Genomic DNA, 72,089 nt, shown 5'->3' with positions numbered 1-72,089 from the left:
ATTTAATCTATTCATCTCTTGTGAGTTCCACAACAATAGTGACTTATTAATAGTTAAGCAAACAAACTGAGCCCCTCTTGGATGGATTTTATCCTCCTTGAAGAATAACCTTAATCCTCACATATCCTACGGCAAACTATAAAATCAGACATATGCGTATGAGGGACTTACCATATAAAAAGTAGTCAAGACTTTTGTTGGGCACAAATTCGTAAACAAGTATTTTTTTCTTCTCCTTCCAAGAAAAATCCCAATAACCTTACAAGATTTCTGTGTTGTAGCTTAGCTACCGTTACAACTTCATTTTTGAATTCTCCTAATCCTTGTCAAAAGGTTTGTGATAGCCTCTTCACAGCTATTTCTTGTCCATTAGGAAGTATGCCCTGAGAATATACTTCAACCAATCTTAGAACAATTTACCCCTATCAATTTCATGTAATCTCAATATCAAAAATGCTTTGGCGTTGTTGGATTTTGCATGTATTAGATTATCTATATTTGATGCGTAGAATTCTCCTCCCCCACCCCCCCACCCCCCCCCAAAAAAAGAAAAAAAAAAAGAAAAAACACAAAATGTTATGCAATCAAATCATTTATTGTTTACCATTTTCTTCCTGAATAACATGGTATTTTTTTCTCTGCCTCCTTCTGAGGTAGCAGTAGCCGGCAACAAATAGCTACGAAGAAACAGAAATCGAAGCAACAACAAAGACAATTGTCCGCAATGAGATTTGACTTTTTCCTGCATAAACAATATAATGTTTCATTGCTAAGAAAAATCATAAAATGATTAATAATTAGAGGTCCTTTGTAGACAATAATGTTTCATTGAAGAGGGCTGTAAATGAGTTGAGCTGCATAGTAAAAGTTGATGGTTTTTCATTTAAATTTATTTCAAATACCAACTTAGCAAATTTATTATCAAATTAGATTTCATGTTCAACTCTAATTTATTTTCTAATCAAACAAGTTCGAGTCTATTCAATTTTTTTTTTTTTTTTTTTTTTTTTTTATAATAAATAGTAATACTTATTAGAACATACAATAAAATGGTAATACTAGTGCTTTAAACCGGGTTTGTAATACTTATTTGATTAACTTATTATTTTCCTGTATATCGTAAATACTATTACTAAAGTTTTTACCTCTTCATAAATCTATGCTAATAATTGATAACTAAATTATAAATGAAATGAAATTATCTAAGTTAATTAGACAAAATGATTTTTGTTCATGAACTTATAACAATTAGATTCACCAACCCGATACTATTAGAAATTGTAAATAATTTTACTAGAAATTGGATGATTAATATCATCAATATATTACAAGTAATAATTTAATATCTTCTAAACATGACTACAAACTTATATAATCTAATCTCAAGTTTGTATCCTTCTAAAAAAAGATCTTATGTCTATATAACAATATTTTAAATTCCTAAACATCTAAACATACAGTATTATAAATGTATTAATCGAGAATCATACTCACAAATTTGTTCATGAGCACATTATTATATTTGAGTCTGCCTTATTTTATACAGTATAATAATACTCTTAATTTGGAATAAAATGGCTTTATTTTATACAATAATAAATATAGTAAATCTAAAAGTCCATCCCATATGACTCTTTAAAATTTAAATCATGTAGTACCATATATCTTGTTGAATAGAAGAAATGAATGTCAAGCGTGAAATACTTTAAATTTAAATTACTCTAAATGCAGGCTTCTCCTCAGCTATTCTAGAATGCTCAAACCTAGCTTTGTACTCCTTAATTTCTTCAAAGGAAACATGTGTATCACCGGGATAGGAGTGAAATTAGAGGAGTTTGTGCCAGCCAATTAGACATTTTAAGTTTGTTTATTAAAAAAAAAAAAAAAGGGTTTGTTTTTGCTTCCAAGAACTGTAATAGAGCATTCTCAAAAAAAGAAAAAAGAAAAAAAAAAAAAAAAAAGAACTTTAATAGAGCTACTCAAGATTTGGTTGGTTTTGCAAAGGAGAATGAGAGGGGGAACTAATGATTAAAAGGGTGACCGTCATTTATTCTCCCCCATTGTACAAAGAGAGATTTCATAAATAAAGCTAGCGACTGTCTTCCATAAATTTAAAAATTAAAAATTAAAAATAAAAAAAATATCCATCAGCCAAAATCAATTGAAAATTGTTAAAGTTACCATAAATTTTATTACCAAAAACTTACAAATAATATAGAATTTGATTGATAACATTTTTTTTTTTTTTTTTAGAATCTAATGTCTCTTTTTTTTTAATCAATCTAGTATCACTTAAACAATATAATACGTGAATGTTTGAATCATATTTTGGTGATTGGTCATAAGTTAGCTTGTAAAATTTATGTAGTAAAATATTTAATATTTTTACCATCACTAAAATAAATATAAAAGGGAGGGATGGGGGTAAAAAAAAACAAAAACCAAAAATGCTATTACACACAACTTGTTTTGCACCCTTTTACCCACACCCTAAAAAGTAATTAAAATTGTGATTTTTTAACTTAGAAGCGAGAGAGTCAATTTTGTACTTGAGATTGTTTCGATTTGTTCAAGAGAACGATATATTGAAATATCAATCAATACTAGTGTATCATTTTAATATATATATATATATATATATATATTTCATTGACTTACAAGTGTGTATATATATTTATTAAATTTATACTCAACCCATATGTGTCCAATAAAAATTAAAAGTAGCCCGATATTATCTATCACAAAATTGAAAACAACTTTAAACAAGAAGTTTCAAAACTGAAACTTGCAAGTTGTAAGCTGGAAGAGACAAAGGCAATTTGTTTATTTTATTTAGAGCACACACGCACGGTCCCAGACCCACGTGAGCGTCTTGAAAAAAAGAAGAAGCTGTTTTCGGCAATTGACTCTACAAATTATACAGAAGATTTGTATTATTTTCATCTGGTTTCATTTCTTTTTTTTATCTCTCTTCTCCTTCCTCCTCTGATTCGTAGATATTGGCTGTCCCTAGACATGGCAAAACATGTCAGAATTTTCTGACCTTTCCCGACTCGAAAAATACCTGACTAGAACCCAATTTTTTTGACCCGAAGCAAAAACGGATTGACCCATGACCCGACCCGTGTTTTTTGCAGGTCAACCCAACCCAAACCCGAACCATTTTTTTTAAACTTTTTTTTTGGTAAAAAAAAAAAAAGTAAAATTAAGATAATATTGGTTTAATTATTTATTGTGAGGTTTAAGGAAACAATTGATACATTTACATAACTGCATGCAAATTAATTGAAAAATGAATGGTTGAGCATTTTGTAATGAGTAAAGATTTTTAAATATTAAATAGCAAAGTACATGCCAAGATAATCTAGTTACAATAAAGTTAAAAATATAGATTTAAAAATGTAAACATGTGTAAAAAACATTCACAAGTGTGAAAATAGTAAAATCATAGTATCAAATTAGCATAAGTTATGAATGCTTAGACTTATTTTTTAACAATTTATGTCCAAAATAAATGGCTTTTCAAAATAAATTATGATATTTACTAGAGTGTGTGTTGCTTAACAATGATATGATATTCATAAAAAAGACAACGTATAAATAAGTAAACAATCAAACTTTAATGTATATCTCAAATTAAAATAGAGTGTCAACCACAATTGATAATATATTATAAAATCAGTTTTCAAGATTGTAAATTTCTTATTTGTTTTTATTCTTTATCAAATGAGTTATCCAATAAGTCATTTGTAATTTTGTTCTATATTTTGGAATGTTGATATTGAATACAAATAAAACTTGTGTATTTGTTTTACTTATCTTTGTGTTATTTTGCTTTAGATAGCAATGTTAGGATTTGTATAATTTTAAAATTATTGAATAAGTATTAATAAGTTTAACTAAATTCATTTTTTATATAAGTGGTGAATTCAAAGTAATACATTTTACATCAAGTAATTTGTTGCATAACATTCCAAATGGCAAATACATGTTGTTTTCTTAAAAAAAAAAAAATATTCATGTAAAAAATGCAAATACATGTTGTTTTCTTAAAAAAAAAAAAAAAAATTCATGTGAAAAATACGGGTCAACCGACCCGACCCGAACCCTTTTTAACCTGCTTAAAATGATCTATTTTTTGACCCGCAACCCGTTTGACTTGCAACCCAATTGATCCAACTTGAACCACCCGTTTTTCCTTGTTTAGCCTGTCCCGATAGGTACGAAATGGTATTTATTGACCACTATTTTAAAAGTCGTGATTTTCAGCTATTTTTTAGAAGGAGCTTAACCCAAATTTTAAAGAAGTTACAATCAAATAAATAAATAAATAAAAATTACCTTTAGGTGATATTGTTGACCCAATGTATTTGCTCTATGGTAAAACGGGGACAATACTAAACAAGAGGAAAAAATTGGCCTTTGCCCTTTTTAAAAAAATAATCCAGCATTTTGTCCTATTTCCCAAACTAATTACGGAAATGCCCCTCTTTTGGAACTCGAATTTCTCAAAATCGAGTTAAGCCCTATAGTGGCGTTTTTAAGGAGCCTATAGTGACATTTTAAAAACCTATAGTGACGTTTTGTAACTCGATCTCCATGAAGTCGAGTTATAGGTAAAAAAAAGAAAACAAATTGCATGTAACTCGACTTTATGAACATCGAGTTACAAAACGTCACTATAAGTCCTTAAAATGTCACTATAGACTCCTTAAAAACACCACTATAGGGATCCAGAATTTTTTTTTTTTTTTTTTTTTTTTTTTAACTCGATTTTGAGAAAATCGAGTTTCAAAAAAGGGGTATTTCCCTAATTAGTTTGGGAAAGGGGGCAAAATGCTTGATTTTTTTTTTTTTTTTTTGAAAGGGGCATTTGCCCATTTTCTCCCTAAACAATACAGCTAAGAAATAGAACTGAGGCCATTTACTTTCCATCACAACAACCCGGCAAAGTATTTATAGCTATTTCAAGACACCGGCCTATTGCAATCAGCACCGGTAATGTCCAGCGTGCACTGGGCAAGGGCGTACAACGTTTGTAACACTGTGAAAGTCGCTTCTTTTGTCCCAAACTTCTTGGCTCTAGCCCTAACTTTTGAAAGAAAAATACCATTTTGGTTACTATATTTTAAATTTATAGTCAATTTAGTCCATATACTTTAATAGCAGTTAATTTAGTCTTTGTTAATTTGTCAGACTCATCTAACCTGCTAGCTCAAACAAATTTCATCGTTCACCCATCCAGACCTATTACTATGTAACCAAACATTTCAAAGTCTTCATTGCCAATAAGATTTAGCAGTTGCTATCAGAGCATTTTAATATTAATCAATTAAAATGAATAAATATTACAACATAAATGTAAAAATATGTGGGAGTGAATATGGAAAATGAGGAGTTCGTGAAATTGTTTATTCTCACATTGAAAATGAGAGAGACTTTTTATTCTTTTAAATTGTGGTGATTGATGGACTACTATGAATTGACTCAAATATTGAGTTAGATACGTGTGCAAAGGGGAGGTGAAGAGTGGAGGTGTAACATCCAATCCACGAGGGTTCTGTGAATCCACAAGGAGAAAGGGTTTTGGAATCCACCAGAGAAACAATAGCCAAAAGTCCGAATTTTTATTAATATCAATAATACTTAAAAACGTTTACAAACTTAGGGGCCTATTTAAGAGTTTCGTAAAACTTGACAAAACAAGAAATATATTCTAAAATAACTCCTAATTAATACCTAACCATAACAAGAACCAAATTGACCTAAAAAGCATTAAAAGGCACCTAAAAGTAAGGAAATAATAACTGTAAACCTAAAATAATGAAAATTACAAATTAAATACCAAAATTAATAAAGTACAATAATTAATTGTATCCTACATCAACAAAGGTGGGGTCAACTTTGCTGCCCACTCCAGAAGGTGTTAGCTAGGCTGCTATAGTAGAAGTGGGAGCCTTTCCTTTTCTTTCTTCAACGGAGTATATTTTTAAGCATTTGCAATTTTAACTGAAAGTTCATTTGATTGCTAGGAGAGTCTTGAATTAAGTAATTTTGTGTGTGTGTGTGTGTGTTTTTTTTTTCAATTTTTTGGTACTTTAATTTTGGGATATTTCAACTAGCAACTAGTGGAACTTAGGGTCCATCTGGATACCGCTTATTTTGCTCAAAACTGAAAATTGAAAACAATGTAGCAAAATAATTTTTAAATGTGTGAATAATGCTATAGAACCCATTTTTAATGAAAGTTTTGTTGAAAAAAGAGATTTGTGGGTCCTGTGAACAATGCACGGGATCCACTGACAAACACAAATTTTGTTGGTCAAAGAGATAGTGGGTTATGTGCACAATGCACGGGACCCATTGACAGACAAACTCCCACGTGAAACCGCTTCTCAATTTAAATTAAAAAAGAAAAAGAAAAAAAAGGAAAACGCAAACACAAACGCACAAACCAGAAATGTGAATCCAAACGCATACTTGGTATCTGATTTTGGGCTTTTTTTCTTCAATTTGTTGTTGCCATTTGTATTTGATGTTATTTTACAAATTAAAAAGGAAAAAAGAGAAAAGTTCTAGCTTCCCAAATCCCACTTAATCTCATCAAGCCTTACCCCCTTTCATGAACAAAACTTTAAATGAAACTCAAGATTTGATCGAAAATGCCCAAACCAGTCATGGCACTCTTAGCGAAATAGGAGACATATTCTCAGTTCATCATAAAATTTTGTGTGTAGTATAACTTGCCCCACCCTCCCTTAAAAGTTACCATGACTTTTAAGTGAAGTTATGGTGTGCCTTTGTGTTAGAACCATAGTTGTCAGTATCATACGATACGCGATACGTATCGTACGATACATATCGTATCATGTGTAAAAAGTTTTGTATTGTATCGGCGTATTGTAAGTGCTCATGAATTGTACGATACAATGTGCGTATCGTACGAATTATATCGTATCGTAAAATCGTACGTATCGTACAATACAAAGACAAATGCTTGAAAATGAGATATTTTGTTAAAATTTGTACTTTTATTTGAATCTAACAAGTTGTTAGGCTTGTTTTTAACACAAAATTATTAGGTTACTTAATTTGGCCTTATAAAATAACATGTTCATAAGTTTTTTTCCCCTCTCTCTCTTATAAAATTTGGACTACACTAGTACACACTTACACTTTACTTTAATATTTGCAAATTTATTTTTTATACTATTGATAAGATATTAATTGACAATATAATTATTTTTAATTTTTGTCATTATTGTTATAAGAGACAAAATGGGCTTCTGCCCTTTTTGGGCAAATTAATTAGCCTTTTGCCCTTCTTCCCAAACTAAATAGGGAAATGCCCCTCCTTTTAAAATCGAGTTAAAAAAAAAAAATTCTGGAGTCCTATAGTGACGTTTTTAAGGACCTATAGTGACATTTTAAGAACCTATAGTGACGTTTTATAACTTGATATCCATGAAATCGAGTTATAGGCAATTTTATTGCCTATAACTTGATATCCATGAAATCGAGTTATAGGCAATTTTATTGCCTATAACTCGATTTCATGGATATCAAGTTACAAAACGCCACTATAGGTCTTTATAAACGTCACTATAGGTTCTTGAAAACGTCACTATAGGGTTTAAATCGATTTTCAAAAACTCGATTTTCAAAAGAGGGGTATTTCCCTATTTAGTTTGGGAAGAAGGGCAAAAAGCTGATTAATTTGCCCAAAAAGGGCAGAAGCCCATTTTGTCCTTGTTATAAGTCTAAGAAACTAGAATGCCAAGAAGAATTTTTCTTTTTAATTATTAAAATAAAAAGAACAAGAAGAGATAGCAAATGTTAATGACGATGAAGAAAATTTTAATGAAGAAACAAGTTTGCAAAATGATAAACATGATAATAGCATTGAGTTAGATTGGGTTTATTAGGCAATATGATGAAAATAAATTATTATTTTTGGGTTATTTGTAATATATTATCACTTTTGAATTTAAGCAATTTGAATGTGTATGTTATAAACACATGCTAGTTTGATTTATTTAGTTAATTTGTTAAATATTATTACATAAGTGATGAATAAATTAGTCATTAGTTGAATATATTTAAAATTTATAATAAATATACCATTTGTATATGTATATCTATAATTTTTTATAAATTTTATTAAGTGTTTGCGTATCTTACGATACATGATACGATAAGATACATGATACGGAAAAATAAAAAATCGATTCGAGATACGATTCACGTTTTGACAACTATGATTAGAACCTCTTTCCCTCTCCCTTGTGTGTGTGTTTGTTTCTTTTAAAAAAAAAAAAAAAAAAAAAAAAAATGAGTACCACTTAAATATATTTTAGAAATTTAGGGATTATACTAATATGGAGAATATCTAATCAAATCCCTTGAAACTCTCAACATTAAAGTCAAATTAAAAATAAAATAAAATACATTAAGAAATAAAATATTAGATGATTCTAATGCTCCCTGCATCATCGTGAAGTCTAAGAGCTTTAAACAATGGTCTTATGTAACTCATCGTTCAAGTTTCCGTGACTGATGAACAGATACTAATCCTAGTGAAGCCCTTTATCGAGGGTATACTTCAGTAATGGATGCCTCATTGACAGACAACAGAATCAATTCGCTTTTTGATTTATCTGACTCCAATTCCACTGAAGGCATGTTTCGCTCTGTTCGGAAATATGCTGGATTTTTAGGTGATGCCAGAGTAATAGAGTAACTGTTTAGCATGAGGACTATTGAAGCCATTGTGGGCCTATCAACTGGATTTTCTTGTACACATAATAAGCTAATTTGAAGACATCTAGTCACTTCATTTCTCGAGTAAGAATCTCCCAAAGTGGGATCCAAAAATTCCAGTAGTGTTCCGTCCTTCCAATGTTTCCAAGCCTACACCAATTGGTAAGGTAATGTTAGAAAGTTACACTCTTTACTCTCAATTGATGTGATGAAATTTGCAAAAACATAAGATCTATTCATACTCACTATTAAGAATGCAAAGAAGTGTTGCATATCTCAAGCCACACAGCTAGCTAGTGGTGTAGCTGGTACTGATGAAAGAAGCACTAGCTCAGCCACAAGAGCAGCAGTCAATGCAGCATTTGCTAATGAGGTGCGCACTGATCAGACTACCAAGCTAGCATCAAAGGACAAGATTAACTCAGCAATCTTGGAAATGGTTGAGTCCATGCCACATCATGAGTTCTTCATCCAGGATCATTGAAGAAGTTAGTTCCACAAATCCAGGAGTTAGTTACTTAGGCTTGCCACGTGTACAGCCTCCAGAAAGTTCAAATAACTGATTTTGGCTCCAATAGTTGAGTTAGTTATTTTTCTGTGTATATAAACAGAGTAATGTGTAGATGTTTATTTCATTCAATTCATTTCATTGTAATTCATTCTCAATCAATGAAATTCTCCCAATTCTATTTAGTCTCTCTGTTTTTTACATGGTATCAGAGCCCTAGCATGTGCTAGCTTCGCTTCTTGTTACAAACCATTCTTGCTTGCCAAACAGAGATTACTTCAAGAGTTTCCTTGAATTCTGATTTGCAAGATCTTAATTCATCTCTGTTGATATTGAATCTTGTCTTTCGCTTCCATTTCCAATTTCATTAGAAGTTTCATTCAAGCTTCGTGAAAAACCATTAATGGCTTCTGCTGAAGGAAGTGACTCTGATCCTACGCACAATCAATCCACACACCAAGCTCCTCAGTCTAACACAGAGATCAATTCTCCCAATCGTTTTTTCCTTAGTGCAAGTGAGAATCCTGGAAATATCTTAGTCACTCAACCACTCTTGGGGATGAGGAACTATCAATCTTGGTCTAGGGCTATGGTTCTAGCATTGACTGCCAAGAAAAAGATAGGATTCGTAAATGGCAAGATTGCAAAGCCTGAAGATGATTCTCCTCTGTATGAAGATTGGGAAAGTTGTAACACAATGGTGCTTTCTTGGTTGATCAACTCTATGCATGTTGATGTTTCAAGTAGCATCATATACTGTGAGACTGCAAGGGAGATGTGGCTTGAGTTACAGCGTGTGTTTTCACAAGGAAATGGACCAAAGGTTTATAATCTTCAGCAAGAGATTTCACAGATAACTCAGGGGCAATTGTCAGTGACTGAGTACTATTCTAAATTCAAGAAGCTTTGGGATCAATTGATTCATTATGAACCTTTACCAGCTTGCTCTTGTGGAGCAATGAAAATTCTGAGCATTGCACATGAGAAATCTTATGTGATGAGGTTCTTGATGGGACTCAGTGAGAGTTTCGAGATAGTAAGGAGTCACATTCTCATGCTTGAACCATTTCCTTCAATGAGCAAGGTATATGCTCTGGTTCTCCAAGAAGAATCTCACAAAGGCATTGGCCATGGCTCTACCTTCACACCTAAGCTTGATTCAGTGGCAATGTATGCCAATACCAGGGGATATTCAGGCAATTAAGGTGGCTTCAAGAAGGAGAGACCTTTGTGTACCCATTGTAACATGCTTGGACATACTGTGGACAAGTGTTACAAGCTCCACGGGTATCCACCAGGTTACAAGCACAAAAGGAAGCCTAATTCCAATGCTAACCAAGTTTCATATCCTCAAGGTCAAGCTGTTGAGGTTCCTTCTAATGCATCTGTTCAGTGTCCTATTTCTAAGGCACAGTGTGAACAATTACTTGCTCTTTTCAATTCTGGAACTGATCAAGGTGCTAATCACCATGTTGCAAGTGTTAGTACAAGTGCTGCTGTCTCTAGCATGCTTTCTGGAGCTACTGGTTTGCCTGCTGCAACTGGTGTGCCTTCCACATCTATGACATCTTTAGACTATGCTCAATCTACCTTTGTTGACACCATGTCAGGTATCAATCCATTGCTTCATTTTTCCCCTTCCTTGAAGCATTCAATTTTTTCTGCTAAAGTAGTTGATAGGGAAGTCTTTTGTGCCACTGATTGGGTCATAGACACAGGGGCTACAAATCATATGGTCCATTCTATTGCATATTTCACCACTATCACTGCTACCCTAAACACCTTTGTCAATTTACCTAATGGGGAAGTTGCTTCTGTTACTCATGTTGGCATTGTGAAGATATCAGAACACCTTATACTTCACAATGTTCTTTGTGTCCCATCTTTTAGTTTCAATCTCATCTCTGTCAGTCAGTTAGTTAAGTCCACTGCTTGTTGCCTTATTTTCTTTGGACATTCATGCTTTATCCAGGACCTTGCTCATTGGAGCACACTTGGTCTGGGTAGAGAAAGCAATGGACTTTACTTGCTGGACAAGAGCTACACTTCTCCACCAACTATTGCTGCTTCTGTACATATTCCTCAGGTTCACATCTGGCACTCCAGATTGGGTCACTTGTCAAATGCCAAATTGGCTTCAATAAAATCAAGTGATGTACCTAGTTTCATTTCTGTTGAGAACCTTGATTGTAACATTTGCCCCCTTGCAAAACAAAAACGTTTACCCTTTAATAAAAGCTCTCATTTGTCTAAATCTTGCTTTGAGTTGATTCATTGTGATTTGTGGGGACCCTTCTCGGTTTCTACCATTGATCATTGCAAGTATTTTTTAACCATTGTTGATGACTATTCTAGAACCACTTGGGTTTATCTGTTAAAGCATAAGTCTCAAACACAATCTGTTTTAGAACAATTTTGCACTATGGTGGAGACCCAATTTTGTAAGAAAATTAAAACTTTAAGGTCTGACAATGGGACTGAATTCGTCATGAAAGATTTTTTTGCAAAAAAGGGCATCTTGCATCATTTAAGTTGTGTTGAAACCCCTCAACAAAATGCTATTGTTGAGAGGAAGCACCAACACATCTTAAATGTGGCAAGAGCTCTCATGTTTCAATCCCACTTACCTTTGCATTTATGGGGTCATGCTATACTAGCTGCTGTGTACTTAATCAACAGAATCCCTTCATCTGTTTTGTCAAATCAGATTCCTTATGAAGTTTTATTTGGGCATCCACCTAGCTATGCACATCTTAAAGTGTTTGGTTGCTTATGTTTTGCTTCCACTCTTTCAAATCATAGGTCTAAATTTGCCCCTAGAGCTGTTAGGTGTGTCTTCTTGGGATATCCTTTTGGGGTTAAAGGATATAAGGTTCTTGATTTGTCTACTAACAAGGTGTTCCTTTCTAGAGATGTGGTTTTCCATGAAAATTCTTTCCCTTTTGCTTCTATTTCACCTCATATTGCAGATCCTTTCCTATCATCTGATGTGGAAGCTTCTTGTTCAGCTGGTGTTGCTGATTTTGTTACTCCTGTCAGCATTTTTGAACCATCTTCCATGGATTTTACTGATCCACCTTCTTCTTCTCATCAGCATGTTCCAATTGTCTTACCTTCTAATCCTATTTCTTCTTCTAGTGCTATACAGATGTGTCATTCTGATGCAGTACCTTCTTCATCACCACCAGTTGCTTCAGTGCCTCCAGTGCCTCTAAGGAAGTCCACTAGGGATGTCAGACCTCCTGCTTATTTGCAGGACTATGCTTGTACTGCTATTGCACCTGGTGCTCCTTATGCTCTTGATCAATGTCTTACATATTCTCATTTGGAGCCATGCTACCATTCTTATTTGCTAGCAGTTAGTTCTAGTCCTAAAGAGCCTACAAATTTTTCCCAAGTTGTTCAAGATCCACTCTGGAGGGCTGCCATGGACAAAGAAATCCAGGCCCTTGAACAGAATCATACTTGGAATGTGACTACTTTGCCTCCTGGTAAGCTCCCCATTGGCTGCAAATGGGTTTATAAAGTCAAGCTTAAACCTGATGGTAATGTTGAAAGGTTCAAAACTAGGCTGGTTGCTAAGGGGTATACTCAAAGGGAAGGTCTTGATTTTCTTGAAACCTTCTCTCCTGTTGCTAAAACAGTTTCAGTAAGGGTCTTGATTGCTCTTGCTGCTGCCAAGCAATGGCCTTTGCACCAATTGGACATCAACAATGCCTTTTTGCATGGAGATTTGGATGAAGAGGTTTATATGACATTGCCACCTGGTTTTCACAGTAAGGGGGAGTGTGTTTCAGCTTCTTCCACTGCTCCTAGGGTGTGCAAATTAGTTAAATCTCTTTATGGGTTGAGACAAGCTTCAAGGCAATGGTACACTAAGCTGTCAACAACAATAAAGGAGCTTGGTTTTGTTCAATCTCAGGCTGATCACTCCTTATTTGTGCACAGCAAAGGGTCCTTGTTCACTGCTCTATTGGTCTATGTTGATGATATGGTGATCATTGGCAATGATCATGCTTGTGTTGTCTCTCTCAAGTTTATTCTTGATCAAAAGTTTGGTATTAAGGATTTGGGATCACTCAAGTATTTCTTCGGTTTAGAAATTGCAAGAAACAAGAGTGGGATCAGCTTAACACAGAGGAAGTATGCCTTGGAAGTGCTTGAAGAAACTGGTATGACAGGGTGTAAACCAGTCCAAACCCCAATGGAACAGCAACTGAAGTTGTCTAAAGGCAGTGGGGACTTACTTACCAACCCAGGACAGTATAGAAGGCTTATTGGGAAGCTTATGTACTTGACTTTGAGCAGACCGGATATCACATATGCAGTTCATAGACTCAGCCAGTTCTTAGCACAGCCTAGAGCACCACATATGAAAGCAGCCTCTAGAATACTTCAATATATAAAAGGAACACCTAGTCAAGGTGTTTTCTTCCCCACTGAATCTGATCTACACCTAAAAGCATACTGTGATGCTGATTGGGCAGGGTGCCCTAACACAAGAAAGTCTCTAACAGGCTATTGTGTGTTCCTTGGTGATGCCTTAGTGTCTTGGAGGTCTAAGAAGCAAAGCATAGTGTCTAGGTCTAGTGCAGAAGCTGAATATAGAGCTATGGCTAACACCACCTGTGAATTGACTTGGATTTTGCATCTGCTACAAGATTTACATGTCAAACATGATCAGCCTGTGCTGATGTACTGTGACAACCAGGCAGCAATCCATATAGCAGCTAATCCAGTGTTCCATGAGAGGTCAAAACACATAGAAGCTGACTGCCATATTGTAAGGAATAAGATCCTTGAGGGTGCACTTAAAACCTTCCATGTTTCAACTAAGAATCAGTTGGCAGATGTGTTTACCAAGGCCTTGGGAGTGGAAAGTTTTTTAAGGCTGATTAGAAGACTAGGTGTCATTAATATTTTTGCTTCTTAGGTGGAATATCCTCATACTGGTATGGAGGATCAAACGGCAAGAGCTGTACTCTTGAGGGGGAGTATTAAGAATGCAAAGAAGTGTTGCATATCTCAAGCCACACAGCTAGCTAGTGGTGTAGCTGGTATTGATGAAGGAAGCACTAGCTCAGCCACAAGAGCAGCAGTCAATGCAGCATTTGCTGATGAGGTGCGCACTGATCAGACTACCAAGCTAGCATCAAAGGACAAGATTAACTCAGCAATCTTGGAAATGGTTGAGTCCATGCCACATCATGAGTTCTTCATCCAGGATCATTGAAGAAGTTAGTTCCACAAATCCAGGAGTTAGTTACTTAGGCTTGCCACGTGTACAGCCTCCAGAAAGTTCAAATAACTGATTTTGGCGCCAATAGTTGAGTTAGTTATTTTTCTGTGTATATAAACAGAGTAATGTGTAGATGTTTATTTCATTCAATTCATTTCATTGTAATTCATTCTCAATCAATGAAATTCTCCCAATTCTATTTAGTCTCTCTGTTTTTTACACTCACAAAGCTCAAAAGGTCAGCTGGACCATCTGATTGATAAAAAGAAGTGTTTTTCTTGCCACTTAAAATCTCTAAAATTAATACACCAAAGCTATACACATTAGATTTCATTGAGAATTGTCTATGTGTAACATATTCTGGAGATATATAACCATTGCAAAACAACGCATTGATACCACATTAATATTGATAATAAGAAAGTAATAACATATGCTAATGCGATTACATAAACAATGCTATGCATGTACTACATCTTATACCATTACTCCATGCGTACATTCAAGCTGTAGCGATAGAAGATTGGAGTAACTATGCATCTCCAAATTATTGGATTTCCCCCCCCCCCCCTAACTTCTTTGCCTTAGAAGTAGTTTAATTGTAAGATGACCAAATGAATTTAGAACTTACAATGTACCGACAACCCTACTAGTGTTTCCTTGCGTTTGGTCAACTCCAAAAATCTTAGCCATTCCAAAATCTGAAATCTATGGATTCATGTCCTCATCTAATAAAACGTTACTAGCTTTAAGATCACGATGAATAATTCTAAGCCGTGAGTCTTCATGAAGATAAAGCGTTCCTCAAGCAATCCCTCCAATAATCTTATAATGTCTTGACCAATCTAGTTGTCCATGCCTTTCTGGTTCTACACAGCCATCAAAATTCCATATTCTAGTCAAAATAATCAACTAAATTTACATATATATATATATATATATATTCAACCAATTCAATTAATTTTGGAAAAACAAATTTTAAATATAATATATATATAGAGAGAGAGAGAGAGAGAAACAGTCTAATTATGTTAAAACTATGGTTAAATAATTAAATTCACAACTTCTTACCTTAAGCTTATAAAAAAATCAGTAATTTATCAAAAGTTCATTCATCTCTTGTAAGTTACACAAGGCCATGATGAATTTCTAAATAGTTAAGAAAATTGCAAACTAGGCCCTTATTTTCCCTTTGAAGTTAATATTTAATCTCACATTTCTGCAGACACAAGAAAAGCTAACATATGATTGCAAGGAACAGACCAAATAGAGAGTAGTCATGGCTTTTGTTGGGAACAAATTCGTAGACAAGTATATTTTCATCTCTTTCCAAACAAAATCCAAAAATCCATACAAGATTTCTGTGTTGAAGCTTGGCTGCCAATACAATCTCACTTTTAAATTCTCTTGCACCTTGTCCACAACTTCGTGATAATCTCTTTACAGCTATTTCTTGTCCATTGGGAAGTATGCCCTGAAAATATTATTCAACTTAGAATAATTTGCCCCTTACTATTTGAATAATATCAATATCCATGGCTTCAGCATTATCAGATTTTTGTTTGCTCTGAATTAGCTATACATAAACAAGTAGATGATCGTACAGCCAAAGAGTAAGCAAATAATGAATTTTTATCACGTACCTTGTAAACTTGACCAAATCCGCATTCACCTAGTTTGTTATCATCTGAGAACTTATTGGTGGCAGCTTCAATTGTAGCAAAATCAAATTGCAATGACTCTACAGTCGATATTTCATTAGTAGCTGCACAAGAAACAGTAAATGTAAGTCACTACTAGTAAAGCATTAGGAAATATAAGAATTTATGAAGTTAAACAATTTATTCTTTACCATTTTCTTCCTGTACAGCATTGTACTTTTTTCTTGCTTTCCATCTCATAAAGAAGCAGAAGCCCATAAACAATAGGACCACAAAGATAGAAATGGGAAAAACAATGGCAACAATAGACTGCGATGAGATATGACTTTTTCCTGCATAAAAATTACTTTGGTTCACTGCTAAGCTACAAAGAAAGAGTAATACCATAGGTACAAACTATTTTACAATATTTTTACAAATTATTGATGTGACAAATTCTTATTAGTTCTAATTTGAGCCATCATTAATATCACATTTTTATTTACCAATAATTATTTGGTAAATGCTAAGTCACATCAACAGTTTGTAAAAATATTGTAAAATAGTTTGTGTTTGTAGTATTACTCTAAAAGAAAATGCTAAATATACTATAAATTTTTTTACAAGTTGACATAATAATAAATGTGATTAGTGTCACTTCAAGAACAAATAAATATGTAAATTAACTTTTTGTAATTTGTAACACATTAGTTTGTAAGTTTTATATATATAAAAAATTGTAATATCAATCATAACATCACGCAATTTATAGTTAGAGGTGCTTTGCAAATAATATATATATATATATATATATATATATAAAACAATTGAAAATGTTAAAAAAAAAAAAAAAATTCATACCTTTGATATGTATATTAAGAGCGTGAAGAAAATGCAATTTAACGGTTAGATTTTCAAAATATGTAGTAATGTTTACTTTTGTAAGGTAGAATTTTATCAACCATCTTGTTGGTTTTATTCCGTGCAAAATTTGCTTGTATTTTAGCAATTAGTAACTCTGTATTTAGGTGGGAATCATGTAAGGGTAGTGAGTGAAAGAGTGTAAAGAAATGCTCAAGATTGTGCAAGGATGCAGAGACTCACGAGTGAATCGCGACTGGTAAGCTGCCAAAGTTGGCACACGTGTGAAGCATGCAAGGGAGCTGAAGAATCATGCCAACTGTTGCACTATAGGACAAAAGTCCCAGGCTGGCCAAGTCATTAGCTCGCGGCTTGAACTCGCGACTCAACCCTGTCGTGAGGTCAAGTCACTAGACCATCCTGTTTAGGAAAAACTGACTTTTTGCATTCCTTCTCACCCTACTATATATAGACCCTTATACCCATGATATTTAGAGAGTTTCTAAAGAGAATTTTGAGAGAGAAACCCTAGAGAAAAACAAGATTGATTCATCCACAATCTTCACATAGAGACTCTTCAAATTCCTTTACTCTCTTCCTCTCCATTGTTACATCCTTGAGAGGTACATTATCAAAACTTTTTCTCACCATACCCATATCTGTGAGAATGCCATTTGGTGTTTGGGAAGCAGTTAAGAAAGAACCAATTTCATATTAGTTGATGCTATGGTCAAATAGCAGAATTCAGTAAGCTAAAGAAGAAATAGGTTCAGCGTAACCTCGTTGGAGTAGGAGCTTGGAGGGCTTAGGTACATTGGGTAGATTAGGCTTGGAGGGTCTTCTGCTATTCATGTATCCCAACTACATTCTTTAGTAGATTGTTTACCGCTTGGAGGGCGGCGGAGAGGTTTTACGCCGAGGGCTTCGGTTTCCTCTTCAATAACACAACGTGTGTTGTCCTTGTGTTAACATCTCTCTTCCCTTAATCTTTTCCATTTAATTTCTACTGTGGATGTGATTTTATTTGGTTTAGATTGTTTATCAATTCTGTATTAAGCTTATGTTCATATTCCGCACATTAATTATTTGAAATTAAGCTTGAATTGATAATTTGTAAATTGGGGGTCTAAACGTTCATAGTGTTTTATACACTAATTGAATTTTCAACTTTATTGCGTAAGATTGTAGAGCCTTATACTACAATCAATTTTGTAGCTAAATTTTGTCATTTTAAAACTTCTAGAAATTTTGCAATTATAGAAGATGTAGGAAGAAAATGTAATCTAATGGTAGATTTGTCAAAATTTACATCCAATAAAAATATATCAAGTGAAGCTGTAGTCTTAAGTTACAACCAAGTTTATTGGAAAACTTTGTCCATAGATTTATTTTGTTATTAAAATTACATATTATATTTGAAATAGATTAAATTCAAGATTCATATTAAGTATCCGTTTGGCATGATTAATTTTGCTAGCTTAGTTTACTATTTAGCTTATTTTTGCTACTATTCATGGGTCTATTTCAGCTAACTTTTATCTTTATCTACAGTGCTTTCAGTAAAAAAAAAAAAAAATCAGTTTTAGTAAAATAAGCAAATCCCAAACAGATTCTAAGCGTCCGTTTGGCAAAAATTAATTTTGCCAACTTATTTTACTATTCAGCTTATTTTTACTACTATTCATGAGTCTCACTGTACTATTTCAACCAACTTTTACCTTTATCTATAGTATTTTCAACAAAAAGTTTTCAGTTTCAGTAAAATAAGCAAATCCTAAACAGACCCTAAATATTATAAATTCTTTTCTCAAAAAAAAATTTTAATATTATAAATCTAAAATCTATCCATTAATATTATATAAAAAAGTCTATTTGGTAGCATTTTATGGTCCGCTAACTTATTTATAGGTCACTCGTAACATCTTGTCACACGCGTATTCATTTTATTTATTTATTTACATATAATAATAACTAATTTTCTTTTTAAATAAAATAAAATAAACACATAGCTTATTGCAAGTGAAATGATCTTTTGGTAAAAGTAAAAAAAAAGTGAGAAAGTAACTGTGGTGAAATATTATTTTTTGACAATGTAAGGTTGAATTTATTCAATCATGTGTTGGATTTATTTCGTGCCAAATTTGCTTGTATTTTAGCAATTAAATACCTTGTATTTAGGTGAGAATCATGTAAAGGTTGTGTGTGTGAGAGTGTGAAGAAAACTTAAGAAGTGTGCAAATCAAAGGAGTCTCGTGACTGGATCTTGCGATTGACTCGCAACTGGCAAGTCGCCAAAGTGGCACACGTGTAAAGCATGCAGGGAACTAAAGGGTCACAACAGTTGGAGCACTATAGGACAAAAATATACAGTCTTACCAAGCAGTTAGCTCGCGACTCATACTCGCAATTCATTCCATTCATGAGGCCGAGTTACCAAAATGCCCTATTTGGATGAAACCTGACTTTTCACATTCCTCACATACACTACTATAAATACCCTTATACCCACGAAATGTAGAGAGTTTCTAAAGATAATTTTTGAGAGAGAAACCCTAGAGAAAAACAAGATTGACTCATCGACAATCTTCATCATTTGATTTTCCAAATTCCTCTACTCTTACCCTCACCATTGGCATATCTTTAAGATGTACATTTTGTCAAATCCTTATCTCATCATACCCATATCAGTGAGGAGGTATTTTGGTGCTTGGGAAGCAGTTCAGAGATGATCAATTTACTTGATTAACGCAATGGGCTTATTGCAGGATCCAGGAAACTAAAGAAGACAAAGTTAGGCGTAACCCTGTTAGAGCAAGAAGCTTGGAGGGCTTAGGTGCACTGGGTATATTAGGCTTGGAGGGTCTTCTACTATTCATGTATCCCAAATTTATTCTCTAGTGGATCATTTGACCGCTTGGAGGGAGGCAAAGAGGTTTTTCGCTGAGTTCTTCGGTTTCTTCTTTGATAACACATGCTGGTGTTATCTTTGTATTTGCATCTCTCTTCCCTTACTCTTTACCTTTTAATTGCTGCTGTGTTTGTGATTAATTTGGTTATAGCTTATATACATCATTCTACACATATATTGTTTGTGTATAAGCTTGTGTTGGTATTGTTAAAATTGAGGGTCTAAACATTCATTAGTGTTTTACACACTAATTGAAATTTCAATTGGTATCAGAGCGGGTGCACTTGCTATGGTTTCATTACCTAAGTGCGATCCTAGACCGTTGTTGAGAAGGATAGATCTCAATCACTTAAGGCTCCATCATATTTTGATGGGAGAAACTATGCATTTTGGAAAGTCCGTATATGGGCATTTCTATGCTCCATTGATGAATGTTTGGGATGCTGTAGAGAGAGGATGGACTAGGCCGGAGGCCACCAAATCCACATAGGATAAGGCAGCCCTTGCGGCAGTTAATGCTAATAGCAAGGTTTTAAATTTTATTTTCTGTGGTGTTTCTCCTGATGAGTTTCACAGGATTTCTCGTGTTACAATTGCCAAGGAGATGTGGCAAATCTTGGAGACGACCTATGAAGGCACCAAAAAGGTGAAGGACACCAAGTTGCAAATGCTAACCACATGCTTCGAGGAGCTGAAGATGAGTGAAGACGAGTCATTCGACTAATTTTATAGGAAACTAAATGAAGTGGTGATTGGGAAATTCAACTTAGGAGAAAAGACGGACGATTCCAAGATTGTGAGGAAGATCCTACGATCATTGTCGGAGAGCTTCCATGCAAAGGTTACTACCATCGAAGAGAGAAAAAACCTTGAAGAGATTAAAATTCAAGAACTCATCAGCTCTCTTCAAACCTATGAGTTATCTCTACCATCAAAAAGGAAGAGCAAATCTCTTGCTCTAAAGACAATCAATGAGAGAGTGGAAGCTCAAGACTCCTCGAATGAGGATGAGGTTGAAAAGGAAGTGGTGTACCTTGCTAAGAACTTCCACAAGTTCTTGAAGTTCAAGAGAGATGGGAAGTCCTTTGAGAAGGGAAAATTCTCAAATTTTAAGAAGGACAAGAAAGACTTCAAGAAGAAGGATTCAAAAGACTTCCCCCCATCTTAAATGGTCTCGTGCTTTGAGTGCAAAGGGCATGGGCATGTAAAGAAAGAATGCCCCACTTATTTGAAGGCAAAGGGTAAAGTATTTGCCACTACCCTTAGTGACTCAGATAGTTCAAATTCAAATTCGGAAGAAACTTTTGATGGAGAAGGAAACTACTCTGCATTTATGACCATTGCACACATGGATTCTTCAGAGATTTGAATGCACTAGTGGAAGAGCTCGGTTAGCACACTAAAGTGGAGTCAATGGGAGTTGGGGAGGAATCCGATGATGAAGGTGAAAAATGTGTCCAAGAAGGAACAAAGGGATTGCAAGAAATTTAAAATTCTCTTCTAGAGAAGACCAGAGAGTATGCAAGAGTGGCTAAGACAGCCATAAGAAAAATGAAGAGGGCAGAGCAAGATTACAAAAGTCTTCTAGTGCCGTACAAGGAGACTAAATGTGAAGTTGAGACATTGAACAGAGAACTAACCGAAGCCTATTCCAAGATCAAGTTTCTTGACCTTGAAGTGATTCAGGCTAATGCTATAGTGGAGTGGGTTTCCTCCAAAAAGCTTGACGAAGTACTTGCACATCAAAAACCCTTTTCTGATAAAAGTGGCTTGGGATACACCGAAGAGAGTAGTTCAAGCGCCAATGTGTCTAAGGGTATGAAGTTTGTTAAAGCAAAGGAACCAATGGTAGCAACTCCAACTGTAGAGAAAGGGAAGTTTAAGAAGAAACCAAAGGTGGTTGCCCAACGGGTTTTAACAAAGTCTCCAAACCCAGTTGTGGCTAAATTCGAAGCAAAAGGAAAATCTCTTCTAAAGTCACAAAGAGGACCACAAACTCAACACTTTTGCCATCATTGTGGAATCCGAGGACACACTAGACCTAATTGCCACAAGCTTCAGGCATTAAAGAATGGCAACTCTCAAAGGCCAAGAGGACAAAGAAATGGCAAAGGGAACCTCAAGCAATCGAAAGGGGGAGAAGCTGAGTCTAATATTGGTGATGTGATAAAGATGATAGACACCATCACTTCTTGTTTGGTAAACTTCACCCTAAGGTTTGAGAATCGTAACTCAAGTACCCAATTCTCTTAGAATATCACTCCAAACGCACGTGCCGTATGGGTGAAGAAGGGTACACATGCATAAGCATTAGAAAATGCCCATGCATCAATTCTTTCCATATGTTGTGTCTTGGCTTGGCTATTTTCCTAGTAATCATTCTAGAATATTTTGACAAATTTTTGTTTGTTTTTAAGCACTTTGAATGTTTTCTTTTTTATCACTATTTACTTTCTTTTGTGTTAAAAATCCAAAAACACATAAAAAGTAGAAAATCCAAAAAGTTTAATCAGCATTATTGTGTTTTGTCACACGCATGTTTTGCCTTGTATCTTCGTACAAATGGCTTTGTGCATTTACAAGTGTAGCTTGTTCTATATGCACTCATATCATTGTGGGAAAAATCTTGACATCTATGTGATTGTTGTAAATAGATCTTCAAACTTGTCATGAATGATTAGTCAATGGTTTTGTTGATCTTGAGACCTGCATAGACTTGTGTCTATATATCTTCCCACCCTTTTATTTTTTTGCTTAAAGGGCTCAACCAATGTAAATCTCAAAATGAAAAGAGATAATGAGCTATAAAAGTCGTCGCACATACTAGTATTTGACTAGGAAAAAGGAAAGGCAACTTTTATGAAAATATATGGTTTCCAAAAGCCAAAGGCTAACTAATCAAATTGAAATATAAAAAATTTTAGGCATCGATCTCAAAATGAGATGTATTGCTCCAAAATGATCAAATGTTATAAAATGTATGAACCCAAATGAAAAGCTTCAAAATTATGTATTCAAGTTTTGTGGGAGGTCATATATGCATACTTCTATAATTGAGATTGGTCACTCTTCCTCGTCACTCTTCCTCATGCTAATTATGTATGTCTTGGTTGAATTGATCATTGAAGTTTCACATTAGACTAAGGACTATCTCATCTTTGGTACCCACACACATCACACTTGTCTATGTTCAATGAATGCCTTATTCATTCGTGTGATTGTACTTGATTAAATGTGTTGCACTTATTTAATCATATGTTGATCAAACACAAAAATATTTTTGAGTATTTTAATTATTTTTGGAAAGTGTTTTTGTTTTGAAAAATTTCAAATATTTCAAAAACTGTGTAACTCTGTTTTGGCGACTCACTCTTGCGGGTCAATCAAGTCGCGAGCTTACTCAGAAGCTCTCGTGACTCTCTGGTGAGTCAAGCCCCCAGTCTCAAAAGAGACTTAGAAAAATTTCAAATTTTCTGTATTTTTAGCATTTTCGCGACTCACTTTGGTGACTAGTTCGCGAGTGGAAGCTCCAGTCACGAGTTTACTCAGAATGCTTCGCGACTCCCTTCGAGACTTACTCGTGAGTGGACCTTCCAGTCACGAAAAAAACTTAGACAAATTTTTCAAAATTTCTCACACGGGATTTTGAAGACTTGACTTGGCGACTTGCTCGTGACTCATTCCAACCACGAAAAACGAGTGTTTTGCACAAATAAGGTTAAATCCAATATAGTTTTCAAAAACTTTTCAGTTTTTCCTCGCATCACGTGCTGTTTCATTGTCTTGTCCGCCTCTCCCTCTTCCAAAACCATCATTTTCACTCACAAAACCTCTATTTTCTTCATCAATCCTTAACCAATCTTCAAGAAAAGGTATGGGTTTTCTCTTTTTCTCAAAGTATTTCATGTTTCTAGCCCTTGATTTCTTGGATTTTGTGTTTTTGTTGAGAATTGAAAATATGATGTTAGAATATGATTTGTTGACAAGGCTCTAATCATCCAAGAGCGATTTGCGGACCTTGTTGATTTGAAGGACTACTTTATCCCAGGCTATTTTCAAGATAAGGGTTGGGAAAAGCTCTATAGTGATCTCCCTAAGGTGTGTGAACCATTGATTCTGGAATTCTATGCCAATGCCATTCTACGGGAGGATGAAATAGATTGTTTGCTTAGAGGGCATGAGTTCACCATTGATGTGGAGGACATTGACGAGGTTCTTGGCTTCGATGACCTAGAACATGATTTCACTCATTTCAAGGACAGAATGCTTTCCATAGAGATGGTTCAATCCCATATCGGTGGTGTTAAAGAAGGAAGATGTCTCAACACAACTACTTTTCCACCGGATTTGAGATGTCTTACATACATCATGATGTTCAATCAGTACCCGATGAAGAAGATGACCACCATCAACAATGCTAGAGCCATTTTTCTCATGGAGCTTCGGGAAAATACCTATATTGACATTAGTGCTCATGCACTCTCCATCATTGCCGATGAAACAAGGACAACTTCAAGGGCAAAGCTTATTCTACCTAGACTACTCACAACTCTTTCATGCAAAAGGTGTGGAAATTCCCCAAGACATCAGCCTCATTCCTACTCTTCTAGCTATCAATGCTCTAACAATCGCAAGGATCAAGGTTCGTCTTCCGGGTGATGAAGAGGAGGGTGATCAAGCATAAGGAGAGCCTATGGACATAGAGACTGAAGTAGAAGGACAACCCTCAATTGCATGAAGTCGTGGTAAAAGAAGCAGAGACTCATCATCTTCAGGAGAGACTCTAGATGCATTTCAGATCATTCCTGAGAGGATTGACGGCCTGCGAGATGTCCAGAATGAGCACTTAGACAGGCTAACTGCTATTCAAGAACAAATCAACTTGCTTTCAGCCAAGTTTGATAGCTTCATTGACCAGCCTTAGTCCTTTGGCCATTCCGGTAAAAAAGGGGAAGATATAGATGGAGTAGCTCTTGAGGGGGAGCCCTACCTTGAGGGGGAGAAACGTTTATAAGTTTTTACAGTTTTTATGCTTTATGTTTGGATTTAGTTCTATTATGGGTTTTCATAGCACTTATCTTAGTATCTTGGTTTGGTTTTTAAGTACTCTATAACTTTAGTACTTGGTTTTAAAATATTTGGACATGGTGTGTTATGAATGCTTGAATGTTTTAGTTATTTATACTATGCTTTATTTTGTACCTTTGTTTTGTAGCTTATTAGTACTTTTAGTTAATCTTATGTATTTTCTTTAGTACTTCACACTTGTGCCCTTGTTGGATCTTCTATCCTTGATGTAAATACCTTTGTGTTTTTGTATCAATTACGTGTTGGACATGCAAATGACATTTTGGACATGGTGTGTTATGAATGCTTGAATGTTTTAGCTATTTAAACTATGCTTTGTTTTGTACCTTTGCTTTGTAGCTTATTAGTACTTTTAGTTAATGTCATGCATTTTCTTTAGTACTCCATACTTGTGCCCTTGCTGAATCTTGTATCCATGATGCAAATACCTTTGTGTTTTTGTATCGGTTATGTGTTCAACATGCAAATGACATTTTGCATTGATCTTATTTGCTTGCATGTCCGGATGTTCATTCCTTGTGTGAATGATCATTGTGATCACTATTTATAGTGATTGTTCATGTTTGGTCAAGCCATGCTTTATTGCTATAGTCATTATTGCTTGATCGCATTGTGCTTGTTCCATATGTATTTCAAGATTTCTACTTACAATGATCATCTTGTGTTATTGTTTTCAAGAAAACTTGTCTATTTGGTTCAAGAGATTCTAAGTTTCTAGAGTTTGGTGTGAGTGAGTTTTGGTAACTGTTCCCAACTCACATTTTAAGTCTCGAATCTGTTTTTGTCACAGAATAGCCAAAGGGGGAGATTGTAAGGTTGAATTTATTCAATTATGTGTTAGCTTTATTCCATGCCAAACTTGCTTGTATTTTAGCAATTAGATACCCTATATTTAGGTGGGAATCATGTAAGGGTTGTGTGTGAGAGAGTGTGAAGAAAACTCAAGATGTGTGCAAATCAAAGGAGTCTCGCGACTGGATCTTGTAACTGACTTGCGACTGGGAAGTCGCTAAAGTGGCACACGTGTGAAGCATACAAGGAACTGAAGGGTCATAACAGCTAGAGCATTACAGGACAAAAATATACAGCCTAGCCAGATAGTTAGCTCGTGACTCAAACTCGTGACTCGTTTCGGTCGCGAGGCTGAGTCGCCAGAATGCCCTGTTTGGATGAAACCTAACTTTTCACATTCCTCATATACACTACTATAAATACCCTTATACCCTTGAAATGTAGAGAGTTTCTAGAGAGAATTTTTTAGAGAGAAACTCTAAAGAAAAACAAGATTGACTCATCCACAATCTTCATCATTTGATTCTCCAAATTCCTCTATTCTCACCCTTTCTATTGACATATCCTTGAGACGTACATTTTGCCAAATTCTTATCTCACCATACCCATATCAGTGAGGAGGTATTTTGGGGCTTGGGAAGCAGTTCGGAGATGACCAATTTCTTGGTTGACACAATGGGCTTATTGCGGGATCCAAGAAGTTAAAGAAGACAAGGTTAGACATAACCCTGTTGGAGGAAGAACCTTGGAGGGCTTAGGTGCACTGGGTAGATTATGCTTGGAGGGTCTTCTACTATTCATGTATCCTAACTTTATTCTTTAGTGGAACATTTGACCGCTTGGAAGGCAGTGGAGAGGTTTTTTGCCGAATTCTTCGGTTTCTTCTTCGATAACACGTACTGATGTTATCTTTGTGTTTGCATCTCTCTTCCTTTACTCTTTACCTTTTAATTGCTGCTATGTTTGTGATTAATTATGGTTTAGAGTGTTTTACCTATTTAGTTATAGCTTATATGCATTATTCTGCACATATATTGTTTGTGTATAAACTTGTGTTGATAATGTTAAAATTTGGGGGTCTAAATATTCATTAGTGTTTTACGCACTAATTGAACTTTCAGACAAAAATATATATTTATCTTTAAAGTTTAAAGTTATTTTTATTTTGTCCTTTTAAGCTTCAGAATTTGTTTTTTAGTTGTTCATATTTGATTCTGAATTTATATAGGTTTAGGCGTCTAGCCATATATTTCTATCAGTAATCTGATCATCCATGATTTGTCTTTGTGTTTACAACAATGAACTTCCTACAATATTGCACAATAATTCAGAATTAGTATTTTATAAAATATTTAAACAGTGACATTTTATGCTCAAATCACTCAAGAAAATTGACAGCAGAATCAGTGTTTGTTTTTCATATACTTTTACCTTCTAGCTCCAATTTTTTCTAAAATTTTATAAACCTAGTCCATTTATTATAAAAATATATATATTAGTTTGCTTTTAGCTTTTTATGACAAATTTTGCATTAAACTGTCAAAAGCTATAACTTTTTAATAAATATCATGCATAGTTTCTAATAAATAAATGAATATCGTATAAATAAGTTATGGAAAACTACAAAATACAGAACTTATATCAATTATGAAAACCGAATCAAATTAACATAAAATATAAAAATACAACTTTAAAACGAAAAATATCAAAAATGAAAACAAACCCCAACCTTAAGTGTTAAAAATTAAAGGCATTAAAAATTAAAAATTTAAAAATAAATTAGGAAAAAAATGAGCATTACCTTTCTGTACTGTTTCTAAATCAGAAGGTGGAGGAACAAGCGATGGCAGTGACCCCGACGTGTTTCCACCCTGGTAAAACGAGTAGACTTCAAACCTAGCAAAACAACTAGGATACAGAACTCTTCCCCCTAGCTTTCCACCACAACCCGACAGAGTCTGTATTGCTATCTGAATACACCTATTGCAATCGTATCCCGATAGGTCTGGCGTGCACTGAGCAAGGGTGTACAACGTTTGCAACGCCGTGAAATCCCACCAGCTAATTCGTTCTGTTAGAGATATATATTAGACATATTAGCCCAATGTAATAAGCCCAAGCCTATTCCTGCTTGTACTAGTAGTCTAGGGTTTAGTCACCTATATATACTCATGTTAGGGTTCATTTTAACACAGGAGGTTAATGTACTACACTCTCATACAATAAAGATGTAGCCCTTAAGGGATTCCTCCGTGGATGTAGGCCGTCAAGGTTGAACCACGTAACCCTCGTGTTCTCAGTATTCCTATTCTATGCTTCCTCTTCCGCATCCACTCTAGCATACACAACATGGTATAACACATCACATTGCTAATATTGTTAATAATATTTTTTTTAACATCGTATCAGAGCCAAACTTCGTTCTTGGCATCAAACAAACATCTCTAGCAAGCAAAGAAGATTCTCACGTGCACACCATCATTAGAAGTCACACACGCTTGTTTGCTGCATCTAGACTCCACGGCATCTCGCAGCCGCCATGGCTCACTATCGTGTCCAGACCCACAAACTCAAGCAAAGCTGTGACTTTACTTTTCAGATCTGTGCACATCAAGGCTTCGCCTGTCCAAACCAACACCACAAACATGCTCCTCGGCCTCCCGTGAGGAAAACCCAGAAATCCGGTCTCCAGAAGCCCTGCCACGCGCCTCCACGCGCCTCAGTTGTCATCAGAAAATCTTCCACGCGCCGCCTCAGATTCTGAATTCCGGATCGTGTTCTTCGTACACGCGCCGCCATGACAGCCTCCTCGTCCACCGATCTACAAAACCGAGGCACCCGACCTCCAACGGCAGCCGCACGCGACACCACGCACGAACAATGGCTCCTAGAACTCTCACATGTGCCGCGGAACGTTCTTGACTCCCAGCTTGGATCTCAGGCACACGCGCCACCAAGACGGCCTTGTCGTCCTCCGATCTACAGAACCTGAAATTATGGGCCTCAACCGAGCTTACACGCGCCTCCACGCGCCTCCCAAATTTCTGGCTTCTCCTCCAAGTGCCGGTGAACATCGCACGCTCCTGCAGGCGCCGGGAAACTACTGTTGATGTCATATGACGTCATCACTCCATGTCAGCAGCCATGCAAGCACCTCCACATCAGCCTTAGTCCACGTCAGCGACACGTCATCAGCCACGTCAGTAGTGTTGTCTCGTCAGCATCATGTCACCTAGCTGACTGTTGACCCGGACCGACCTGACCTGGACCACTCGGATCTAACCCGTGAGCACTTTGACTGTTGACTTTGACTTTGGACCAGTTGACTTTGATCTTTGCATTGACCTTTGATCAAAAGTCAAAATTTCCAAAAGGGCCTATCTTGCTCAGTTTTTCGCGTAGATTCCGATTTTGGGCTCCGTTTCTGCATTTGAGACTCCAAAATTGGTCAATTGGCACATTTTTCATTATGGTTTCTTCAAAGGCATTCTTCAAGGCATCTCCAAGTGATCTTCTCATACTTATCCAACCTCAAGCCTTCATCGAGCTTTCGCCTTGAGTTTGAGGGAGGGTGTTAGAGATATATATTAGATATATTAGCCCAATGTAATAGGCCCAAGCCCATTCCTGCTTGTACTAGTAGTCTAGGGTTTAGTCGCCTATATATACTCATGTTAGGGTTCATTGTAACATAGGAGGTTAATGTACTACACTCTCATACAATAAAGATGTAGCCCTTAAGGGATTCCTCCGTGGATGTAGGCCGTCAAGGCTGAACCACGTAACCCTCGTGTTCTCAATATTCCTATTCTATGCTTCCTTTTCCGCATCCACTCTAGCATACACAACATGGTATAACACATCACATTGCTAATATTGTTAATAATATTTTTTTTAACACGTTCATTGTTGCTCTTACTAGTTGGTCAAACCGGGCTGGGTCCGAAATATTCTGTGTGTTTACCAAGCACGCGCCAGGGTCAGTGACCATGCTGCCAAAGAAATACTGGTAAGAATAGCGTAACATGCACTCGTCATACCAAGCCACCACCTCTCTGTCTTGGGCAGCGCTGGACTATGTCTTTTGTTGCGCTAGTAATGCAGTCTCGGCAAGTGTTTGCGTCGAGGTCGCCACAACAGAGGAAGAGGCCGTAGACCATGTCGGCAGAGTTCCTACTGGAGGCAGTGGCGTTATAGAATTCAATATTGTTGGCTGTGGCGTTGGAGGAGAGGTAAGTGAGGAGGTGATTGAGATTGTTTCGTAGGTACTGTTGGTGATGAAAGTGGTTGTGTTTAGGCAGACGATAGAGGTAGGTTGCAACAGCTTCAGTTCTGGTTTGGCTATGAATGCTGATCAGAAAGTAGAGGACCAAAAGTGTCACGCACAGCTTAGGCAAGCCCATTATCATGACCAACCTCTTGCTTTCTACAACTACAATTTTTGGTGGAAGATACAAACATTAATAAGGGGCTGATTAACAACATGTAACGCTCAGTAGTCAATAAAGTAATTAGTCAAGCCACCTCAATTTGTTTGTTGACTAAAGAAAAGACAAAAAGGTAACGAAGATGAGAATAAGCTGTCCGATTCATCAAGGCGAAAAATAGTTTGAACTTTTAAAGTTTCAAAATTCCAAATCCTACGTTCTTCTCATAAAAAATTTAATAATAATCCTACGTTGAACATGTATCTTATATAGACGACATTAATTTCCATATGGTTTTGTTATAGAACAGCCCAATGGATAGGGACAGAAGTGAACCTTTCAACAAGCGCGCTTATGTGGGCTGAATAATCATCTTTTAGTTGGTTGAAGAAAGTCCAGTCATGCAAGTTACGTGAGTAATATGGTTCCTTCTCATTTCATTCTGTCTATTATAGATGTTCATCTAGATTCGGCGTACCGTGATAAGCTCATCTTTCCTTCCGCTATCACGAGGATCTTACGCCATTTTTCCGTTCCTCTTCCCTCTTTCGACCATTTTACCGTCATGTGTGCCATAAATTACGCTACCGTTAAACGTAGTGAGGCCCAGCTTCGATCGCGGTAGTCAGATTCAACAGTTCCTTCCTCTCGTTCAGCTCCATCCCGTTCGACTCCATCCACATCGGCTCCTCCTTCTTCTTCGGGCGATGTGTCTTTAGGAGACATCATGGCGCAGCTGCAGCGCATGGATGCTCGCCTCGATACACTCTTTATGGAGTTGTATCAGGTGAACATTCGTGTCGGCCGTATTGCATGACGACAGGTGTCTGTGGGTGGTTTTGCTCCTGAGGCTACTCCTTCACCACCTTCTCCTGTGGCCTCTGATTCTGACAATGAGGATGATGATGATGGTGATGACAATGATGGTGATGACGATGATGCTTCAGATGATGTTGATGGAGGTGCTAGCTTTACCGATGAAATGTCTACTTGACACTCTTACCCTTTGTCATTCGTGACAAAAAGGGGAAGTAGTTTTGGTATGAGAGTAGTCCATCTTAGGGGGAGAGTTAGTATAGGACCATTCTGTTTGGGGGAGTGTTGATACATTTTGAGCGATGTAGTGAGCATAGTATGTATCTTTTCTTTTCTGTCTTTTTAGATACATCACTCTTGTAAATGAGGTCTTGTGACCATTTATAGACATACATTGTACTTATCTCTTTCTTTATATTGATGTATGTTTTTCTTTCACCTACCCCTTCATGTGTTGTTTCTTTTCTCCCTTAATACATATGTTTCTTATACTTGTATGCAATCTATTATTTCTGTTTCACACAAAGATGCCTTGATGAGTTTTGTTTAAAGTGTTTTAGAAATACAGGTTGTCAAAGTCTACTTGCCAAAACTCTCTTCTTGCAAAGTTTTTCAAGAGTTTGTGTTAGGATAGATTTTATTGTATTCAACAAGTGAATATGAGTTGAGTGATTTATGACTTCTCTCATATGTTCATTTATTTGTTATGGTTATGTCATGGATTGCCAAAGGGGGAGCTTATTAGGACATATGTGTTTCACATGTTAAGAACATATGTCATGATTTTATTTAATTGGCTTATCCTTTGACAAAACGCACTTTACTTGTAATTGGGTAGATTTAGGATGTCTTTAAATACTTTAAGAAACCTTGTTTCAAGATCAAGTATTGAAGTCTTTAAGTCTATTCAAGAAAACAAGTTCAGAGTGCAAAATCATTAAAGCTCGACAGCTACATCTATCGAGCTTAAGGAAGCTGTTCTACATTTGGTGTGCTCAACACCTGCTCGACAGTTGCTCGACACCTGCTATCTGTCGAGACTTAAGATTTTCAGAATTCCAATCTGATTTTCTTAGGATTCGTGAATGTGTCTTTGAACTTTCTTTTCTCCTAATGCTAGACATACAAAAGGATCAGTTTAAGGGCCGTCAAAAAGTTCACAAGTTGCACAAGCTTTGAACAAACTTTGTTCAAGCAAATTGTGACCGGAGACAAAGTTCTTGCCCTAGTTCATCTCTTTCTCTTGAAGAAGTTGTTGTGTATGTGCACTGTAGGGTTTTGTGACCAAGTATCTTCTTGATCTTCATCGTGTGGATGAACTGAAAAAATTTGCAACCAACAACCTTCTTAGTTGGTGATTGAAGTCGCATACTGAGATCTGCACAATTGGCTAGTCACGTACTGTGAGTCGTGCATCTGAAAGGGGAACTGTCACTACAGAACAAGTCCAATCGGGTATTGGCGTAAGGGTTCAACTGTAGGTTGGTAAGGTACTTGGATTCCTTTACTTGTAACCGGTTGTTGTGATAATAGTGGAGTTTCAGGAGTGGTGACCTGAAAATCACCCGGTGGGGTTTTTGTCGTTAGGTTTTTCCCATTCTTAAACAAATCACTGTGTTATTTATTTTCCGCTGCATATTTATTTTGTTGGTGATTTGTTTGTGCTGCTATGCATTTGCATGATAAATTGATTAATTAATAACTTGGCTAATTAATTAATTAATTTCTATCACAAGAGGTCATTCAGTTTGTGGTATTTCAGTGTTGAAACCTTTAAGTCTGTCCAAGAAAATAAGTTAATAGTACAAATTCATTAAAGCTCGACAGCTGCACCTATCGAGCTTAAGAAAGCTGTTCAAAGCCCGGTGTGCTCGACACCTACTCGACAGTTGCTCGACACCTGCTATCTGTCGAGGTTTAAGAATTTCAGAATTCTAATCGGATTTTCTTAGGATCCGTGAATATGTCTTTGGGCTTTCTTTTCTCCTAACCCTAGACGTATAAAATGATTTTTTTTTAAAGGCCGTCAAAAAGTTCACAAGTTGCACAAGTTTTGAGCAAACTCTGTTCAAGCAAATTATGACTGGAGACGAAGTTCTTACCCTAGTTCATCTATTTCTCTTGAAGAACTTGCTGTGTATGTGCACTGTAAGGTTTTGTGACCAAGCATCTTCTTGATCTTCATTGTGTGGATGAACTGAAGAACTTTGCAACCAACAATCTTCTTAGTTGATGATTGAAGTCGTGTACTGGGATCTGCACAATTGGTTAGTCATGTACTTGGGAGTCATGCATCAAAAAGGGGAACTGTCACTACAGAACAAGTCCAATTGGGTATTGGTGTAAGGGTTCAACTGTAGGTTGGTAAGTTTCTTGGGATTCCTTTACTTGTAACTGGTTGTTGTGATAATAGTGGAGTTTCGGGAGTGGTGACCTGAAAATCACCCGGTGGGGTTTTGCCTAGACGTGGCAAAACGGGCGGGTCGGGTCGGGTTCGGGTCGGGTCAATCGGGTTTGCGGGTTAAACGAGTCACGAGTCAAAACGGGTCATTTTTAAAACGGGTCAATCGGGTTGCGGGTTAAACGGGTCGCGGGTTGAGTCGGGTCGTGAGTCGGGTCGAGTTGACCCGTATTTTTCAAACAATTTTTTTTTTTTTTTTTGGGGAAATAGATGCAATCTGTCAATTGTTTATGAGTTCTTTAATTGTGATTAGATTCTCACTAGTGATATTGTTATCAATTACCACTAAACACTTAAATTGATACCCAAATTTGGTGCAACTCCTATTCCAGCTTTCTAGAAACTAATCTTGGTATAATCTTCAATCTATTTAAAGTAGGAAGAGAAAATAAAGGTGGCAAGTAAAAAATAACAAACTATAATGGAGTACATAACATATTAAGTAAAAAAGAATAAGTAAATATTTTATAAAAATTACACCTCAATCTAAATCTACTCAACATTGGTAAACGTGGCAAAACGTGTGGGTCGGGTTCGGGTTCGGGTTCGGGTCGGGTTAATCGGGTCGCGGGTCAATCGGGTCGCGGGTCAAAACAGGTCATTTTTAAACGGGTCAATCGGGTTACGGGTCAAACGGGTTGCAGGTCAAACGGGTCGGGTCAAAACGGGTTTGACCCGTTTTGCCATGTCTAGTTTTGCCGTTAGATTTTTCCATTCGTAAACAAATCACCGTGTTATTTATTTTCCGCTGTATAATTAGTTTATTGGTGATTTGTTTGTGCTACCACGTTTTTGCATGATAAATTGATTAATTAATAACTTGGCTAATTAATTAATTAATTTCTATCACAAGGGGTCATTCAGTTTGTGGCCTATCAAAAATTCCTAAAAGCTAAGTGACTGATTCTGCATTCAAAAGCCATAAGTGGCTAAGTCAGCATAGCAAACAATTATGCATCTTGAATGTATCTTTAGAATTTTCACAAGACACTCACATGGTACACTATTAAAGGCTAAAAAACTTCTCATATCTGACCTCCATAGTGTTATGCTTGTTCATGCTATTTTATATAAAAACTTATGAGAAGAAAATACAAAAACCAAAAAAAAAAAATTGTAAGTTAAAGCTTTAATCAGGTTAAATATGTTTAGTGCCAATCACCCCTACTTCAATATATGTTTCAATATAGAGTTGCCAGTGAAAAATGGAGCTGATATTGAATGTGCTGTGGAGAGAGAGAGAGAGAGAGAGAGAGAGAGAGAGAGAGAGAGAGAGAGAGAGAGAGAGAGAGAGAGAGAGAGAGAGAGAGATAGGATATGCATGGGATGAACAAGAGGCTACTTATTATTTTAGACATGGTACTAATTGCCATACCCCTTACTAATCAATGGAAAGTAAAGTGCTCCTATTTATTGCACATTTTCTTTGAATATTAATCTTAGGTTTTTATAGTTTCCAATGAAGATACTTGAAGTTTTAACTTACACACATGACCCTGCCATCCCATTAACATACACTGTTATTCTCACAGAAACTTAAGGTGCTTGGGTACTTTGGACCTTAATAAAGAATATCTCAGTCTCCTTCTGGTTTCTAGTGTAATCAATCTTAAATATGCATCTACCCAAAACACAGTTAAAATAATGTGAAAAGAAAGGCAAAAGCAATCTTGAGCACTTGAAGATTTAAAAAGGGTACACATAGATGCCTAATTACGTTTAATGCATACACCAAAGAAGCATAGGGTGACAAAATCATTTAGAAAAAATTATATGCAGAAGATGAATGATCAATATTATACCTTATGGATAGTAAAGGTTGGTAGTAAGTGTTTGAACCCAAGTAAGGGAGCTCGAGAACAACTAGTCACAAATTTAAGAAGCATACAATGTTCCTTTAGTTCAAATTCTCGAATAACCTGTGACACGATAATCAGGAGAAACTCAATGGAAACATAAAAAAGATTATAGAATTCCCAAACCAGGGTCCACCTTTTAGACAAGAATACAAAAAGAATCAACATAAATGTAGGGTGAAGGGAATTCAAATCATGAAGTGAAATAATAGAACATGACAACAGCATGGAGACATTGTGTAAACTAGAAATTTAGAGATATGAGGAAATCTGGAATTCAAAAAAGAAAGATATCTAAAATCCAATAATTGGATAATAACATGGCAAAATTCCTGCCAGGTCATGCAGACAAGAACTAATTATGCATTATTACAAGTTTTATAGAAAGGAATAAGTGTCCTGATATACGCAAGCATAAATTTGGAAGTTTTAATCCATTAAACATTATCCAAACTAAGAGGATCAATATATATGCTAGTTGGTGTGCATAAGTTTAAAAATTGTCAGTGGCAGAAGGGTAAACCTGATGCACAAAGATCCAAAGCAATAACTAATAAATCCAAGTAAAAACACAAAATTTCAAATACCCAATTCATCAAACTGCTCTAAAAACAAACCCAGATAATAAATTATTCTTACCTTTAACTTATACCCTTGTTCCATTATATCTATCAGTAAAATCCAATCTGCTTTAGATTTCTTCAGATTACAAACATTCTCCATTATCTCAATTATTTGATACTCTGAGATTCGACCTCCCAAATACACAACAATACACCAAAACCACTAAATCAAATTCAATGCAATAAATAAAACCCACATACTCAATTCTTAAAATTTAGCAACCTAGATGAAAAAAATACAATAAAGTTACCTTCTTGGGATCAATCTCAGCTTGCTTCTTCTGAACCTGGTGGTACAATTGTGCTGCGAACTTATCACAAACCTGGCATTTGATGTACGAAATGTCACCCAAATTCGGATGGGAGGAAGGGGATTTGGAGATTTGGGTGGAAAGGAAATTGGAGAGGGTGGAAGTGAAGGAAGGAGGGGAGAAGGTGATTTCGAAGTGGGGAGTGTGTTGGATGGAGAGGGAATGGAAAGGGAAATGGGTCAGAGCATGGAGGCATCGAGCTGCGTGGCATAAAGCACGGTGGCGAGATTAGGGATCGAGAGCTAGGTTGAGAGTGAGCTAAGAGTTTTTGTGAATTTAGGACTTTTTTCAATTGAGGTTTTTTTTTTAATTTTTTTTTATTTTTTTTTAATTTATAACAAACCCATGGCTGCATTTGATAAAACCCAACTCTTCCCCTGTTTAAGCCACATTTAATTAAACACAACTCTATAAATATTTAAGTTGCATTTAATAAACGCAGCTCCAGACATGTTTAAGCTGCATTTAATAAAACCCAACTCAACTACATTTTTAAGCCGCATTTAAGAAACCCATTTTTGGGATATATTGAAAAAAAAAAAATCCTCGGATAGGTCTATAGCTGTATTTTTAAAAACGCGGCTTAAGCCCTACCCAGCTAAACGCAGCCTCAACATCACAAAATGCGGCTTCAGAGCTGGTCTATAGCCATGTTTAGTAAACGCGGCTATACATCCAGTGGTGGAGATGCGTTTGTGTAAAACCCAGCTCAAATAGTACCCTATAGCTACGTTTTTGTAAACGCAACTCCAAAGCACGTTTTTTGTAATGTACATGAAAAAAAATTATTTTATGAAACTAACTCATACTCTCTCATCAATTACTTTAACTAGTATGTAATTTAAGTTTATGTACAGGAATGATGAATTATAATGGTGCTTCTAATATTAGTTAAGGTTATTAACTATATAGGATATTAGATCAACCAGGACATTTGGAGGTACTAAAATAAGATTTTCTTGCAATTTTAAGGATATTGGTTATGCAAAGTTTCTCATTACACTATTGTTATGTATATAATTTTGAAAATCACTATTGAATTAATTCACCATCATTGTTCATGAAATTTTGCTAAATATAACAAAATAAAAAAATAAATTGGTTCAATAGTATCTCTTAAATTGAATGGGGATAGGTGCATGGGATTATTTAGCTCAATTATATTTTGTTACATTCAAATTCTTCACATACAAAATATCTAAATAGAAACAATATAAAAAATATAGTCATTAGTTAAAAAAAAAAAATTAACAACAAAAATCTAAACAATTTAATTTGAATGAAAAACTAACAAGAGCAAAATCTAATTTTGATTCTAATCAAATATTCTCTAAGCTTTGGTTTTAAATATATATTACCTAGGTTTATTTATATTGGACTCCTCATTTTTTACACTGAATTAATTCATTTGGAACAAAAATTAAAAAAAAAAAAAAAAAAAAAAGATTAGATGGGACAAGTGGCACAAAGTTAAATTCTAATTGAAATCCAATTTTTACACTAAATTAACTCACTTAGCACAAAAATTTAAAAGCTTAAATTTGATGAGTGATAGTTTTTAGACCCCTTAAAACCAATTGATTTAACCTAGGTAATTAGCCAAGTTGTTTCTTAGCCCAATTTAACAAGTCTAGGTTATCACAATAACAAAGATCAAATCATGCAAAGCAGCGAAAAATAAATAACACAAGATATGATCACCCAGGAAACCAAACCGGTAAAAACTTGGGGAGGATTTGACCTAGCTATCCTTAAGGTAAACTTGAATCCACTATCTTGAAAGAATCAAAGTTCATATAATAAGACTTACAAGCCCCCACGCTCGACTTCTTATTGCTACCAACCAGTAGAACTTACTGACACGACCACGTGCAAGTTCCGAATCCACGGACTCCTTCTTTCTTGGATTCACCACCAGATACAAGCACACCTGCTTGTGTTTTCTTTAAACTTCAATGGCAGCAACTGAGTTGATCATCAAGGTGTAGATAAATCTTCTCCTTGAAAACCCTAAGCTTGTGTAAAGGAAAACTCCTCTAGATCTTACAAGAGATTTACACAAACCGCAATATGAGCAATACTAAAACGTGGTTAGGGTTTGCCTTTTATACTTAGGACAAATAAGAAACCCTAAAAAAGTTTTAAAACAACTGGGGCTGAGTTGGAAAATTCTGCAGAAAAACATTCTACCCGAGCTTTGATCGATTGAGCCTAAGCTTCGATCGATCGAGCCAGGCCGAAATGCATTAATCATTTCTGCATTAAGCTTGATTCCAACTTTACATAAATGCACAACTTTGAGCAAGACTAAAACACTTCTAAACACATTGTTTTGATCATGGTTTGCCAACAATACAAATTAGAGTTCTAAATACATAAAATCCTAAGCCTTTAGAACCTAACAATGAGACACATGGCGTAAAATTAAACTCTAATTGAATTTTAATTTAAAATCTATTTGGATTTTCTCTCACCTTTACTTATTATTAATATATATATATATCGCACCTAATTACATGAGCCATGATGTCGATCAGTAAAATCTTTTCAATAATTTTTGTGCGATTTGATTTTTCTAAATAAGATTTTAACTTTTTATTTTTCACAATTTTAAGGTTTTAATTAAATCAAAATAATTTTTTGTAAAATATTCATTTGTTTAAAAATATTTTTACTTATTTTCTAAATAAAAAAAATTATTTTTATTTAAGAATTCATTTTTCTTAGATCTTTAGATTAATCATAAACTATGATAACAATTAATATTATCTCCCCCCCCCCCCTTCCCTCCCAAAAAGAATCATATCATACACTATAGTGTAGTTTAGGAAATTTTATGTTTGGGAAATTTTTATAGAAAAATTTTTAGGGAAAAGAAGAAAAAATAATTAATTACAGTTTTTTATAGTTTTCATAAATCTGATATAAAAACTTTTTAATAATGGTCCATTAATAAATGTCATAAGGAAATCTGGTTATAAATCTGGTTATATTTTTATTTAATCAATTATTACATCATAATAGTTCAACCTCCAATCAAACACTAGTCTAATCTCAAAACCTTTTTTTTTTTTCTTCTTTTTTATAAATCATTGTTTATAATGGAGAGGTGGATATGAACCTTATATGTCTCTGTATAAACATTAAGATGTGTTAAAAAATTGAGTTACAAGACTCTTAGTCTTCAAATGTAGGATTTGATTTTTAAAGTAGGGGGTACTTGAGTAAACGTAGTATTTGGTTTTTAAAACACAAAATACTTGACTAAATAAGTGAATATACCAAATAAAAGACCAAATCAATGCCTATGAATAATATTATCTGCCCTTATGTTCATAATATTGGTATCACCCATCATAATATAAGACAACTTTTTTTTTTTTTTGGAAGAAAAATCTGTGACAAATTGAATGTTACTTAATATAACATAATAGCATATTTGTTTTATTTTCTTCCAAAAATGTCCATAACAAATACTCACCCAATATCTACAGTCTATTATTATGTATCTGGCACATCAAGCAAGAATTATCAGGCCCCCAAGAGTGGGGTAGAATGAAACAAACAAACCATTGACATGGCAGCCAATGCATTAATTTTGGCAACTTTAATTACACATAATAGAAATGCTGAGAATGGAAATATTGAGAATGTGTCATCCCCCACCCAAAATTATCCAACCTGTTAGTTCTAAAAGTTTAGAACAATTGGCAAACCGTGAGTACAAACTTTTCTAGGTATAGATCTTAGAGTCCATAGGTTTGGTTAGACAATACTTAAGGTGCTGCAAGTCAGAATACAAGTAAAAGGAAGCTGTAGGTTCAAGAATTCGGAACTTGCCAAGTTCGACCGATCAAGAAACAACTTCGACTAATCGAGACACAAATTCTGCAGAATTTAATTAAAGCCCATCAGCCTATTAAGCCCATTAAGTGATTAAGGTCTCAAATCTATTTCACATAGTATTTAAAGGAAACCCTAAGGCATGTTTTGTGGAGACTTTGGAGGTGCTCTTGTGAGATCTAAAAGGTACCATGTCTTCTCCTTTCAATGTCACTACTGGAATTCCACCTACAGATTATTAGAACCAGTAGATTTGAAGTTGTTACAACAAGATCATACATAGTTGATGATCTAAACTTTCACGAGTGGTGATCTTAGAGTCACAAATTGGAGATTTTGTGTTGCTACACCTTTGAGTGGGATCTCTGAGTCACAAACGTGGGAGTTTGTGTTCAGCAAGTCCAAGATAGAAGAGTCCATGGTAACGGAGTTGCACGTGGTCATGTTAGTAAGTTCTACAAGAGGTAGCTTTAGATTTAGGGTTTAAATTTATTGTAATCTTCCATTCTATCATAGTAGATTTGTTTACCTTAAGAATAGCTAGGTTAAATTCTCCCTAAATTTTTACCTTAAAATGGTTGGTTTAATTGGTTTTTCTAAGTAATCATATTGTTGTCTTCTTTATATTTCCGCACTATATGATATGATTGCATGAGTTTAACCTAAATCTAAATAACTACTTAGCTAATTCATTAGGTTAAAATAATCTAATTCTTAAGGGGTCTAAACATAAACAAACACAAGCCTATGAGAAATACAATTAACACTCTACATTGATATTGTTCTAATGTCAGAACTAATTGACAGGGAACTTATATTTACGATTGTTTATAGATCGATCAGTCAATATACAAGGGCTATCTGAAAACTAGAGAAGAAGTTCCACCACACTACACCAAAAAAAAAAAAAAAAACTGCCTATATTAGCGTTTTTTTTTTTTTTTAAATTATTTTACTGGCATTTTTAGATAAAAAAGCTATCCAAAAAAAAAAAAAATTTTAGAAGACCTATAGCAGCGTTTCATAAGCGCCACTATAGGCCTTGGTCTTACAAGAGGCTATAGTGGCGTTTGTAAAACGCTACTATAGGTCCTTTTTAAAAATTATATAAAAAAAAAAAACCTATAAAATTTTTTCAAAAAAAATTTCCATCATATATATATATATATGGGACCTATAGTGGCGTTTGTAAAAAGCTGCTATAGCCCAATCCTAAAAAATTTTAAGGGCCCAATAGCAGCGTTTAATAAACGCCACTATAGACCCTTTGTCTTACAAGGGCTTATAATGGCATTTGTGAAACGCTGCTATAGCCCAACCACAAAAAAAAAAAAAAAAAAAAAAAATTTGAGGGACCTATAGCAGTGTTTCATAAACGCCACTATAGGTCCAATTAAAAAAAAAAAAAACCGAAATTTTTTTAAAAATAAACAAAGGGCCTATAGTGGCATTTGTTAAATGCTGCTATAGCCAAATCCCAAAAGAAAAAAAAAATGAGGGTCCTTTAGCAGGGCCTATAGTGGTGTTTGTGAAATGCTGCTATAGCCCAATCACAAAAAAATTGAGGGACCTATAGCAGCATTTCATAAATTCCACTATAGGTCCTTTAAAAAAAGCTAACCGATTTTTCTTCTTTTTAAAAGTTCCCTCATATATATATATATATAATAGACCTATAGCAGCGTTTGTGAAACACTACTATAGCCCAATCCCCAAAAAAAATTAAGTGTCCTATAGCAGGGTTTAATAAATGCCACTATAGGTCCTTTGTCTTACAATAGCCTATATTGGCGTTTGTGAAACTCTGTTATAGCCCAACTGCACAAAAAAATTGTGGGAGCTATAGCAACATTTCATAAATGTCACTATAGGTCATTTGTCTTACAAGGGATATAGTGGCGTTTGTGAAACACTGCTATAGCTCTACTAAAAAAAAAAAATTTAAGGGACCTATGGCAACATTTTAAAAATGCCACCATAGATCAAATCTGAGGAAGGAAAAAAAAAAAAAAAAAGTGGTTGCCATCATAACCACAAACAAAGTCCAAAAAAAAAAGTATGTCAAAAGAATGACTTGACAAGTCATTCATAACCACACACAAAGTTCAAAAGAAGAAGAGTAAACGTGTGTCGTCTTCTTCTTCTTCTTTCTTTTTTTTTTCTTTTTTTTTTCCTTAAATCTATAACCACACATTGCCACCTACCCCAAATCAGATTCAATATTTCAAACTCATTTTAATCAATTCAAAGTTTCAAACTCCTTTTATCCCGATTTTTTCATTCTAAGTTTCAAACTGTTGGAATGCTCTCTCTTAGTCTCTCCTCTCTATCAGTTTCTTGTTATTCTTTCTTTCTTTGTTGCTTCTATTTCATTTTGTTCTTCATTTTTTTTTTCATCTTGTGTTTTAAACAGAGATGAAGGCAATGGATTTCTTTTTTCTGGAAAGGTAGTGGCTTAGACATCAAACACAGGGAGAAAAAAAGCCAAAAATTTATACTGGTATTAATAACAATGTGTGGAATTTCATTGTTTTTGATTGTTTAGGCATGTATCTCTGTGTATTGGAATGTGAAACTCTTTCATTTCTTAATTCTTTTAATGTGTTTCATTGTTTGTTTCTATTAATTTTATCAATAGAGTATCTGGTTCTTTGTGATTATTGATTTAACTTAACTTTTGTCCATGTTTCTCTTAATTGCTTATTATAGGTGTGGGATTTTGAAGGGTTTTTTTTTTTTTTTTTTTTTCCTGTTACTATTTGTATATACTTGTGCTTTTGTTTTCCTTGAATAGACTGTGCATTGGATTTGGGTTGGTTTCACTGAAGAAGATGTGTTTGTGTTTTGTATTTTGGAGTTGAGTTTGTATTGTGGGCATGTTGTGTTTGATTTTGAATTTTCAAGGTTTGTGTTTTATTTTGAATTATTTTTGTTTTTTTTATTTTTTTCTTCTATATTTAATCTTTCAAATTTTAAAAATTAAAAAAAAAAATTGATTACCAAAAATTAATTTTCGGTAATCAATATATATATATATATTTTGTCAATGCATTTTGGCTATAATTGCATTTTGAAACGCTGCTATAGCTAAATTAAAAAAAAAAAAAAAAAAAATATATATATATATATATAAGGGACTATAGTAGGAGAAATTACAAAGTCCTCATGGTGGATAAGTGATGTGGTCCACCATTCCAGTAAAAGACTTTCACTTGTTTAAAATTGTGGAATTTTAAATAAAAACTAAATACTGACTCAGCAATTTTAAATAGGTGGGAGTTTTTTACTGGAATGGTAGACAAATGACATGGTCCACCATGACGACTGTATAATTTCTCTTATAATAGCGTTTTAAAAATGCTACTATAGGGTATGGACCTATAGTGGTGTTTTAAAGCGCTGTTATAGCCTAATTCAAAAAATAAATAAATTTGGCATGTAGCAGCGTTTTACAAATGCCATTATAGGTTCATACCTTACAGTGGCATTTACAAAAACACTGGTATAGCCTTTTTAAAAAAAAAAAAAGAAAAAAAAATTGGGCATAGTCGCGGTACAATAGTAGTGTTTACAAACACGCTATAGTGGTGTTTACAAACACCACTATAGGAAACGCTGCTATAGCCCAAATGGGTGTAAGGTGGCGTTTTTTGGACCTATCTAGTAGAATGATTATTATTTTATTACTTATTTTATTAATTCTTTAGTGATATGATGTCTTGTTAATTTTACGATAGGGTTCTGGAACTTGGTATCTGATTTTGGGTTTTTTTTTTTTTTTTCTTCAATTTGTTGGTGCTGTTTGCATTTGATGTTATTTTACAAATTAAAAATGAAAAAATAGAAGAGTTCTAGCTTTCCAAATCCCACTTAATCTCATCAAGACTAACCCCCTTTGATGAACAAAGCTTTAAATGAAACTCAAGATTTGATCGAAAATGCCCAAACCAGTCATGGCACAATTGAGGTTTAAGATTTGGAATGGATAGTAAGGTTGAAACGGCCATGGCACTCTCAGCATTACATGAGTATCGTTAAGGACATATTTTGTGTAATTGGCTAATCCTTTGAGAAGACACACTTTACTTGTATTTGGGTAGATCTAGGATGTGTTTAATACTTCAAGAAACATGTTGTTCAAGTCTAGTATTAAAGCCATGAAGATTGGACCAAGAAACAAGTGAAGAAAAGCTGTTCACTAAAGCTAGACAGATAGCTCGACAGCTGCTCGACAGATAGTATCTATCGAGGTTTAATGAGGCTTGACAGATACAATCTATCAAGGTATCTATCGAGGTTACGGGAATTCAGTTTTTTAGATCTGATTTTCGGCCCATGCTTATGTATTTGTGTAGGGTTTCTTTTCTCACAACCCTAGACATATATAAGGCTTATTATAGAGGCCATCACATAAGAGAATACAAGGAGAACGAATGAAAAAGGTGACTGATGCCTTATTCTCTCTGAAATAAGCTACTGCATCTTTGCGCCTTAGGGTTTTGTAACCAAGTGCTTCTTGATCTTCATTGTTGATGAAGTGAAGAACTTTACAGTCAACATCTTCTTCAAGTTGGTGTGTTAGTCACGTACTAGGAGTCATGCATCATTGGTTAGTCATATACTCAGATTCGTGCAAAAAGGGTGGCGTTCATATATTGAAGAGTTTAGAGGTTCTGATGCGGTAGAAGGTTTCTGCTATGAGTTCATCTACGGGGATTGTAGAGTCTAAGGACAAAGGTTTTATACTAAATCTGAAACTTCTCTTTACTATAGTGGATTGCTTTTCGGGAAGGTTTCCCCCCAAGTTTTTTACTATGAAACTAGTTTGTTTCATTGGTTTTCCTAAGTCATCATATCTTGTCTTATTTAATTTTCCGCTGTGCATGATTTTGACATGATATTGATGTTAGTTTGTTTTAACAAGGTTTATTCATAATAAATCTAATTAACAACTTGGGTTCAAAACTTGTTAATTCTATCAACCGGGGTCTTAATTTCCCAGCAAGTACCAATTAAATATATTTTAGACATTTAGGGATTATACTATCAAATCACTTGAAACTCTCAACATTAAAATCAAAATAAAAATTAAAAAAAAATTACATTAAGAAATAAAATATTAGATGATTCTAATGCTCCCTGTATCATTGTGAAGTCTCAGAGCTTTAAACAATGGTCTTATGTAACTCATCGTTCAAGTTTCCATGACTGATGAATAGATACTAATTCTAGTGAAGCCCTTTATCGAGGGTATACTTCAGTAATGGATGCCTCATTGACAGACAACGGAATCAATTCGCTTTTTGATTTATCTGACTCCAATTCCACCGAAGGCATGTTTCGCTCTGTTCGGAAATATGCTGGATTTTGAGGTGATGCCAGAGTAATAGAGTAACTGTTTAGCATGAGGACTATTGAAGCCATTGTTGGCCTGTCAACTGGATTTTCTTGTACACATAATAAGCCTATATGAAGACATCTAATCACTTCATTTCTCAAGTAAGAATCTGCCAAAGTGGGATCCAAAAATTCTAGTAGTGTTCCGTCCTTCCAATGTTTCCAAGCCTACACCAGTTGGTAAGGTAATGTTAGAAAGTTACACTCTTTACTCTCAATTGGATGTGATGAAATTTGAAAAAACATAAGATCTATTCATACTCACAAAGCTCAAGAGGTCTACTGGACCATCTGATTGATAAAAAGAAGTGTTTTTCTTGCCACTTAGAATCACTAAAATTAATACACCAAAGCTATACACATCAGATTTCACCGAGAATTGTCCATGCATAACATATTCTGGAGACATATAACCACTACAAAACAACACATTGATACCACATTAATATTGATAAAAAGAAAGTAATTAAATATGCTAATGCAATTATGTAAACAATGTTATGCGTGTAGTACCGCTTATAACATTACTCCATGAATACATGCAACCTGTAGTGATAGAAGTTTGGAGTAACTATGCAAAATCTAAATTATTTGATTTTTTTCCCCAATTTCTTTGCCTTTAAAGTATTTTATTTTTACGATGATAAAATGAATTTAGAACTTACAATGTACCGACAACCCTACTAGTGTTTCCTTGAGTTTGGTCTACTCCAAAAATCTTTGCCATTCCAAAATCTGAAATCTTTGGACTCATATCCTCATCTAATAAAATGTTACTAGCTTTAAGATCACGATGTATAATTCTAAGCCGCGAATCTTCATGAAGATAAAGCATTCCTCGAGCAATCCCACCAATAATCTTGTAACGTTTAGACCAATCTAGTTTTCCATGCCTTTCAGGTTCTACAGGTTCATCAAAATTCCATATTCTAATTAGAATAATCGAATAAATTCACATACACATTCAGCTAACTCAATTAACTTCAGAATTTTATTTTTTTGAAAACTATATATAGAAAAGAAATTTATTCCTTTCATCTCTTGTATGTTACACAAGACCATGATGAATTTCTAAATAGCTAAGTAAACTGCAAGCTAGACCCTTTTTGAATAGATCGATTTAGTCTTCCCTTTGAGGTTAAAACTTAATCTCACATTTCCTAAGACAAAATAAAAATAGAATATTATTGCAAGGAACATACCATATAGAAAGTAGTCAAGGCTTTTGTTGGGCACAAATTCGTAGACAAGTATCTTTTCTTCTCCTTCCAAAAAAAATCCCAAAAGCCGTACAAGATTTCTATGTTGAAGCTTGGCTACCAATACAACCTCGTTTTTAAATTCTCCTACACCTTGTCTAGAGCTTCGTGATAACCTCTTTACAGCTATCTCTTGTCCATTTGGAAGTATGCCCTAAAAATATACTTCAACTTAGGATTATTTAACTCTTTCTATTTCAATAATACAAAAGATTTAGCTTGCTCTGAATTAACTATTCATAAATGAGTAGAATTATCAACAAAAAGTAAGCAAATAATGAAAAAACTAGGGTAAATTGCAAAGTATACCCCTAAAGTTTGAGGTTACTTGGATTTTATATCCTGAAGTTTGAGAAGTTGGATTTTACACATTGAAGTTTTGTTCCGTTAGCAAAATCCAACCCTCTATTGGTGATTCACCTATGTGGCTATTAAGTGCCATGTTGGTAGCTGACATGACAAAAAAAAAAAGAAAGGCACTACTGGCTGCTTCCAAAACGGCGATGTTTTGGATGAAGACAAACCACAATATCAGCAAGCAACGACCTTGTTTCAACAAAACTAAATTCCCAAATTATCACCATCGATCTAAAGCAGATCTCTCACCATCGCGGGCAAGCTGGAACAAACAAGATGGAGAGGTTTTGTGGGTGACGAGGGTTCTTGGGGATCGTGGGGAGCATTTGCAATAATTATTGGTAATTCAAATTTCTAATTCTTCAAAGTAGACAAAACAGAACCTTAGATACTAAAAGAGAGCTTGTTGTACTAGATGAGATGAAATCCATTGAGGTGAGTGGGGAGCATCAGCAAGTTTGGGAATGGGGTTTTTATTTATGGTGAAGCAGCGACACAATACTTGTTTTGTATTTTGAGCCAAAACGGCGTAGATCAGTAACCCAGGTGTTTTTGAATTCAAAAACATGTGAAACGAACTCATTTTGGGGGTGTGATTTGGCAAAAAGAAATTTACACATTAGCCCCAGCATGTTGTTTAACAGCCACAGGTGAGTCACTAATGAAGGGTTGGGTTTTGCTAACAGAATGAAACTTCAAGGTGTAAAATCCAATTTCTCAAACTATCATGTACCTTACAATTTACCCAAAAAACTATCATGTACCTTGTAAACCTGACCAAATCCACCTTCACCTAGTTTGTTATCATTTGAGAAATTATTGGTGGCAGCTTCAATGGTAGCAAAATCAAATTGCAAGGACTCTACAATCGAAATTTCATTAGCAGCTGCACAAGAAAACAGTAAACGTAAGTCACTACAAGTTTAACATTAGGGAATATAAGAATTTATAAAATCTAACAGTTTATTCTTTACCATTTTCTTTCTGTACAGTTTTGCTTGCTTTCCTTCTTATAAGGAAGCAGTAGCCCATAAAGAATAGCACCACCGAGACTATTATGGGAGCAACAATGGCAATAATTGTCAGCGATGAGATATGACTTTTTCCTGCATAAACAATATTCTGGTTCATTGGTAAGCTACACAATAGAATGGTTTATATTTTTATAATTAGTGACGCTATTCAAATAATATTATAAATAATATTTTTTTGATTGAATACTAACCAGTTGACACTCCTGATTAAGAGCTACCAGAATAATAACCTATATTCTAATTAAAGTTGAAAATAGAAGGAAGCTGTAGCCAACGAATAAACCAACCACAATTTGTAGCACCTAGCAATGCTTTTGTTAGTTTGTTCAGACCCCTGTATACTCAAATTTTTTAACCTAATTAATTAACCATGTTGACACTTAGGTTTATTATTCGAATCTAGGTTAAACACAAACAATTATATCACTAAATGCGGAAAAGTAAAGAAGACAAGCGATATGATGACCCAAAAAAATCAATGAAACCGTCCAGTACAAGGTAAATAATCTGGGGAGAATTTAACCTAAACTATCCTCAAGACAACAAATTCACTATGATAGTATGAAAGTTTTACAATAGACTTTCTCCCTAAAATCTAAAGCTATCTCTTGTACTTACTCACGTGACTACACGTAACTCCGAATCCATGGACTCTTCTATCTGAATTTGTTGAACACAAACACTCACGTTTGTGACTCTAAGATCCCACTAAAAACTTTAGATCATTAGCAGTTTTTGATCTTGTTGCAGCAACTTCCATAGCATCGGATCTTGAGTTTCTTCAAAAAATATTGTCGGTAGAAGATTTTAAAGAGTTCTGGATACAAAAACCTTAGATCTCAAATTGGCGGCACGAGACGCACTCTTCTCTCTCTAAAATCCCCACCTAGGGTTAGCTTATAATGTCCTTTAAATACTACAAAAAACGGATCACGATTTTGGCTTGAAACGGTCTACTTATTGGCCTTTTATGTTTGCTGATTTGCGATTTTCGATCGATCAAACAACAATCGAGAGCAATCAAACAGTAATCAATAGAACCATATTGCATCTCACTTTTTTCATCCTAAACTTGAGTTTTTTTGTCTTAGATTTGAAAGTACATTATTCTAACTCAATAAGACTTACTTTTCGTCATGGTTTACCAACACTACAAACTCAATGAGGCTTACATTTTTCATCTCTGTGTTCTCTCCGTATAGGAGGGAAATATTTTGTGGGGTCAAAGGATAAAATACTCCCTGCCCCTCTTTCTCTCTACTGAGTTTCCTTGTCTACCAAACAAAGAGAAAATGGTAATCACTACATTATTTCACTTCTCAGTTTTCAGCATCTCCGTTTTTCACCCAAAGCAAATAGACCCATTTTGATTTAAATATTGTTATTGGCTTAAGCCTAACTCACTACCTATAGTTAAAAGAAGAAGAATGAGAAGTGAAAATAATGAATTGGAAGCCCAGGAACGCAACTAATTCTATAACTTTCTTCACAACTATTAAAATAATGAATAGGAAACAAATAAAAATGACATTAATAAGGGAAATTCTTCTTTTACTTTGTACGGTAAAATGTAAATTTATTCACCTGAACCACTACAATATAAATATATAATGTCCTATCAATAATTTCTTTTTGTACAAATGATTATTCACTAGAACTACTTGCATATTAGATATTATAGGCTCACCTCTGGTGTGATGGTCACTTCACAAGTATAAGTACTTGTAAGGTGTAAAGCGGGTAAATGTTGAGATCCAAGTTTCTCAAAAAGAGTTTTACGCACATACACTTAGATTAGGTTTGTGTATAATTTTATCTCATATATATATATATATATATTGTAAGGACTAAATTTGGATTGGACCCAGTATAGGATTGGGTTTTAGCCCAACAAGCCCAAAAAATGAATTTGTAGAGCGTGGGTGAAAGAACTAGTTTTATTCCAAAGAAAGACAATAATAATTGCTAATTCAAAAGCATTAAACACAAATAAGATAAGAAAATCTATCCTCGGCACGGCCTGAGGAGCTATGTTATAATGTCTTGTTTATGAACAAAGTTACAAGAGTTCAAAGTATTATTACAAGGATTTCTTAGTTTTTCTGATCCTTTTCCTTTAGGCCACCTTCCCATGCTATATACTACAATCTTGATATCATCTCTACCATACACGTGTAGATTAGATTCTAGGCACTCCTTCTTGTCCCATTCAACACCTCCCAGAACCATCAACTGGTAGCTGTAAGGCTGTTTGACCATTGTTTAGGTATCACCTCCACATTAATGTGGCCAGAGAGTTAATTGGAAGGCATTTAATGTGGAGGTAGCAACTTTTGAAGATATTTGTTGCCTCCCTTTGCTCATCCCTAATCCAATGTCCAACTCCTAGTTATGATGCAACCTTGAAGAATGTCCAGGATGATAAGACATTCTTATTGACCTCGGATCTCCGTTTCCGAGATGACTTTTCTCCTCGGATGTATTTTGGACTATCACATACAATCTTTATTTCTTCTTCTTATACCATTCCCATTATAACTTTACTTAACCATCCTTGGATTGGCCCATTGGGCCATAGGCCCAATTCATACAGTTTTAATAGTACCTTCCAGATAATTGGCCTCCACAATAACCCTTCAAAATCTTGTTTTTTGACTTCTCGGGAGGAAAGGAGGATTTTGATATCCTCAACCCATCTCGTTCATGGTGATACCCTGTTTACCCAAACTCCCAAATGCCTTTCTACCTACTCAAGCGTTTAGTTGAGTCCGAGGAGGGTATAGAAAGGTTTAGAGCTAAGTACGGGATCCCACCAATAGTGGGCATGAGATACTCTGTCCAGGGAGAATGGGTAGATGCTAGGAAAACAGGAGAGGTGGTCATCCCCATGATCGCCTTCACAGAGGGAGGGATGACCATTCCTATGGGTACCATCACTAGGAACTATCTTAGGTTCTTTAGGTTATCTCCCACACAGAGCGCCCCAAATATGTTTAGGGCATTAGGGAGTATAGAAATTCTAAATGAGAGAATGAACTTAAATTTAACCCATCATGAACTGGGTATACAACCTACATCATTTGACGTGACAGGGATATTACCTTAAGTCAAGGTATCCCGAAGTAAGGTTAATCCAGTGCCTCCTTACATCAAACAAAGGCTTAAAGGAAGACTTTTTAATCTTTTCTGGGGAATGGCATGATGGCCTACCCTATCCGACTAAAGAGGGAGAACCCTTGTGTTTCTCTTTTTATTTCCCACTATCTCTGCTTCTGACAAAAATTTTCTTCCATTTTAATGATCTTGCAAATAAACGTTCTACCAAACCGAGCTCAGCTTAGTCAACAGAGAGAGCCTAGATAGAATTTTACGGTCTGAGGCGTACATAAATGAAGCTGACGGTCAATTGTGAGCGGCGCATCTAATTCTTGGGTACACACCCATTTCTCTTGCATTTCAAGCCCCCAAGTGTATGATAAAAGCCAACGATCCTCGGCTCCACCGTATTAGTGTTGCCTATGAAGGATTCATCGTTCTAGAGGGTATTCCAATTCCTGAAGGTACACCCCTCACTCGACCACTCTTCGTAGCCACCCCTTTACTAGGAGCATCCTCATCCCATCTCATTCTTGAAGAAGAAGAAAAAGAAAAAGAAGAAGAAGAAAAAAGTCCAGAGGGGATCATAGATTTGTCAGACTCCTTAGAGGAATTTGAAGTGTTCAACTAAACTCCATCTCCCGAGGGTATATCGGCTGACGTTGACTTCCAGCATCAAGCAGAACTCATCACTTCGGACGAAATGGGTATCCAAAGGAAATCCCAAAGGAGTTTGAGGGACTTAATAGAATCTCAGCTGGGAAAAGATGCACCGGGGAAATCCACACAGCCAAAACTTCCTCCTCCTCCTCCTAAATCTCCTCTTCCTCCTCCTCAGCCGTCTCTGCCATCCAGACCTGATCCCACTGATCTAAAAAGGAAGAGAGAGCAGAAGGGAAAAGATGTGGTGGATGCTGGGAGGTCTCGTCCTACTCATGAGGACGAGACCCAAAGAGCTGCAAAGTAGCAAAAGACTAGCCAGACATCGTAGAGAGGTGTGGAGAGGGAAGATAATCAGCCTTGAGAGCCTTAGGCTTGGCCTCCAGCACCCATGCTCAGTGGTGAACTCTTAAGGGATGATGCATCACTTAGGGATTTCAATGGGGGTATTGGATGCCATGTTGCCTCAGCTTTGGAAGGGGCTTTGTTACTCCCGAATGATATGGCCGAGCAGCAGAATATCAGGAGGAATAAGGTTTTCCTCAACCTCAAAAGATATTTGGGCATGGTATGATGCTATCCTCTTTTCTTTTTCTTTTTTCTTTTTCTTTTTTTGTTATTCATTATATTATTAAGCCTTTTCTTTTAGGTTGTCCAAGCCACTTTTAGGGTTGAGGAGATCACCAACTCTTGCTATCAGTAGTTGGACGACGAGAGGAAAAGGTGCGTAGCAGCTGTGCAGTCGTTCAACATTTCTGATCAAAGCAATAAAGATTTAAGGAATAAGTTGATTGAAGAGGAAAGGGTCAGGAGGAATGCTGACTCGGCTCTGGAGAGTGCACAGAGTCAGGCCGAGGATCAGAAGCAGCCCTCACGTGAGGCCAATGATCAACTGACTTCTTCCAATGAGCAAATAGCATCCCCTAGGAAGAGACTAGAAGAAGCCCAGAAGCTCAAAGATCAGGCTGAGAAGTTGAAAGCTGAGACTGAGAAGGCAAAAATAGAGGTCGAGGGATGAGGCTGAACAGCATGGTTACAACATTGGCATAGCCGAGACCGAGGATACCCTCCGGGTAGAGGTTCCTACCGTATGTCGAATCTACTATGCTCAGACCTGGGAGGAAGCTCTCAACTGAGCTGAGGTTGAGGCTTCTTCTGAGCTGAGAAGGCCAGAAAACATATACTTCCCACCAGCCATACGAGTCTCGGACCTTCCTTCCACTCAAGGTAAGGTGGCCTCTACAGTTGTTGACCCGATCGAGGAAGCACAGCCTCAGGATCCTCTTCCTCCCAATCAACAGGAGCAGTCAAAGGAACATGAAGTTTCAAAGGAAACATCCTCGGACAAGGCCGCAGAGGTTCCATAAGATGGGGCAGCTTCCCAAGGTTTTGAACAGGCCTTAGCTTCAATTACTATGCCTGCCGAGGGAGCCCCCAAAGAGAGGAGAAAATGATTCCTACTGAAGCGGATAAACCAGCTAACAAGACTTCCAAGGACAAGCTTCAGATAAAATTGAAACATTGAATCTGATAGTTTTTAGACTCCTTAAAAACAATTGATTTAACTTAGGTAATTAGCCAAGTTGTTACTTAGTCCAATTTAACAAATCTAGATTATCATAATAACAAAAATCATATCATGCAAAGCAGCGGAAAATAAATAAAACAATATATGATCACCCAGGAAACCAAATCGGTAAAAACCTGGGGAGGATTTGACCTAACTATCTTCAAGATAAACTTGAATCCACTATCTTGAAAGAATCGAAGTTCATACAATAAGACTTACAAGCCCCTACGCTCGACTTCTTATTGCTACCAACTAGTAGAACTTACTGACACGACCATGTGCAAGCTCCGAATCCATGGACTCCTTCTTTCTTGGATTCACCACCAGATACAAGCACACCCGCTTGTGTTTTCTTTAAGCTTCAATGGCAGCAATTGAGTTGATCATCAAGGTGTAGATAAATCTTCTCCTTGAAAACCCTAAGTTTGTGTAAAGGAAAGCTCCACTAGATCTCACAAGAGATTTACACAAACCGCAATATGAGCAACACTAAAACATGGCTAGGGTTTGCCTTTTATACTTAGGACAAATTAAAAATCCTAAAAACATTTTAAAACAACTAGGGCTGAGTTGGAAATTCTGCAGAAAAAAAATTATGCCCGAGCTTCGATCGATCGAGCCTAAGCTTTGATCGATCGAGCCAGGCCGAAATGCATTAATCTTTTCTGCATTAAGCTCGATTCCAACTTTACATAAATGCACAACTTTGAGCAAGACTAAAACACTCCTAAACACATTGTTTTAATCATGGTTTGCCAACAATACAAATTAGAGTTCTAAATACATAAAATCCTAAGACTTTAGAACCTAACAGAATCTTCATTTTGTAATGTAATTATGATTTCTGTAATGGAATTTGTTTTTTCCAGGACATATTTTAATGAAATATGCATTTTTACTTTCTCAAATTTGTATGAGTTGTTATTTACTTTATTTTTATTTTATTTGTTTTATTATTTATATATATATATATAGATAGATAAAATTTTTAAGTAATTTTCATTTTGACTGTCCTTTGTTTGAACATGATCATATGCCAAGAAAGTACAAAGTTGCTTACACAAGAAAAACAAAGTTTACACATATTTTTAATTGGTAATCAGAGTGGATTGTAACCATTGAATCCATAGTACTATTAAGACATATTTTGAATCTATCAATTCTAACAAGTTTAACTTCAAGAAAATGTTCTAATGTTTGATCAAATAAAACTAGGTCCAGGGAACCCCAAAATACTTTAAGTGATGCTCATGGGATTACTGCGGTCTACATCTTTATTAGGTGATAACAATCCTTGTGATCTGAGAAAGGGAATCAAGGGTTTATTTCCTTTAAATACTTAAGTTCATGTTGGACTAGCATTTTAATAGGTACCACAGTGCATTAATTTCCACTAAGTTTATGGTCCGAGGAACCTGACATAACTTAATTTCTGTTTAATACTTCAATTAATGTCAAAGGGTATTAATTTCCACTAAGTCTATAGTCCGAGGAACTTGACATGACTTAGTTTCTATTTAATACTTCAATAGATGTCAAAGGGTATTAATTTTCACAAAGTCTGTGGTCTGAGGAACCTGACATGACTTAATTTTTGTTTAATACTTCAATAGATGTTAGAGGGTATTAATTTCCACTAAGTTTGTAATCTGAGGAACTTGACATGACTTAGTTTCTGTTTAATACTTCAATAGATGTCAAAGGGTATTAATTTTCACCAAGTTTGTGGTCCGAGGAACTTAACATGATTTAGTTTTTGTTTAATGTTTCAATAGATGTCAATGGGTATTAATTTCCACTAAGTCTGTGGTCCGAGGAACCTGACATGACTTAGTTTCTGTTTAATACTTCAATAGATGTCAAAAGGTATTAATTTCCACCAAGTTTGTAGTCCAAGGAACCTGACATGACTTAGTTTCTATTTAATATTTCAATAGATGTCAAAGGGTATTAATTTCCACTAAGTCTGTGGTCCGAGGAACTTGACATGACTTAGTTTCTGTTCAATACTTCAATAGATGCCAAAGGGTATCAATTTCCACTAAGTCTGTGGTCCGAGGAACCTAATATGACTTAGTTTTTGTTTAATACTTCAATAGATGTCAGAGGGTATTAATTTACACCCAGTCTGTGGTCTGAGAAACCTGACATGAGTTAGTTTCTATTTAATACTTCAACAGATAGGGGAAAACATGATACATGATTGGGACGAATTAAAGAAGAACTAAACAGGGCTATTTTTATTAATAATAATACCTCTTTAGGTTGTTTACATTCCAAGGGTGGAGTACAGTTTTTTCGTCTAGATCCTCCAAATAGTACGCACCTATTCCTGCCGCCAAAGTGATTCGATATGGTCCTTCCTAGTTAGGCCCTAATTTTCCCCAGGCTGGATTCTTGGTAGTCCCCAAAACTTTTCTTAACACCAAATCTCCTAAGGCCAACGATCTTAGCTTTACATTGGTATCATAATCTTGCTTGAGCTTATGTTGATAGTAGGCCAGTTGGACCATTGCATTCTCTCTTCACTCTTCGATCAAGTCTAGACTTTTTCCCAGCAACCTATCATTGCCGTCCGAGGTAAATGCATTTGTTCTCAGCATCGAGAAACCAGTTTCCAGAGGGATTACAGCCTCGACCCCATATGTCATTGAGAAACGGGTCTCTCCTATTGACCGTTGAGGTGTTGTTCGATATGTCCAAAGGACATGTGGTAATTCCTCCACCCATTTTCTCTTTGCATCATCCAACCTCTTTTTAAGTCCATTCACTATAACCATGTTGACAGCTTCAGCTTGCCCATTTCCTTGTGGATAAGCTAGAGTGGAATATCTATTCTTTATCCCTAGATCAAAACAGTACTTCCTGAAGGCTTTGTTATCAAATTGAAGGCCATTATCCTAGATAAGGGTATGGAGAACCCCGAATCGAGTAACGATATTCTTCTAGATAAACCATTTGACATCCATATCTCTGATATTAGCTAAAGGTTCAGCTTCGACCCACTTGGTGAAATAATCTGTGCCAACAAGCAGATACTTTTTATTTCCTAGTGCTTTAGGGAAATGACCTACAATATTCAAAACCCATTGAGCAAAAGGTCAAGGGCTGAAAAGAGGATTAAGAACTCCTCTAGGCTGGTGAATGTTTGGCGCGAATCTCTGACACTGATCATATTTTCTAACATATTCTTGTGCTTCCTTTTGCATGCTCGGCCACCAGTAACCTTGAGTAATAGCCCGGTGAGATAAAGATCTTCCTTCTGTGTGACTTTTGCAAATTCCTTCATATAGTTCTTCTAGGAGTGATTCTGATGCATTGGGACGTACACAAAGTAGATATGGTCCAGAAAAAGAACGTTTGTACAACTTTTTGTCCTCGGACATCCAAAACCAAGGAGCTTTCCTTCGTATCTTCTCAACTTCTAACTTCTCATTAGGCAATATATCCCTTTCAAGGAATAGCAGTATAGGATCCATCCAACTCGGCCCTAACTTGATTTGATGGACCTGGAGCAATTCTCTCTTTATTAGGGTAGGGGTGCATAAGTCCTCGACAAGTATCACTCGAGGTAAATCTTGTGCCTAGGAAGTGGCAAGGGTAGCCAAGGAGTCTGCATGGGTATTTCCACTTCTGGGGATATACAATAAGTCGAAGAATTCAAATTTTGTTTGTATACGCCTAACTTGGCCCAAATATTCCTACATTCTTGTATCTCGAGCTTCCAATTCCCCTTTTACTTGGCCTACGACCAGTCTTGAATTTGAGAACATTTCCACTGTCTTGAATTCGAGCTTCCAATTCCCCTTTTCTGGACCATCCCCATTCCCATCAACAAAGCTTCATATTCAGCTTCATTGTTTATAGTCGAGAATCCCAACCTTAAAGATTTTTCAGTGGTGATCTTCTCAAGAGATACCGGAGCTAGCCCCACTCTTGATCCCCACTGATTTGCTACCCCATCCACATATACATTCCAGGGTGAGGGGTATTGCATGGAGATTAGGCCAACCGATTTTTCATCCATGCCATGTTGCTTTACATCTATTTCTTCAGGAAATTCAGCAAACTCGGCTACTAGATCAGAGAGAACCTAGCCTTTTACAGAGGTACGAGACATATACTTGATGTTAAAAGCCCCTAGAATCGTGCCCCATTTGGCAATCCTCCCGGTATAATCCGCGCTCCGAAGTATTGACTTGAGCTGAAACTGAGTTATAACAACCACGGTGTGCGCCTGGAATAGTGGGGGAGTTTTTGTGTAGCATACAATATTGCCAAGATGGCTTTCTCTAGTGGTAAATACCACACCTCGGCTTCATGAAGTGACTTACTTACGTAATAGACTAGTCGTTGGATATCACTGTCTACGTATCAAAAAAAACTCACTGCATGGGAGGCTACCACCTAGTAGGCAAATAGGACCTTATCCACCTCAGGACTAGACATGATGGGCAGTCGAGATAGGTACTCTTTGAGCTGTTGAAATGCTACAACACACTCCTCGGTCCATTCAAATCCCTTCCATTTATGCAGCAGAAGGAAGAAAGGTCTGTACTTATCTGCTGATCTAGAAATAAATCGATTTAAAGCAGCAGTCATCCCGATTAACTTCTGGACCTCCTTGGGGTTCCGAGGTGGTTACAAGTTATTAATGGTCTTAATTTGATCAGGGTTCACCTCAATTCCCCTATGAGTCACCATGTAGCCCAAAAACTTTCCCGAGCCTACACCAAATGAACACTTAGAAGCTTTCAGGCGCAACTTGTGCTTTCTCAGAATTCCAAAAATGTTAGTAAGGTCTCTCACATGCTTAGACACCACCTTGCTCTTTACAACCATATCATCAATATAGACTTTAATGCTCCTACCCAACTGTGGTTCAAAAATTTTAGTCATCATCTGTTGATAAGTAGACCCTGCATTTTTCAAATCAAAGGGCATCACTTTGTAGTGATAGTTTCCAGTGGGAGTGACAAAAGCTGTCTTTTCCTGATCATCCAACGCTAATGGTATTTGGTAATATCCTTGAAAGACATCCAAAAAACTCATCTGAGAATGGCCTACCGTCGCATCCACCAACCGATCTATCCAAGGCATAGGGAAAGGATCTTTGGGACAAGCCTTATTAAGGTCCATGAAGTCTACACACACATGCGGGGCTTCATACGCACTCCATGCGAACACATCAACATTTTTTCTAAGGAACTCAACCAACTGTTCCCTCTCCTACAGAGGCAGTTGAGCTCTAACCTGAAAGAACTTCTCCGGATCATCGCCAACAATTACCCTTTCTAGATCTTCACATTTCGCTTTGTCGGCTGGTTCATTGAAGGGAAATGTTGGAGTTTCTGATTGCTATAAGCCATTATCAATAGTGGCCAAGATTTTAGCCTCAGGCCGATGTTGGATGGCCACTACCAGGCATTGTCTGGCTGTAGACTGATTTTCTAATATCTCCAAAACCTGGCCTCTAGATGGATACTTCATCTTCTGGTGAAGAGTAGAGGAGACGACTCTCAGGGTATAAAGCCAGGGTCTGCCCGTAATGGCCATGTATGGAGAGAAAGTATCTACAACAATGAAGTTCACCTCCACCACATCCGGGCCGGTCTGCACAGGTAATCTGATCTAACCTTTTGGAACGACCATTTTACCTTCAAAACTCACCAGAGGAGAACTGTAGGCTGTTAAGTTTTCAGGTTTCAAATTTAGCCCCTTATATAGGTTAGGATACATTATCTCAGCTCTGCTGCCTTGGTCAATCATCACCCTTTTCACATCGTACCCACCAATTCTAAGTGTAACCACTAAAGCATCATCATGGGGCTATATGGTTCAAAGTTTGTCCTCATCTAAAAAACCTAACACTAGTGGGATGCCCATCTTGACTTTTTTAGGCATTGAGCTGGATTTCTCAACTAGGTAACGAGATACTGACATTACTCTGGAAGGACAAGATCTAGTCCTCCTTGTGGCAATAAAAATGACATTTATTGTGCCAAGAGGGAGTCTTGAAGAAGCATCTCCCCAAAGCTCTAAACCCTTTTGACTTCCTCGACCACTGGAATGATGCAAGAGTTGCTTTAACTTCCCGTCTCGGAATAGTTGGTCTAGATGGTCCCACAAGTTTCTGCAATCTTCGGTAATGTGTCCATGATCCTGATGATATTGGCAGTAAAGGTTTTGATTGCGCCTCATAAGATCTCCTGCCATCTTGTTCGGCCATTTAAAGAACGAGTCGTTTTTAATCTTCTCCAGAACCTGTTGCATTGGTTCTCGGAATACGGCATTAACCACCTGGGTGTTGACAGATCCTGGCTGTCCAACAAAATCTTTTCGAGGTCAGATATTATTGTACCGATCCGACCTGAAATCTCTCCTCTCTTGAGGGATCATCTTAGCCTTTCCTTTCCCTTTTATTTGGTCTTCCTCTATCCTTTTGTACTTGTCAATCCAATCCATAAGTTGGCGCACACTGGTTATAGGCTTACCAGTCAAAGATTTCCTCAGGTCATGCTTTGCTGAGAGGCCAGCCGTGAAAGTACTAATGGCCACATCGTCATAGTCTCCGTCTATTTCGTTAAACATCTCCCAGTATCTATCTAAGTAGGCCTTCAGAGTTTCCCCCTCCCGCATGGACATAGATAACAAGGATCCCAAAGGCTGAGGAACCCTGCTACAAGTGATAAAGCGAACACCAAAGGCCCGGGTGAGTTTCTTAAAAGAGTCAATAGAATTCGCCCTTAAACCGTTGAACCACCTCATCGCCACTAGGCCCAAGCTAGATGGAAAGAGCTTACACATCAAAGTCTCATCTTTAGAATGAACGGACATCCTTTGATTGAAATGACTGACATGTTCCACTGGATCTGTTCGACCATTATAAATGGTGAATGTGGGCTGATGGAATCGCCGAGAAAGACTCGTACCTTCTATGTTTCGCTTGAAGGGTGACTTAGAAACCTGACTCAACGCCTTGTTCATGGCATCGTTCCCTAGGCCTCTGGAAGGCGGGCTCTTATATTTACGTTTATGGTGATACTTCTCGTTGTAGGAGAAAGTCTCGCTGGGCAGAGTTCTGGATCTTTGTCTATAACTAGTACCATCTGTCTCTTCAGAGGATAGCTCAGAGTTGGGAGATGAATGTCTTCGCCATGCATGGCATAATTCCCTCTTCAATTCATCGATTTCACGTTGCAGATCTCTATCATTCTTTGCATGGGAAACATGGCTCTTCCCTCGAGATTGGCTTTTACTAGTATGAGCTGTGTGCACACTTCCCTCACGATCTCCTCTCCGTTCGAGGCTCCTACGTAGATTGCTATGTTGAGAACCCCTTAACTCTTTCAAAATAGATCAAGTCTTCTCACAGACGGTGCCAATTGTAAGGACTGAATTTGGATTGGACCCAGTACAGGATTGGGTTTTAGCCCAACAAGCCTAAACAATGAATTTGTAAAGCGTGGGTGAAAGAACTAGCTCTACTCCAGAAGAAAGACAATAATAGTTGCTAATTTAAGAGCATTAAACACAAATAAGATAAGAAAATCTGTCCTCGGTACGGCCTGAAAAGCTATGTTATAATTTCTTGTTTATGAACAAAGTTACAAGAGTTCAAAGTATTATTACAAGGATTTCTTAGTTTTTCCGATCCTTTTCCTTTAGGCCACCTTCCTGTGCTATATACTATAATCTTGGTATCATCTCTACCATATATGTGTAGGTTAGATTCTAGGCACTTCTTCTTGTCCTATCTAACACCTCCCAGAACCATCAACTAGTAGCTGTAAGGCTGCTTGACCACTGTTCAGGTATCACCTCCACATTAATGCGGCCAGAGAGTTAGTTGTGAGGCATTTAATGTGGAGGTAGCAGCTTTTGAAGATATTTGTTGCCTCCCTTTGCTCATCCCTTATCCAATGTCCGACTCCTAGTTGTGATACAACCTTGAAGAATGTCTAGGATGATAAGACATTCTTATTGACCTCGGATCTCCGTTTCCGAGATGACTTTTCTCCTCAGACGTATTTTGGACTATCACATACAATCTTTATTTATTCTTCTTATACCATTCCCATTATAACTTTACTTGACCATCCTCGGATTGGTCCATTGGGCCATAGACCTAATTCATACAATTTTAATAGTACCTTCTAGATAATTGGCCCCCATATATATATATATATATGTGGCCGGTTCAACCGCCATAGTTATCCATTACTTTGAAGTACGTTATCTCTAACAAACATTATTTTGTTTTACATCTATTTTCTGATAGCACTTCCACTCCCATATGTTGCATTTTTCATCTATTACTTCATCTTAGTCAGTGTTTACTGTTCTTTCCTTTGGTGGTAGGCTGAGCCTCCCATTCATTCAAACTGTTTATTATCTTGTGATTATCTGTTTAAGCTAATCCTTTGCTTCCCAGTTATCTTCTTTTTCCATTCTTTGTTTCTTTCCCCACAATTTGTTGCAGATGTGTACTATGCTAGGTACTGTGTCAGAATGTTATCCAGTAAGTCTAGGAGTAAGTCCGGTTCTGTGATCGTTTGCTACCCAGTCAGTCTAAAGTACCGACATTGAGCAAGAAGCCCGAGTCAAATCCGTAATGCCCATGTAGCCGTTAGCCAGGAGAGCGTTAGGCGTTGAGGGTTGGAGAAGATAGGGAAAGTACACTCAGTTTAGGGAAACAGCCATTAGAAGTAGCAAGATTCACAGAAAGGTTTCTAAGCGGCGGTAAGTTGGTAACAGGATACAGTAGGCGTCCATACATTCCCTGTTTCAGATCTAAGGTTAGATCCAGAAATTGGAAGATAAAGGTAGTCTAGGTTGTAATTGACTTCTTAGGCTTTTTAATCCAGAATGATAAATAGGATGTTTAGAAGGAGTGACTCTTCCACTTCCATTAGGTCTAGCAGTACAAACCCTCCTGAGATTCCACACGAAGATGGAACAATCAACTCAGAGTGATACCAGCTTTCAGATCTAGATCAGAAGTTAGGAGATTGGAACATACCCAAAGTTCCCACAACCCAGGTCTATAAGTCTTCATCATGGTCCTTGAAAAAGTCTTTCAGAACGGACTACCATGTTAGGACTATAGAACAAGTTTACAGCATAAACAAGGAATATGAAAATTGTTACTTGTTGTCCCCTGCAGCCATAAAAGCTCACAGGGATCAAGGTCATAGATACCTCCACATAGGACTTGTCCAAGTTGGAGTTAAACCATTGATTAGAGAAGGTTTGAACAACTCGGTCCTTATGGCCCTCAGAGATACTCGTCTCATCAGGTTTAGAGACAGCCTCCTAGTAACCATAGAATCTAGTTTGAGTAACGGTCCAATTCATTTCGACTGTTTTCCAAACCTCACAGTTGCACTTGACGACCCTCACATCTTGAAGGTCCTCACCCTCAACATCAGAACCCATGGAATCTTCGTATTACATGGCACCAAATAGCTTGCTCTTATATACCGAGTGTATTATAAGTGCATGAGGACAAATATGTCCATCCAAGCTTTCGATAAGAGAAAGGCAGGTGAAACCACTCTAATCCAAACCTCAGATGTTAGATCCACCGTTCAGGTACCAAGAACCCTGAAATGGTCTGAAATAACATTCCCAGCACAATGGTCTTTAGAGAATGAAAACTATCCTTTACAGATCCAGAATCCTGTTAGGAACCCAGATCTAGATTATGTCCAGCAGTTAGCCGATGGAACGGTTAGACTTAGCTTTGACCAGTCTAGGTTTTGGTCACCCTTAGAGTATGATGAACCCTCGCCCAGATCCTCATTAGATCTGCACCAGGACACATACCAAGAACCAAGGTCTAGATCCGTAGATCTACGCCAACCCTTTAGGCAGCCAACTATCCTCTTGAAAGATAGACCTGCATCCCATAGTAGTTCGTCTAGAACACGAGCTCCTTTTCCCACATCTAGAAGAGACTTAAGTCCACAGTTTCAAGGTGTCAAAGACCACTCCCAGGTTAGTACCCCTTGTTACACAGCCAAACAAGACTCAGTTGTTGATCAAGAAGAAGACAACAACAGTCAAGACAGTCTTAAGCCTCCCTCACCATCAGGATCTGATTTCAGAAATCCTATTCAGCAAGAACCTGAATATGACCATCAGCTCCTAGTGTTGACAAAAGAGTTCATCCCTGATATGGACGCACTCGAAAAGGATTTTAATTCTGAAAAGAACAGAGTTAAGAGAGAAGCCTATCGAGCAAACCATACCAAGGAACAAAAGGTTGAAGTTTTGGAGAAATGGAAGTTATTCATGAAAGAGGTAAAAACTGATTATCCTTTCTTTGAATACTTTGAGAAACATTTCAAATGGCATAAACAGAACTATGTCAAAACCAAACTTCCTGCTAAAACCATTCCACCAGCAAAGGCTAGACATTCAAAGCAGAAAGTAGAGATTCCAGTCTCTCCTTCACCAGAAGTAAATGTCTTAGAAGCCCACATATCTTCTAGTAGTTCAAATGAACCCTCCTCAGAAAGTGATAAGGAGAAAGAACCTCTAGATGATCAGCTTGGTGATTCACCCCCACTTCCTCCTAGGATATGGAAATCCAAATTTAGAGGAAACCCAGCCTTTAAAGATTTTCACAGAGAAAAAATAGTTTCCAGAGAATATAGACGCCAGAAGTTGATTAACAGAGGCTTCTATAAGCAAGGAAACCCTAGCACCATAGAAAATCTCAAACCTAAAGGAAAATGCTTTAAGTGTGGAAAGAAAGGACATTTCAAGAAAGAATGTCCAGGCAAATCCCCTACCCATTCCTTAGTATCTGAAGATATCTACAAAGTCCTAGAACTTGACCATCTAGAAAGTGAGTCTCCCAATAGTTCTATTGACCGAGAAATTTGTCAGATTTACCAAGATTCATCCTTTCCTAGAGTTCCAGATAGCACCTCTAGTAGCTCAGATGAAGCCATACCATGTATAGATAGTTGTTGCAAAAACAGCGCTATCAAAGTTCTTTCTAAGCAAGAAGAACTGCTCCTAGATCTCATAGAACAGATCAAGGACCCAGAAGAGAAATCTCGACGACTTAGTGAGTTCCACAAAACCCTAGTCAAGGAAACCAGTGCATCCAAACCTAGGTTTCAGGAACCCAAAGTTGACTTGGAAAAAATCTACGATAGGTTTACCAAATCCAAGAAAGAGATAACAGTCCAAGATCTCCAGAAAGAAATCAAGGATACCAAGTCTGAGGCAAGAAACCTTAGGCAAGAATTAATCATCCTTAAGGTTGATCATGGTCTTATGGATCAAAGGGTCAAAAACCTTGAGTTTACTTCACAACAGGGCAATGAGGACAGAATCTCATTACAAAACCCCTCTGATAATGAAGTAGATGAAACAGTTAACCCTACTGCAGATATGGAACCAGAATCATCCAATGGATCGTTCTTACAAACCATCAGCAGGATTAACTTCCAGAAATGGCATTCCAAAGTCAGGATTGTCATAAACAAAGATTTTGAATTTGAGTTTGTTGCCCTAATAGATTCGGGTGCTGATCTCAACTGCATTCAAGAAGGAATCATCCCCTCTAAATACTTCCGGAAAACCAAAGAACGGTTAACTTCCGCAAGTGGTGGGAAAATGCAGATCAATTTCAAAATCCCAAAAGCACATGTTTGCCAAGACAATGCATGTTCAAAACCACCTTTGTTCTTGTCAAAAATATGACAGATATGGTCATCTTAGGAAACCCATTCATGTGTCTGTTATATCCTTTCACCACGGATAGTGAAGGAATCACCACCCATCCTTTTGGCCAGTCAGTCAAGTTTAAGTTTCTCAGGAGCCCAGAAACTAAAGACATCAATAGTCTCCAAGAGGTTATCATCTCCAAGACTCTTAACCTTATCAAAGCCAAAACCCAACACCTTAAGTACCTTAGCCATGAACTAGGTTACAAAAGGACCGAAGAGCAATTATCTTGCAAGAGTTACCAATCAGACATCAGAAAGTTTGAAGAAAAACTCAAGCATGAAGTATGCTCTGATCTTCCCACAGCCTTTTTGCATAGGAAAAGGCACGAAGTCGCACTACCTTATGTCAAAGATTTCCATGAAAAGAACATCCCTACTAAAGCCAGACCTATCCAAATGAGTCAAGAACTTATGGATACTTGTAAGGCAGAAATAGAGGATCTTCTTAAAAAGGGAATCATCAGAAACTCTAGGTCACCATGGTCTTGTCCAGCCTTTTATGTCCAGAAAAACGCTGAAATAGAAAGAGGTGTCCCTAGACTTGTCATCAATTACAAGCCCCTTAACAAAGTCTTAGAATGGATTAGGTACCCTATTCCCAACAAAAGAGACTTAGTTAACAAGCTTAGTAAAGCAGTGGTTTTCAGTAAGTTTGACATGAAGAGTGGTTTTTGGCAGATACAAATCAATGAGTCTGATAGGTACAAGACAGCCTTCACCACACCCTTTGGCCATTACGAATGGAATGTAATGCCCTTTGGTCTTAAAAATGCACCTTCTGAATTCCAAAATATCATGAATGAAATCTTTAATCCATTCTCCAGTCATACCATTGTGTACATAGATGATGTACTCATCTTCTCAGAATCCCTAGACAAACATTGGAAGCATCTCAGAACATTCTTCCAAACCATCAAGAAAAATGGTCTTGTTGTCTCGGCTCCAAAGATTAAGCTTTTCCAAACCAGTGTCAGGTTCTTAGGTTTTGATATAAAACATGGAGTCATCAAACCCATAGACAGAGCCATCCAGTTTGCTGAAAAGTTTCCTGATGAGATCCTAGAAAAGACCCAGCTCCAAAGGTTCTTAGGATCCCTCAATTACATTTCTGATTTCTATCAAAATCTTAGGCAACAATGCAAGCCTCTTTTTGATAGACTTCGAACCAATCCTCCTCCTTGGACACCCACCCATACAATGGTTGTTCAACAGGTCAAAAATATGTCAAAACACTCCCTTGTCTTGGAATCCCCTCAGAAAATTCCTTCAAGGTAGTCCAGACAGATGCCTCTAACATTGGTTATGGTGGCATTCTCCTTCAGCATGCTAGTCCCACTTCCCCTGAACAGATTGTCTATTTCCATTCAGGAATTTGGACTCCCACTCAGCTCAATTATAGTACTATTAAAAAGGAGATTTTATCTATAGTACTATGCATTTCAAAATTTCAAAGTGATCTTTTGAATCAAAAGTTTTTAATCAAAATTGATTGCAAATCTGCAAAACATGTTTTAGAAAAAGATGTTCAAAACATTGCATCAAAACAGATTTTTGCACGTTGGCAAGCCATTCTTTCCGTTTTCGATTTTGACATTGAATTCATTGCAGGAACTCAAAACAGTATCCCTGATTTCCTAACCCGTGAATTTTTGCAGAATCCAGAACAAAATGTCCGGGAAGAAACCCGTACAACCCCAACCTCCCAAATTGCCTAAACAGCATAACACTAGGAGTACCAGTCAGGCACAGAACCCTGACTCATTAGTACCCTTTTCCAGTTCACCAAAGAACCCACCTGTGTCACCCTCCGTTGTTGCCAATCGTTATTTGGTTTCTACAATCCCTAAACCAAACTACCAAAGGCCCCAAGGACAAGGACAACACAGTTACAGTTCTGCTTTAGCCACATTGCCACCCAAAGCTGTATCCTCTCCATACGAGGTAGATGAACCCTTTGGTCCGATGGTGTCTAAACAACCTTCTTATGCTCTCCCTCCCAGAACAGGTAGAGCTTCTTACCTCAAGAAACCTTTTGTCCAGCATATCTCTTATGTTGAGCCACACTTAGCCCACATAACAGACCCGCTGGCACTAGCAATAGAAGTACTGCCTCATGAATGACATTTCCTTCCCAAAAGCCCAGAAAAAAGCATCAAATTCTATAAAGGCATTCTCACACAAGAAAAGTCTGCCCGAATAGAAGACATCAGAGACAGGAATAATCCCTCAATTGTCCTATACCATAAATTTGTAATACAAAGTTTTGTAAGCAGCAAAGATTGGGGACACCCCTCTACTCTCAGAAAACTTACAGTACTCAAGGGCTCAGAACCCCTGTACAACTATTACGACTATATGGACGCATTTGAAAAGGTATTATTCTTTCAAAATGAGACCTATGATCATTCATGGTTCATACAGTTTGAAAAAAGTTTCAAAGGACAAATCCCTTCGTGGTTCCTCAAGTGGTGGGAAATGTTTGGTTCAACTCCTCAGAACTTCCCAGAACCCCTACAGGAGGCACTAAGGTATTTCAGTACCAGATTCCAGACTGATAAGCATTCTTCCCAGTTTCCGGCCATCTTGCACATGACAATTCAGTACAAGATCCACTGGATAAGTATGTGGAATTATGCAATCAACCAAAACCTACTCGATAGGGAATTCTTTACAAAATGCTGGGATAAGTTCAGACCAACTGATACCATCAACAAATTGTATAAAGACTTTCCTCTTCCAGTACAAAAGTCTATAGCCCATTGCACAAGATCACAGTCCAACCTTGATTCTGTCCAAATCTCTGAAAATCCAGCAAGGAACTGAAAGATCTTGCCCAACAGCTACTCCTCCAGTCAGCACAGCTAGAGTCAGGAGAAAAGAACTCTCCTGCCTCTTCTGAAGCTTCTTGCAATCGTGCCCCAATTGCCCATTCTAGGATTCTCAAGATCCTTACGATGGCTACAACTTGGACAGCGATTAAAGCACTCCCAGATGGCTCCCAAACGCTCCAGAACAGCTTCTGAAGTCTAAACAAGCTCAAGTACCACCTTTGCAAAAACGGTTACTATTCAGAACAGTACCCGCACAGCAGAGTTGACCGACAGAGCACTACTCACTGCACAGTCCAGAACACTATGCAGAATTACTATTCCAGAAAAGTAAGGGGACAATGCACTGTTCATAAACAGTGACCAGTTACTGTTCACTCAACAGTGCCCCGGCAGAATCATTGAAGTTACTGTTGCTTTCGGCTGAAAAGATATTCACCTGGAAGTAAAAGCATTTCACCTTCCGTGATTCAAGCAGTCTCCTGAATGGATCCAAGGCTCCCTCCATCTATATAAGGCATCCTTGGCCTTAGTCTTCGGCAGGCTAAATTTTAAGCTCTCACATAGGCTTAATCTTTGAAAACCCTCAGAGGTCTTTCTCCTGTAAACCAGAATGACTCTCTTCTTCTCCTTTCCCCTAGTTTACACTTGTACCAGAACTACATTTGTAACCCTTTAGGCAGCCAACTATCCTCTTGAAAGATAGACCTGCATCCCATAGTAGTTCGTCTAGAACACGAGCTCCTTTTCCCACATCTAGAAGAGACTTAAGTCCACAGTTTCAAGGTGTCAAAGACCACTCCCAGGTTAGTACCCCTTGTTACACAGCCAAACAAGACTCAGTTGTTGATCAAGAAGAAGACAACAACAGTTAGGACAGTCTTAAGCCTCCCTCACCATCAGGATCTGATTTCAGAAATCCTATTCAGCAAGAACCTGAATATGACCATCAGCTCCTAGTGTTGACAAAAGAGTTCATCCCTATATATATATATATATATATATATATATAATGCTCACATATTTCTACTTATTGTGAAAAGAATCATATCATACCCATTTTGTCTATTTTTACCAAGTCTTTTATTTTTTGGCAAATTCCATTAACACGCTCTAAGATTTTGGCTCATGCTAACTAAGTGTAAGACTTTTCAAAACTAACTAATTTTTTCCCTAAAACCAACTTAATTCATAAGACAGTTGAGAAAAAAATTAATAATTAGTCTAATAGTATTTGTGGATTAAGTTAGCTTTAACTACCAAATTAATCAGTTTAAAAAAATTTTGGACTCAAAACTCATATATATTAATGGAATTTAAACTTTTTTTTTATTATTGGTCTGGGTCTGTAAGTATTAAGTACACATTACTCATCATGACTTTCATGTCTGCGCTTTGCCGGTGATTGTATTTGCACCTAATTTCTCAATCTTTTGAAAAGAACAATAAATAAATAATTTGAGGCAGTCAAAAGCTAAATACTTGGTGAAACGGAATAGTGCAAAACCACGACAACGACTTTTGATCTGCTGAAGTGAAATTAAAAAAAATAAAAATAAAAAGAAAAAGAAAGCTTTACCTTTCGGTGTTGGAGGTGGAGGAACAAGCATTGGCGGCGGCGCCGATGTGTTACCCGTGAGATAAAACGGGTAAATTTCAAACCTAGCAACACAACTGGGAAACAAAACTCTTCCCCCTTGCTTTCCACTCGGCAGATTCTGTATTGCTGACTGAAGACATCTGTTGCAATCGTAACCCGACAGGTCCGGCGTGCACTGAGCAAGTGTATACACATTTTGCAGCGCTGTGAAATTCGCTTGTTTCGTCCCAAACTTCTTTGCCCCAGTACTAAGATTTATAATCCCACTTGCCAAATCGTTCGTTGTTGCTCTCACTAGCTGATCAGACCGGGCTTGGTCCGAAATATTCTGTGTGTTACCCAATATCGCGTTAGGGTCGGTGACCATGCTGCCAAAGAAATACTGGTCAGAGTAGCGTAACATGCATTCGTCGTACCAACCCACGGCTACTCTCTCCGTGGGACAGCGCTGGACTATGTCTTTTGTTGCGTCAGCGATGCAGCTTTGGCAGGTGTCGGCGGGGAGGTCACCGTGGCATAGGAAGAGGCCGTAGACTGTGTCAACGGAGTTCCCGGCGGTGGCGTTGTAGAATTCAACGTCTCGTGTGGCGTTGGATGAGAGGTATATGAGGAGGTGATTGAGATTGGATTGGTAGGTACTGTTGGGGATGAAAGTGGTGGTGTTTGGACAGTTATGATAGAGGTAAGTTGCAACGGCCTCAGTTCTGGTATGGCTGAGGAAGCCGATCAGAAAGTAAAGGACCAAAAGGGTCAGGCACAGGTTGAATCTGCAAGGCTGAGGCAACTCCATTGTCATGATTAACTCAGACTCTTGTGCTTTCCGCAACGTCCTCCAATGTTTTCTATAGTAAGAAACACTTACACAAGGGGCTGAATTAACATTTAATAATAGCTAGTCAACAAAATAATAAGTCGAGCCACCTTGATTTTTTATTAATTTTTTCCTACGAATTTGTTGTCATTGGCGAAAAGTGCAGAGAGTAACGAAGACGACAATAGTATCACAAATCTTACGCTAGGTGGATGGGACAGAAGTGAACCTTTCGGCAGGGATGCTTCTATGGGCGGAATAGTCTCTGTTAGTAGGTTAAAGAGAGTCACGTATACAAGCTTACGTGTAGTAGCAATTGCATAGAAAAATTTATTTCATGAGACCATTTCATAAATAGGAATGGCAAGAGGATAGCTTCGGGCTGGGTTTTTGCATATCCGGACCCGACCCGTGGACCTAGACCCGCAACCCGGACCCGGCCCGATTATTAAATGGATTTCTTTTACAGGGCCCAGACCCACCCCGTCGGGCTCCGCGGACCTGTTTAGCCCAACCAGATTTGGGTAGCAAAAAGGAAGCTTTTCTTGCTAAAAGCCCTAAAAGTCCCAGCTATTGTAGCAGACTCTGGGATGATGTTAGATGTTGTCCCTCCTTGGATTATGGCAACAGAAACCACAACTCAAACAACTAAAAAAGCCAAAAGCTTTTCTTTTTTTCTTTTTTTTTTCTTTTTTCTGTACATGTTATAATTATCCAAAAAGCAATCTTAACCAAATATAAAGATCACCCACTAAGCAAATGGTACAAAACACTGAAAAAAGTTTCGTCAGAAACCAAGGCATCTACGAAGTAAAAGTTCGATCTGACGGAAAATTGTATGAATCAAACCCAATTTCTTCAAAGAACCCACTGTTTATCAAAACCAAACCTATTCAAGAGCTAATTACAGTAATCTAAAGCAAAATCCAGCTCAGAAACACAAATTTTTGTAATAAAATATTACATTTTTTGTAATAAAATACATGACGAAACTCAACTCCATTGTAGACTAAAGGGTAAACCAAATGATCAACTTCATTTCATGGGGGTTTAGACTATGAAATTACAATTAGCACCTGAGGATCTAAAGGGTCTATCTCCCTTGACACAATATTTTGCAAGCCGATTACTAATGTTGATACAGCCAAAAGGATCAATGGACCGGCGATGACAACAGAGAACAGATCAGCAGTGACAGATGGGGACGAGACTGGCTATGAGAGGTAGAGAGCTTGGACGGCGCCGTGGTGGTACTTGAGAGTGAGTGAGACGGAGGCCGTGTGAGTTGTGAGATTGAGAGTGAGTGATAGAGTGCTCTTGTGCGTGCTCTTGAGTGACTGAATGAGTGACAGAGAGAATGAGCGTGCTCTTGTGTGAGGTGTGAGTTGAAATGAGAGGTGGGTGGGTTAGGGTTTACCATTATATATATATATATATATATATGTAGGGCCGGGAAGCTTATGATCCGGCCCACGCTATATCCGAGCTCAGGGCCATGCCGAGGAGGTTGTGTGCCGAGGACGAGTGATCAAAGGCCAAGAGGATAAGGGGAACAGCAGAGGACGACCCTGTCCTCGGCACTCCAAGGCTTTGATGA

At 36.8% G+C, this 72,089-nt stretch overlaps 1 protein-coding gene and 1 pseudogene across 1 annotated transcript; both read right to left on the bottom strand.

Moving 5' to 3' along the window:
* Window positions 1-8,586: 8,586 nt before the first annotated feature.
* LOC115991152 lies at window positions 8,587-16,555 on the bottom strand (annotated as a pseudogene).
* Window positions 16,556-45,374: 28,819 nt separating this feature from the next.
* On the bottom strand, window positions 45,375-70,477 carry LOC115991151 (cysteine-rich receptor-like protein kinase 10). The gene is made up of 7 exons (XM_031114894.1): window positions 69,661-70,477; window positions 48,121-48,252; window positions 47,911-48,032; window positions 46,733-46,943; window positions 46,196-46,433; window positions 45,796-45,946; window positions 45,375-45,698 (listed from the first exon to the last, which is right to left on the bottom strand). The coding sequence occupies exons 1-7, from the start codon at window positions 70,475-70,477 to the stop codon at window positions 45,375-45,377; spliced, it is 1,995 nt and encodes a 664-aa protein (XP_030970754.1).
* Between the last annotated feature and the right edge of the window lie 1,612 nt (window positions 70,478-72,089).

Source organism: Quercus lobata, chromosome 5 (assembly GCF_001633185.2).
Source record: "Quercus lobata isolate SW786 chromosome 5, ValleyOak3.0 Primary Assembly, whole genome shotgun sequence".
Taxonomy (NCBI): Eukaryota; Viridiplantae; Streptophyta; class Magnoliopsida; order Fagales; family Fagaceae; genus Quercus; species Quercus lobata.
This window is presented reverse-complemented; position numbering and strand designations above follow the sequence as displayed.

What these genes read in the sequence shown, in the direction of transcription:
- LOC115991151 (XM_031114894.1), bottom strand. Translation starts at nt 70,477, where the DNA reads ATGACAATGGAGTTGCCTCAGCCTTGCAGATTCAACCTGTGCCTGACC. An exon ending in CCTTGACTACTTTCTATATG is followed by an intron (nt 46,434 to 46,732) that starts GTATGTTCCTTG and finishes ATGAACCTGTAG; the next exon opens with AACCTGAAAGGCATGGAAAA. An exon ending in CAGTAGACCTCTTGAGCTTT is followed by an intron (nt 45,699 to 45,795) that starts GTGAGTATGAAT and finishes CAACTGGTGTAG; the next exon opens with GCTTGGAAACATTGGAAGGA.